At 33.3% G+C, this 71,223-nt stretch overlaps 9 protein-coding genes and 1 long non-coding RNA gene across 12 annotated transcripts in view; 6 read left to right on the top strand and 4 right to left on the bottom strand.

Annotated features, from left to right (window-relative positions):
- Window positions 1–762, top strand: part of LOC110637927 (DNA-directed RNA polymerase V subunit 7) — a 2,917-nt gene extending 2,155 nt beyond the window's left edge. The window contains exon 2 of the mRNA XM_058151263.1: window positions 1–762. This exon is cut by the window's left edge and continues 157 nt beyond it. Within this exon, the coding sequence (XP_058007246.1) occupies window positions 1–379 (379 nt within the window). The 3' untranslated portion in view covers window positions 380–762.
- Window positions 763–1,050: 288 nt separating this feature from the next.
- On the bottom strand, window positions 1,051–3,602 carry LOC110637928 (2-oxoglutarate-dependent dioxygenase 19). 2 transcript variants are annotated; one of them, XM_058151262.1, is made up of 5 exons: window positions 2,958–3,589; window positions 2,632–2,867; window positions 2,103–2,232; window positions 1,905–2,003; window positions 1,051–1,816 (listed from the first exon to the last, which is right to left on the bottom strand). In XM_058151262.1, exons 1-5 carry the CDS (start codon window positions 3,234–3,236, stop codon window positions 1,571–1,573), a joined length of 990 nt encoding a protein of 329 aa, XP_058007245.1. In that variant the 5' UTR covers window positions 3,237–3,589; the 3' UTR covers window positions 1,051–1,570. The 2 variants fall into 2 exon arrangements, with proteins under 2 accessions (XP_058007245.1, XP_021644005.2); XM_021788313.2 differs by having other exon boundaries at window positions 1,905–2,232; window positions 2,958–3,602.
- Window positions 3,603–15,526: 11,924 nt separating this feature from the next.
- Window positions 15,527–17,465, top strand: LOC110637937 (protein NRT1/ PTR FAMILY 5.6-like). Its single transcript, XM_058151264.1, has 2 exons — window positions 15,527–16,136; window positions 16,215–17,465. The coding sequence occupies exons 1-2, from the start codon at window positions 15,619–15,621 to the stop codon at window positions 17,173–17,175; spliced, it is 1,479 nt and encodes a 492-aa protein (XP_058007247.1). The 5' UTR covers window positions 15,527–15,618; the 3' UTR covers window positions 17,176–17,465.
- Window positions 17,466–30,646: 13,181 nt separating this feature from the next.
- LOC110637933 (protein NRT1/ PTR FAMILY 5.6) lies at window positions 30,647–37,508 on the top strand. The gene is given in 5 exon segments (XM_021788318.2): window positions 30,647–30,855; window positions 30,939–31,159; window positions 35,942–36,062; window positions 36,065–36,413; window positions 36,498–37,508. Coding segments are annotated over 5 exon segments (1,782 nt in total). The 5' UTR covers window positions 30,647–30,731; the 3' UTR covers window positions 37,465–37,508.
- LOC131182280 (uncharacterized) lies at window positions 37,506–40,925 on the top strand. Its single transcript, XR_009150561.1, has 2 exons — window positions 37,506–37,567; window positions 40,758–40,925. It is a non-coding gene; the product is annotated as an uncharacterized LOC131182280 (long non-coding RNA).
- Window positions 40,926–41,138: 213 nt separating this feature from the next.
- On the bottom strand, window positions 41,139–42,746 carry LOC110637934 (RING-H2 finger protein ATL54). Its single transcript, XM_021788319.2, has 2 exons — window positions 41,405–42,746; window positions 41,139–41,371 (listed from the first exon to the last, which is right to left on the bottom strand). The coding sequence occupies exon 1, from the start codon at window positions 42,621–42,623 to the stop codon at window positions 41,496–41,498; it is 1,128 nt and encodes a 375-aa protein (XP_021644011.2). The 5' UTR covers window positions 42,624–42,746; the 3' UTR covers window positions 41,139–41,371; window positions 41,405–41,495.
- Window positions 42,747–43,680: 934 nt separating this feature from the next.
- LOC110637939 (uncharacterized) lies at window positions 43,681–45,655 on the top strand. 2 transcript variants are annotated; one of them, XM_021788330.2, is made up of 5 exons: window positions 43,681–44,272; window positions 44,396–44,470; window positions 44,679–44,773; window positions 45,015–45,217; window positions 45,388–45,655. In XM_021788330.2, the coding sequence occupies exons 1-5, from the start codon at window positions 44,055–44,057 to the stop codon at window positions 45,478–45,480; spliced, it is 684 nt and encodes a 227-aa protein (XP_021644022.2). In that variant the 5' UTR covers window positions 43,681–44,054; the 3' UTR covers window positions 45,481–45,655. The 2 variants fall into 2 exon arrangements, with proteins under 2 accessions (XP_021644022.2, XP_058007243.1); XM_058151260.1 differs by having other exon boundaries at window positions 43,735–44,272; window positions 44,691–44,773.
- Window positions 45,656–45,809: 154 nt separating this feature from the next.
- Window positions 45,810–54,298, bottom strand: LOC110637938 (ATP-dependent RNA helicase DEAH11, chloroplastic). Its single transcript, XM_021788328.2, has 3 exons — window positions 53,324–54,298; window positions 49,525–52,669; window positions 45,810–47,256 (listed from the first exon to the last, which is right to left on the bottom strand). The coding sequence occupies exons 1-3, from the start codon at window positions 54,107–54,109 to the stop codon at window positions 46,034–46,036; spliced, it is 5,154 nt and encodes a 1,717-aa protein (XP_021644020.2). The 5' UTR covers window positions 54,110–54,298; the 3' UTR covers window positions 45,810–46,033.
- Window positions 54,299–60,644: 6,346 nt separating this feature from the next.
- Window positions 60,645–60,971, top strand: LOC131182024 (classical arabinogalactan protein 1-like). Its single transcript, XM_058150647.1, has one exon. It carries the CDS (start codon window positions 60,645–60,647, stop codon window positions 60,969–60,971), a length of 327 nt encoding a protein of 108 aa, XP_058006630.1.
- Window positions 60,972–63,175: 2,204 nt separating this feature from the next.
- LOC110649461 (classical arabinogalactan protein 1-like) lies at window positions 63,176–63,448 on the bottom strand. Its single transcript, XM_021804040.2, has one exon. The coding sequence runs from the start codon at window positions 63,446–63,448 to the stop codon at window positions 63,176–63,178; it is 273 nt and encodes a 90-aa protein (XP_021659732.2).
- Window positions 63,449–71,223: the final 7,775 nt, after the last annotated feature.

Below are 71,223 nucleotides of genomic sequence, written 5' to 3'. Positions count from 1 at the left end.
TGTCACCACTTTGGAGAACATAGGGGAGGGAAAAGTGAGGCAGCACACTGGGGATGTGCTATTTCCAGTTGTATTCAGTGGCATCACTTTCAAGATTTTCAGGGGTGAGATTCTGGAAGGGGTTGTTCACAAAGTGCTCAAGCATGGTGTTTTCATGAGATGTGGGCCAATTGAGCATATATATCTCTCTTATATGAAAATGCCAGATTACCGTTATGTGCCTGGAGAGAATCCAGTCTTTCTGAACGACAAGATGTCAAAGATTGAAAAGGATGCAGTGGTGAGATTCATCGTTATTGGAACAAAGTGGCTAGAGGCGGAAAGGGAGTTTCAGGCATTGGTCAGCTTGGAGGGTGATTATCTTGGACCAGTGTCCTAGATGCCTGCCTTCTATTTTGCTGGATATGCATGTAAATCTTTTTAATATGTTGGATTAAACTTAGCCTACCGGAAGCATGATAGTTTCTTTTGGAGCAATAGCTACTCTTGGAGGCCTTAGCTCCTAGTCATTGCATCTCTCGCTATCTTGAGTTATTGCAACTGTAGTGATCTAAGTTTGGCTAATGCTGGTGGGTGCTAGTGTCATGATAGCTATATTATGTCAACTGTATTAGTTGATTAAAATGTGTAACATGCTAATTCCAGCATAAAGGGTGACCCAGTGCATGAAATATCCCATAATTGTGGGCTTTGTGAAGGGTTGACTTGTACAGCCTTATCCCTATTTTGCAAAGAAACTGTTTTCATGTGTTAGTTCTCAAAGGATTCTTTCATGACTACGCTTGATGCAAACTTGAAAAATACTAGAACTACTTTTTTGATTCAAATGAACTATTTTTTGGGAACTCTACTTGAAAGTAAGTTGCTTAACTTAAAGGTAAATAGCCTTTCACTTCCCAGAAAATGGATACTCAGGCCTTAATTGAAGAGTATCTTAAAATCCAACAAAACAAAGGCCTTAATTGAAGAGTATCCTAAAATCCAATGCCAAATTATCAAGGATCTGTGCCAAGAAAATAAAAGCAATATTTGGCATAAACCAAATAGCAATACTGTAAAGAAGCAACTCTCATTGCATAGTCATTTTTTCTTGTAGTCTGAAACTTCAGTTGAGCTAGCGGGACATTTAAATCGGGCATTGGCATTGTCTCTCAATCTAGCACTTTGCAACAAATCCATAGTCACTTGTTACATATATTCAACACATGATTAAAGCACATTTAATTTTGAAGCCTGATTCTAATTTTCTAGATTTGCCGGAGCTCACCAGAGAAGTAGGAAATGACGCCCCCGAGAGACAAAACAAGAGAAATCCCCTTCTCAACTGCGAATTTTTTTGTGGTAGAACAACAAAGATAAAAGTCTCTGCCACCGGCAGCAGAGTAACAATTATAATACCAGAGAGCAATGCCAATGAGGAACGACAGACTTCTTTGTACGAATGTATGGATTTCTCTTGGCGAAATATAAAGTTCAGGTCACAAAGAAACACCATAGTTTAAGATACAAGTAACAATTATTTTGGAAAACTCCCAACACCATCAGGCTTCAATACTTTGGCAGCTAGACCTCAAATTCGTACTTGATCCAAGCAGGATTTCCCATCCAGCTTGCTGCTTTGCTGAAGCTCCAAGTATTCCCCATACTTCATTTCAATATACGCTGGTGCATTCCCTTCTCGGTCTAGCAACTCTGGTGCAGGAGTAACGACTGAATCTAGTGAAGGTCCATGTGCCATGACTAAGGATATTCTTGCAGCTTTCTTGTTCACAACCGCTCGATGTTCAACGCTCTTGTACTTTCCATTACTCAAAATCTATAGCAAAGAAAATGATGTTTCAACAGAGGCAATGAGCATAATATTTTTCAAGTTCTAAAATAAGCAAGGCAGGAAATGCTTGCACCTCAAGATGATCTCCTGTGTTAACCAGAAAGGAATTGGGGTAGCCATTCATATTGACCCACTTCCCTTTGTGTTGCACTTGAAGGCCACTAACTCCATTCTGTATTAGAATGGTCAAGAGGCCATGATCCGAGTGAGAGGCCAGGCCCATTGCAAGTTCTGGTTGTGTGCAAGGTGGGTAGTAGTTTGCTATACTGACCTGCAGGCCTTGCTCCAAATTCATTGCTTTGTCTATGTAATTTGTTCCCAATCCCAAGCTCTCTGATATCCCTTTTAGTAATTCTCTTGCTACTTCTCTTACTCTTTTGGAGTATTCTAACAGATTCTCACTACATCAATAAAGTTGATTCAAAAATTAGAGCATTAGCCTTCTACATTCCACGAATTTTAGCCGTTGCAACTTGCTAGAGTTCATGAATTGTCATTTTATGTTTAACCCCCTTATCATATACCAAGTGGATATTGATCATTAATCAGAAAAAGTCAAACATTCCAGCAAAAAAAGACAAGAATGAAAGGGGCTATCACAATCATGTCCAGTGCATGATATCCAACAAGAAGATGGAAGTTTTATGGATTGGATTCACCCACAGTTCCACATGATGTCAGTCATGACAACCAGTGATGAATCAACTACAGCTCATAAATTGTCAGAATTTTTTTTATTTTTGTTTATAATTTCATTTCTCCTGTTTGCTAAGGTTATTAAGAAAGGTAGCAATATTTACCTGAACCCAGCAGGTTTGCTGGGTGAGTGAAACACGGGATGTACAAAGAGCTTGAGAAAATCCCTCCAACAAAAGACCTTCTCCACTGAAGTATTAAAGCTGGTGCCACACCGTATTGGGTCTAATACATGCTTACCTTCATACTCCTGCTTCTCCTCCTCCGGCAGATCAAAAAATTCTCTACATGCATCAATCATTGATCTCATTAGTCTCTCTGGTACTCCATGATTGATCACCTGGAATCAATAAAACTTTTAAACACTTGAGGCAAAAGGGTGAAAAAATAAACTAAAGAAAAACAGTTGTAAAAAAAAAAAAAGTTATACCATGAAGAAGCCCCAATCCTGACATGCTTTGCGAAGGTCATGAATGATTTTGGACCGTTGATCAGGACTACTTGAAATAAGAAGAGAGTAGTCTATGACAGGAACAGGCTCTTCTGTGTCTGAAACTACTTGGTCATGGGAATTGAGGGTGAAAGTGTGAGTGGATGGGATGTTGGTGAGACCAGGTGACTCAACTAGTAGTTTGATGATGCTAGTTATTCTCTTGGATGGTGTTGTAGGAGATGCTTGGGTGGCAACCAGTGGAGCTGTTTCAGCCATGGGGGCAGAGAGAGAAAGAGAGAGACACACACACAAGGCTGATTGCCGAGTGAATTAGATTCTGGTGAAACAGTGATCAATTATATGCAAGAAGTATTGGGATACAATTGCATAACAATAAAGAAAGCTAAGAAGTGAACTCAGTAATGTAATCCGTCAATTGTTGAAAATAATGAAAGATGTTGGAAATCTGTGGGGAAAAGACAAATTATATATGTGATGGCTGCCTGATTTTTAGAAACTGAGATTTTTGGCATCAAAGTTATTCCATAAAAGAAGAAAGTGAGAGAGCATCTTGGATAAAATTTGGATAAAAGAACACCACAGGTACTCACCAGTTGCCATCGTTAGCTGCCTACCTACCAAGCCTTGTTGATAGCATTTTTATATGGGCTGAAGTATAGATTTAATAAATATTTTTTCTATAATTCTTTTGTCAAGAAATTTTTCACCAAGCAGTCTAATTTTGTTGGCTATGAACACGAGCTTAGTGCAATAATCTTTAACATTTTCAGACTCTTTCATTTTTTTAATCTCAAATTCTATTTTGAAATTTAAAATTTACATGAACCTTGTTTGATCATTGTCTTCATACTTCTCCTGAGCAAATCCCAAGCCTTTTTTGCATTGTCACAAGCTATAATCTTTATGAAAATGTTTTCATAAACCGAAGATTCTATATAAATTTTTGCATTGTATTTCTTAGCTCTCTCCTCATTGTGAATTTTTATTTGAGCAAGAGTTAGATTTTCTATTAGTGGAGTAAGATCTGTATTATTTTCTATTAAATCCCATAAATCAAAAGCTTGTAAATAGGACTTCATTTTGATAGCCCATATTTGATAATTTTCTCCTGGAATTGGTTGAGAACATTGGTGAATCAGAACTTAAAGGTTTGCCCATGGAATAATTGTGGCTCTGATACTACTGTTGGATCAAAAATTAATTAGAAAGAATAAAAAACATTTTTATTAATTGATTTGTTATTTATATAGCACTTAAAGGTTTGCCCATAAAATAATTGAGGCTCTGATACTATTGTTGGATTAAAAATTAATTAAGAAGAATAAAAAATATTTTTATTAATTGATGTGTTATTTATTTATCACTTAAATCTAATAAAATAAAATAAAAATCTCATCTAAATTTTAATCATTACTTAAGATTTGATTACTACTTAAAATTTGAAATGTAATAATTTTAAAAATAAAAATTAAATCAAATATATTTGAATTAGATTCTAACACTTCTAGCATTAAAGCCTGAAGTTTTACAATTTATTCCATGAAATTTATAAAAAGCTACAAAATTGATTTCTCTTATCTCTCTACTTTCTTTCCCAAAAAACCACAACAATGAGAATATAAAATTTAATGGAAAATTATAATAAGAAATAGAATCAATTCATTTTTGTCTCTTTTAACCTCACCTTAAAATTAAAAATTAAACTCAACAAATCTAATAAATATTCAACAATTCTATCAATAATTTTAAAAATATTCTGTTTGCAAAAATATGTTTTTTAACAAAAATTCTTGAAAAGAAAGATTACAAATTTTCTTTGGCCTCGCATACGCTGGCGAAGCCACGTTGAACTAAAGAGGCTAGTTACCCCCTTACTTTTTCTTCAAAAAAATGTTTAAACATATTAAAATTACGAAATTTTTCCTTAAATTTTAATATTTACCCTCTTGCCTTCTTTAAATTGTGACAAAAATAAAATAATAAAAAATATTTTAATTTTGGTCCTCTTTCTATCTTAAAAACACTTAAAATTTGTTTTTTTATTTATCTTTTTAAATAATAACTCAAAAAAAAAGATAAATAAAGGAACAAACAAAGTTAAAAAAAAATGTAAAGGATAAAAAAATAAAATTCAATTGTTAGATTTAGGAACCAGAATAATAAATTTGTATTTATATTTAGTTTTTTCATTTTCTTGTAATTTTATTTCTTGACTTTCTTTTTTTTTTTTTAAAAGAACTTATTATAGTTGTATATATTTTTATAAAATACTCAAATCTATTTTATAAATTTATTTTCTCTAATCTCAATTTTAATATTTCTTATAAATGTAATAAAACATAAAAATTTTTAATAATTTATGTCAAAATTGTAAAGTTTTATTAATTCTAATAATTATCATCAATCCATGGAATTGTTAAATGCCATATTATTATAATAAAGTTATTGTGATTTTTATATATGGGTATTTCTTGAATTTTATTTTTATTGGAATTGTATCTAGATAAATAATTATTGTTATATTTGGTTTGAATTATTAAAATTATAGGTTTTTTTTTAATTTGATTTTTTCTTATTGTGCTAACAAGAAATACTGTTTATAATTTCATCATATTCTTTTAATGATTTTTAATTTTAAAGTGGATAAAACTTGTCACGACCCAACCCATGGGCCGGACCGGCACTAGGACCTGGGCCAGCCTAAAGCCCCCGAGGCCCGTAGTAAGCCTTAACTATTCATTTACCCAACTCTAATGCCCATTTGGGCCCAATTTCAAGAAACCAACCGGACAGAGTCCGGCCATAAAATGGACCTACCAACCGGGAGTTTTTGACTCACCCGACCTGTAAACACAATAAACAATCCATTGGGGAGCTCAGCTCACCCTCCACATACTCATATCATCATAATGATAAATGGGAGCTCAACTCCCTCATCCAGTCCATCAAACATGCATATAATAATTTTACAGGTCCACAATAATAATTTAGTTTACAGACCCAAATCAAATAAACATTTCTAACACATGCGGAAATTCTATGAGTAAATAAAATTACACAAATATTGATAAACAACCTGCGAGGAAAGGAAGCAGGTTAACCTCAAAAATATCCTCCTGTGGCCTGGAAAAATATTGAATAGGAGTGAGCGTTCGACTCAAAGAGTAAAATATCAATTTTAACCATAATCTCTATATCTATCTAAAACTAATGCACCCTGTAGAGTGAAATGCAACATCAACAACATTTTCACATCATAACATCAAAAAGGTAAATTTGGAGCACTCACGCACCCTGTAACATCAATCATAATATATGGGAGCTGATCCCCTATACAGCTCTCTTAAATCTAACCTGGTGCCATCGAAGAACTCAGCTCGGACTTCCACTTAATAACCAAATCGGGGTCCCAGCGAAGAACTCAAGCCGTGTCTACCCCGAAGGACCGGGTCCCAGCGAAGATCTCAAGCCGTGTCTACCCGTCCTATCCATAGTCCACACCACATCACACGCACGCCAACGCACGCACACTGCTCCAAATTACCACAACAACATCCATGGCACGCTAACAGTTATGAATGCAACATAAATAGTGCCTAGAGTTTAACTACATAAATATATACATATAAGTGATGCATGGGCATGCTTGAACATATAATAATATCGAAATTACAATTAAAATTAATATTTTACTCACAGACTTGACGATGGTCACTGAGGCGGCTGGGCGGAGAAAGAAGGCTGTCCCGACTCACCTGACAATTTTATTACAATCATTTAATAAATTTGACTCAATACAAACAAAGAAAAAGACCAATACGTCCTAAGTCGTGCCGAAAATCCGGCAGAGTCTCCCCTATACCTAGGACCTACCCAACCTGCAAAAGGGCTCAAAACACACTTCTATATTCACAATCCATATGTCCACAACTCAATCCCATCACACAGCCCCTCCTGGGCCCATCAAATCAATCATCCATCACAATATGTAAAATTTCAATTTAGTCCTTATAATTGACTATTTTTGCAAAAACTGCCCAAATCAGCTCTAAAAATTCTAAAACTTTGCCCCGCGGTCCTTAGCAATATTACTAAGCGATTGCAAAAAGAATCATAATTTTCTAAGCTACCACGAATATTTTATGGATTTTTAATTCTATTTAAGCACTAGAAAATTACGTAAAAACAAGGTTCGGGTTTACCTTTGCCGATTCCGACTTCGGGGAGCCGCTCGGGTCATCTGACAATGGGGGGGGTGGCCAAAACCTCGGTGCAATTCGGAGACTTTTCCGGTAACGGGTCTGTCTGGCTGGAATTTCGCAGACCCGGTCAACTGTCGAATTTCCGCGAATCGAAAATACCTACACGAAGCCCATAACACGGGGGTTAGTACATAAATTTTTCAGAATTTTCTAAGCTCATTAAATGCTCGGAAAAACACTGCGAAGTTCCGTGGGACCCACTGAAAAACGGTGACGGAAAAATTTGAAATTTATGTCGCCGCGAAGCTCTCGACGAGTGGAGCGTGCTGGTACCCTCAGTTTTCTCGTGGGATTCACGGTTTTCTCGTGGGATTCACGGTTTTCGAGAAATCTAGCCCAAAAGTCGAAATGGGCTAAAAATTTCCCGAGCAAAAATCGGACAAACCGCTTGATGGATTTCGGTGTTCTTGGTGTCTATGGAAAGCTCTCGTCGAGTAGATGATTTTAGACACAAGACCCGGTCCAATTGGTAGCCGGATCGGCCAGATTTTGGCCGGGGAAGCCGAAACGCCGCGCGCGCGAGGGAGGGAATTCGCGCTCGGTTTCCGGCCGTTTGGGGCGGCGGGCGGCTGGCTGGGGAGGCTGGGTGGCGGCGCCTGTCGACTGGGGTGGCAGGGGGAGGTGGCTGGCCGGCGGCAGGGGCAAGAGAAGAGAGAAAAGAGAGAGAGAGAAGGGAAGGAGGTCGACGCGCGCGGGGAAGGAAAGAAGAAGAAGGAAAAGGCCGGTCCGATTCGACCGGTCCGATCCGGTCTGGTTCGATTCGGCCGGTCCGATTCAAGATAAAAAATTTTGAATTTTTACTCTGCCTCGGGACCGAAAACGAGGTCCAAAAATTTCGAAAAAATTTCAGAAAACTCAGAAAAATACGTAGACTCCAAATATATTTTTAGTTTTGCCACGTGGTCTTTAAATTAATTTTTAAAAATCATCAAAGTTTATATTTTCGGAAAATCGAACCCGATTTTTAAAATCCGAAAAATCTCAAAAAAATTCCTAAAATTTAAATAAAATTAAAATACCAAAAATGCTCATAAAATTTAAAATTTTGGGGTGTTACAAAACTAATTTTTAATTTGATAACTAAATAATTTAACAAATATATTATTGTCTCATGTTTTTTTTTTTTATAGTCGGACAATTTAACCAAAAAAAATTGTTCTTTACCATTTAAGGTATTTTAAAAAGCAAAGGTAAATGAATTTTAATAATTAAGAAATTATAATAAACATGAGTTATATGAAATTCAATTGAATTTCATATTTTAATATTGATTTCAATTACAGTATTTCTATTACAGTAACATCTCAAAGGGAATTAAATATTGACTTCTTATTGAATTAAATTACAAAAAAATATTTATTTTAATTGTGATTCTGAAATTTAAATCGAATTTTGATTCCTAAATTTTACATTGCTTTTAATCTCAAATTATGACTGCGTCACTACTTGGATAATTGAATTTCATATTTTAATATTGGTTTCAATTATAGTATTTCTATTACAGTAACATTTCAAAGGGAATTAAATCTCGACTTTTTATTAAATTAAATTACGAAAAATATTTACGAAAAATATTTATTCTAATTGTGATTCTAAAATTTAAATCAAATTTTAATTTCTAAATTTTACATTGTCTTTAATCTCAAATTATGACTACACCACTACTCGAATACCATGTTAAATTAAAAAAAAAAAAAAAAAAAGCTGAGCACATTACCCTTTAATCTATTTTTAAATTAATTTGATTTATTTTCTTCTTTTTAAAATTAATTTGACTTAATTTCCTCTTATTATATATTGTCTTGCTCTTTTTTATTTATTTCTGATGTAGGACATCCAACATTCCCAACAGTGGTCATCCTCCACGAAGAGTGAAGAGTGTACTTGGAGGCTGGTGCTTTAATTCTATTTTGTTATAGCTAGAGTAGCCCTTAATATATGCTTCATATATAGATGTTTGAGGAAGAAATATATATCTGATTTCTTTCATCCTAGCTAGCTAGATTAATCAATAGACATCATCAATCTCCCATTTCCTATTCTACGTCATTTTTACTAATGAAATTATTGGCTAGGTGACATTTGATCCATGATCGAGTGTCTATCTCGTAAATATTGTGTCTTGTTATTATTTTGTAGGATTAAAGAAATGTTTTCAGAGGAATAGTTGTGATGTGAGAAGATCAAAAAGAGAGACACCGCCTGCTCAGTGTACACTGAATATTGAATTGTTCTCCAAATTGTCTGAAATTCTCAGAAAGACTATAACTGAGAATTATGAATATGGTGTTTTTGAATCTGATGATTACAAATAAAAATGTATATATACTTGTTAAATCCATTCATTTTCTTCCCTTTTATCTTAGGGTAAGACTATTATAATCACTATTGGTATATCATTTAATTGAATGGAAATATGATCATTAATATAATAATTATGATTAATTTAAAGTTTATATTTACATTTACGATTTAGAGATCTCTTGGTGTGATTTTGTTAATTCGTAGTCCATTACTTCTCGAAAATTCTAGCAATTGAAATAGCCTTATGAGCTGTTGTTTGTGCGGTATGAATATTTATTAATTAGAGCTGAATAAAGAAGAGGTGAACATGAGAAATCCATAAATTTTTCCTCCACTGGATGATTCTATTTGGAGATCTAGAGCCTTGAATTCACCTCTAGCACAGGTTCCAGCCAGTGCCCCACTACTAACACCTATCCATTTTCTGTGAAATAGTTTCTTTGGCTATTTATGAAGTTGGTACAAGTCAAAACTAGAAAGCCACTTGATCACCATTGGTCATGAAAATGACTAATAAGCACTCTAATCAAGGAGCATACCGTTATATACAAATTAGAAAATGACAAAAGATTCAGTCATGATTCATAGTGGCTGTTTCTCATCCCTACATAAGTAGGTTTTAAAGGATTATCCAAGTATGTCTTTACGTTAAGTGAAAAGTTATTATTTCATTTTCATCATAAGAACTCAATTATTGATTTGAGTGCCGGAGTAACTATCAGATAGTCACCAGGCCTCACTTTATTCTTCAGTTTCAGTTAATAAAGAACCTGACATCCATCTTTCCAAGATCCAAGGAACCACACCTACGTCACACACACACTCAGCAACCAAATAATAATTTTTCTTTATAAATAACAAATCGGATAAGGCAGGAGGTATAACAATTCTCATGTATCAACGGTAATGAGGATATATTATACTAGGAAAAGGCTGGAGTAGGACATTTATTTTTAAGGATAGGAAATTGATTTTGGTCCTGCGTGACTTGGGTCTTCATTTTCGTGTTGCACTTGTGGGAAAAAAATACAGTATATGAGTGAGAAATTATTTGGTAGGCAAAAAGACTCAATTACTTTTAGAGTAAAACAAATCCTTATTGATCCGTTTAAGCCCCTAATAATTATTATTATAATCAAATAAACCCTTATCAATTTAGTTGATCCATTAAAGCCATTGACAATTACTCTTGAGTCAAAACGTTGAAAATTTCGATCAAAGAGGTCTAATCTTAATCACTGACTTACATGTAATGGACGCACGTTTAGTTGACATCCATTTTTGTTACATAACTTAAGAGCTAAACTCTCTACTGCTCTCTCTCTCTCTCTAACTTAATTCTATTAATAGAAGACAAATAATTGAAAATTGTACACTATTATTGCCATTCAGCATGCCTAGTGTAACGGCCCTCTTGAAACTGGATAGTATTATCCACTTTGACCCAATAGACCTCATGGTTTTATCCTTTGGACCCTTCCTTTGAGGACCAAAAGTGTACTATCCAGGTTAGAGGTTCACCTTATAAGGCCCTTCACTTTCCCCTCCCTTTTTGATATGGGACTCGGTTCATTCTTGCCCCCAATTGGACAAGATCACTAGCGAGCCTTATCCCTCCCAGAGGACCGCTCCAACCGAGATCTTACTTTTTGCATGGGATGTCACAGGCCTACCAGCTTATACTGAGGGAGGGCAGCTCTGATACCATATTGTAACGCCCCTCTTGGAACTAGATAGTATTATCCGCTCTGGCCTAATGGACCTCACGGCTTTATCCTTTGGACCCTTTCTTTGAGGCTTAAAAGCGCGCTATCCAGGTTAGAGGTTTACCACTTTATAAGGCCCTTCACTTTTTCCTCCTTTTCCGATGTGGGACTCGATTCATTGCTAGCCCCCATTTGGACAAGGTCACCAGTGAGCCTTATCCCTCCCAGAGGATTGCTCCAGCCAAGATCTTCCTTCCGCACGGGATGTTACACCTAGTACTGAATTCAGTGCTTTTCTGCATGTCCCTTGCTGGATGTAGAAGAGCAGCTTTATGCACTATATGACCCAATGGCACTACGCACACTAGACTCACGTTCAACAGAGAACACACAGCATCGAGTATGGGCTTGTAAAAGTGAATTTTAAATTCATAAGAGTTTAAATGGATCAATTAAATTAACAATAACTTATTTTATTGTAAAAGTAATTGTCAGGGGTTTAAAAGGATAAACTAAATTGATAAGAGTTTATTTGATTCTAAGAGTAATCGTCAGGGACTTAAAACAATCATCTAAATTGATAAAAAATTATTTAATTTTAAAAGTAATTGTCAAGGGTTTAAAAAGGTTTTTTACCTATTTTTTATATGATTAAAGATATTCCTAATCTTTTTTTAAAAAATAAAGAAAAAATAAAAAATTCTTAAAAAAAAATAATACTGAACAAAGAGAGCATTTCTCCTTGCTTTATCTTTATATATTTTTTGATATTACTTTTTATTAAAAGAAAAAAAAAATCATATTCGTAAATAACATTTTTACATGATAATTTTATTACCGTCTGTCCATGTATAAATGTGCTGTGTAAATGATAATTTATGAATCAATGACATTTTTAAAAGAGTGAGTGGATTTAGGAGTGAGCATTCAGTTCAAACCGAACCGAACCGAATCGAATTAAATTATAAAAATCGAATTACATATTTTAGAGATCGAATCGAATCGAAATGGATAAAAAATCGAATTGAATCAAACCGCTCAGTTCAAACAGATCGGTTTTTATTTTTGATTAATTTTTAAATTTAGACTTAATTTTTAAGTTATTTGATCTAATTTTGACTTTAGTTTGAACCTAATAAACATTAATCAATGAAATTAAATAATTTATATATATATAAATATAATTCATAAATTCCCCATAAAAATAAACTAATTCAAAAATCGATTCGGTTCGATTTGAATATATAAAATTACTATTCGGTTCTGTTCGGTTTAACCGATTTTTTTCTCTTTAAAACTGAACCAAACCGAAATAACTGAAATTTTTATAATATAAAACCGAACCGAACCGATTAAATTTTAAAACTAAACCGATTGAACCGAATTGACTCTGTTCAGTTTGGTTTTTCAGTTCAAACCGAAATCTACTCACCCCTAAGTGGATTCACACATTGGAGACACTTGGACCATTCAACTATATATTTCAGGTGGATTCACAATTGGTGATGCTTGGACCATTCAACTTGCCTCTTTCAAAGGAAACTACTTGGAAGCGTTGAGCCTGGCTTTTTTTTTTTGCCTTTCTCATCAGTCAATGCAAGCAAGAAAGATGGGCTCAAACTTGAACGTGCTGGTGACCTTGCAAGAAACCGCCGTGCCTGTTTCAAGAAAGAGATGGAGAAATTTGGCAACCATTCAAATATTTTCAAGGCAATAATTTATCACCCATTAAGCGATAATACCAATAAAAATATTTAAGGTAAGTTAATCATGAGCGACAACTACAATGTGCTTTTCTCTTTTCGCTTCAGTCATCTGAAAATGATCTTTGGCATTAGAAGATATTCGCTTTCGAGTCTCAAGGGCCGAGCGACGGAGTGGGCTAAGATCTACAAGCCAGTCTTCTTCATCACACGTATTTAATTATATTATAATACGCTGTGGATTTTCTTTCGAGAAACAGCTTACTTAATCTTGGGTTGGGTGAATTCTAGGTTTGATTGTGAGTCATGGCTTTGCGCAAATTGCTGTGATGTCGACGTTTGTCTCTTATATCGTTGATGAGTGGCATCGATCTCTTCCTGCAGCTGCAGCAATTGTGAATGCACAAGAAAGCCTATCAACCAGTTTTAGACTTATCGTAGTTCACATAACAGAGGCCTGCGTAGGTCGCTTCAAAATGGTGGCATGCACCACCGCATGCCACAGGCTTGTAAGTTCATCTCTGTTAATTCTATAGTGCCTTTTTTTAATTATTTTAAATGATCTATAGTGCTTGTTTAGATAAATGGAGTTGATATATTTTTTCTTCTGATTCGTTCGTGCGTGCGTGGGTGTGCAATATTGCTTTTTAATGATTTATATTATTTATTAAAATACCAATAATATATTCATAGCAATAGAGGTATGTACTTGTTGCTAATAATAGAGATTAGCGATGAATTTTTAAGCAAATCAATTTGCCGCTAATTTATATTAATTAGTTGTTAAATACTTTTAGCAACATTTTTATTTGTCGCTAATATTTGTTGCAATGCGAAAATTATCTGTACAAATTGGTCGCTAATAATGTTAGCAACGACTTCTCAATCACTAAATCCATAAATAATTTCAATTTATAGTAATTCTGCTCATGCGAAGTGTCTAATTATAATTTTATATTTTTAATTCGATAAATATTATTAATTCATTAAAAATTATTAGTTTTTTTATAATAAAATTAATTAAAAACCTTAAACACTGAATTTTATTTTCACTAATTTATTTTTTAATTGTTCTAAATATTTATAAATTTATAATATTAAATTATAAAATTATTATTAAAAAATTAATTATTTAATTAATATAATTATAAAATTAATATTAAAAATTAACTATTTAATTAAATAAAAAATTTGTATTTATATATGTACAGATAGGGGTGAGCATTCGGTTCAAACCCAACTGAACTGAACCGAACTGAATTAAATTATGAAAATCGAATTATATATTTTAGAAATCGCACCGAATCGAAATGGATGAAAAATCGAATCGAACCAAATCGCTATATTCTGTTCAATTCGGTTCAAACCAATCGGTTTTGATTTTTGATTATTTTTAATTTATACTTGATTTTTAAGTTATTTAGTCTAATTTTGACTTTGGTTTGAACCTAATAACCATTAATCAATCAAATTAAACAATTTATATATATAATTAAATATAATTCATAAATTTTTCATAAAAATAAATCAATTTGGTTCGATTTGAATATATAAAATTACTATTCAGTTCGGTTTGATTTAATCGATTTTTTTCTTTTCAAAACATAATCGAACCGAAATAATAGAAATTTTTATAATATAAAACCGAACCAATTGAATTTTAAAATCTAACCGATTGAACCAATACCAATTGAACAAAATTGATTCGGTTCGGTTTGATTTTTTAGTTTGAACTGAAACAGATATGAAATTCTAATTCTATTCAATGAAAACTATTTTATTTATTATAAATTTATAATTTTTCCCAAAAAAAAGCTTTAGCTAAATATTAAAATTAAGAATTTGAATTTTTATTCTATTTCAAGCATAACAACCATTTTATTAGTTACAAATTCAAAGTTATTTTTCTAAAAAAGTTATTAATATTGATAAAATATACTTTTACCCAAATTTAAATTTTATTTTTATATATAAACATTTTTTTTCATTTATTTTATTTTCATTAAAAATAAAAATATAATTAAAAATTACTATTAGCAACTAATTTTATTATAAACATTAATAAATTTATTAGAATTTCATTTGAATTTTGATTAATTTAGATAAAAAGAATAAAACTAACAATAATGTTACAATCTTGACACAATTAACCAAATTAAAAATTTATATGTAATTGAAAAGTGTTTAGAGTTTTTTTTTTTAATTAAGTAGGCCTATTTTCAAAGAAATTTTAATTTTATTGCATCAAGAACATATTTTAGCTCTTAAACAAAAATTATTTAGACTTTATTTGGATTAGTGATCATTTAAAATAAAATAATTTTTTTTGGTATTAAAATATAATAACATATTATAATATTAAATTTAAATGCCTATTCATTTCAAAATTTTATCAATTTAAATAAATTTTATATTATTATCTAATTATTTAAATATATAAATATTTAAAATTATATTAAGTAATAAAATTAATATATAATATATAATTATAACCGCGAGATTCGGATCCCGTCGCAGCAAGCCTCATATTTCACTACTAGATTAAGACACCCCCTTTATCTTGTGAAAATCATTCGTACATCATGTATATTTTCTAGTAATTTATTACTTACACCAAGATGTATAAACACTCAATCATAGAAAATCATACATATGTGTTGTTATGTCTCCAATGATTTGGGGATTGGTGCTGTTGATTTTTGCTCCTCAGACTGGATTATTAGCGGTATTCCTAATAACAGTGGGCATAGCAGGTGCAGGCCGTACTCTAAAAGCATTTCTTGCTGATCACGTAATCGAGCCTACAGAAGAAAACACAAGCATTGTTGTTGATGATGGCCAAGTTACGGTCCACACAAATTCGTGGTGGGTTGTTGCTTTTTTTATGGGTGCCGCGATTTCTTTGACAAGTTCATCACTTTTCCATTACCAATATAAAACAGCTTTCATAGTTTCAGCAACATTGATGGGAGTTACTTCTGTATTGTTTTGGTCTGGCTTCTCCTTTTACCACCTCTGTACACCAACTGGGAGCCCTCTTTCCATTGTCTATAGAGTTGTTAAGGTGGCCATGTTGAATAGGCGTCGAGATTACCCTCCTAATGCCAGTGGCTACTTCAAGAAAGATAGCAATGAAGTACTTCTGTTGCCTCACAATCCAATCTTCAAGTCTTCAGGTATGTTGTTCTGTCTTCTGTACGTACGAGTCTCTCTTCCGCTCAATAGAAAATTAATTATTGATAAGTATTTTACTTGCAGGTGCTTAGACAAAGCTGCAATTCCTAAAACTTCCATTCCCGACCAAGAAGAGCAGCAAGGGATACTTTGCTCAGTAGAAGAAGTGAATCGAGTGAAGAGACTTTTAGCATTGCTACCCATGTGGACAACCTTACTTGTCTATGCTCTTGTAGAGGCAACAGGCTCCACTTTCTTTATTGAGCAAAGTGACAGCTTGGAGGCTATTAAATTCCTTGGCTTGACATTGTCCATAAATGCTTTCCCCGCATTTAAATCAGTGGTAAGTTCCCTAGTTTCATGCTTGTTCAGGGTCTCGATTCCCAAGAAGTGGAAGGAAAATAAAGAGAAGCATCAACTTGTTACTTTGTTGAGAATTGGTCTGGGGATGGTGTGTTCTATATTATGTTGTGTTACTGCTTCCAAGGTTGGGGTTCGCAGATTGAACTCTATTCATAATAGTAATTCAATGAGCATGTCATGGCTATTTCCACAGTTTACGTTGTTAGGAGTCATGGAAGGGACGGTTCATTCTGGGCTAGTTGAATTTTTTAATAGTCAAGTAGATGAATCTATGAAGCATTGTGAATCATCATTGAACGATTGTATTCTGGGTATTGGAAAGTTCTTGAGTGTGATATGTGCGTTTGCGTCCATAAGCTGGTTTGGTGATACTGTAAACGAAAGTCGCTTGGATAAATATTACCTTGTGCCAGTGGTGCTAAGCTGTGGTAACCTATACTTTTATGTGCTGGTTGGGTTAGCCTATGCAAGGAAAGAAGCCCCTCCGCAGGATGAGATGGATGAGGTGGATATTGAACTGGTTGGTGCAGAGTATGTGACTCGTTCCACCTCCACAAACCCTGCAATCACCAATATTATGATGGATGATAAGAATCTGCGATCGCGCTCCCTTGAAGTTGAAGGATATAGTAGTGATATCAACAACAAGAAACTTCTCTTACGCTCTCGCACATTTAAATGAGCAATGGTTAGGCATCATTTGATTCAGTTTGTGTCTTCAAATCAAAATAAATGTTCATAGATTTAGTTTCTACAGCTTACGTTGAATTTATTTAGCAGGCAATTTAATGTTGTAAGGTTTTATAATTTTATGCCTCATCTGGTTTTATCAAACATTTCTGGATATCCCTACCTTCCTCATCTGTCAAGATATGTTGCAGAAACCTTTTGTCAGGTGGTGGAAGACAATTTAGCTGCTTTGACACCCAATTTATTGTTGAAATACAAATATGCAAAGCCAACTCATCCAAAGAGCACAGATGGATATGAAAAGAAGCATTGCCTAAACTCATTCAATTAGTACAGCTGATAAAGACCTAAAATGAGAAATTATCCAACAAACCCAATGCAATGAAAATATTAAACGTTTTCCTTCACAGATATATATGGTTCACATTAATTTTCATGTATCTGACCCAAATGTTTGTGAGCAAAGTTGTATTGCACTGTAATAAGGGTTCGATCAAACTGAAACTTTAAAGCTTTTGTTTCAGGATCATGTTCAGCTCTAAAAATTGCATATTGTTCACTGAACTACAATTAAAGCAAATAAATTTCTGAAACTATGAATGTAGCAAAAAAGCATAATCACTTGCAATAACAAAAGTTTTTACTTACAATTACATGGTATTGTAATAAATACATCCTCATCCGCTTTCCGATCCATAGATCATAATTCTTATATCTTTATTAATACAGTATTTGGTGCGTATATGCAGTATATAAAACTCTCAGCTTATGCAGAAGTTTAAAAAGAACTCAATTTGCAGATTCCTTACCTCAAAAAAAGACACCAAAAAGGAAAATTTAAAGCATCACAGAGGAAGAACAGAGTTTCTGTTCCTGCTATACCTTGACAAGAACAATTTCCCCCCACAAGAAAGTGATCTTTTTAATGAACTTGGCCCAATTTGCAAAGACCTCCCAATAGAAGAACTAGCCATGAATTTTAGCAAGCTTTGATTGACACCAACTCTCTTAGGAACAATTCCCATATTGGATTCGTTCTCTTTTGCCAATTCTTAAAAAAAATAATACTGAACAAAGAGAGCATTTCTCAGCTTTAGCTTTATATATTTTTTTTAATATTACTTTTTATTAAAAAAAATCATATTCGTAAATGTTGACCCCACAAGCTCAAAGGAGCATAGATTTTGATGATACCAAAACTCAACTAGAATCAAACTAACATTGTTTTAAGTGTTGTGAAAAAGACTAAGGATTTCATGATGGATTCGTGCTCTTGAAGAAAGGATGACATTCTAAGGATAACACAGGATGAATCAAAGGAGATAAAAGAAGAAAAGGTTACCTTCCAAGGTTACATTGAAAATCAGATTTGAAGGTACATCTAGTATAGAAGTTAGTTTTAATTTCTAGAATTGCTTGTGAAAAGAATTGAGGAGTAAAAGTCAATGATGCTTATTTTTAATCCCTCAAAAGATTTTCTTTTAAATATCATTACTGGCCTAAAAAGTGTTTGACTATGATTTGGTGTAAAGTTTTATAGTTTTGAAAGTTATGCAGAAAAGTTTTCATGGTATGCTAACTGGTTTGCTACTTATATTAGTATGCTAACTGGTTCGCTATTTTCTCAAGTATGCTAACTGTTTCAACTCTGCACAACATCGCAGAAAACGACAAAATAACGGCTATTTTCTTGAAATTGATTCAGAACGTTCAAATGAGTTCTGCAACGGTAAAAAACGTTCCAAAGCTATAAATACACCTTCCTTTGGCCATTTTGCACTTAATGAAAGTCCCTCTACTGTTCAAAATCTTTAAAGCTTTCATTCAAAGTGCTCAAAGTGATTTATTGCTCATCATTGGCTTATTTACTCAACTCTTCTTTATAGATTCTGTTGTATTGAGTGAGAGTGAGTTTTAAACACATTATTATCATTTGTGAAAGGTCATTCAAGCACCTATTGAAGCTTGGTTGTGAAAAGTGTTTGGGATAACACTTGGTAGAAGTGTGAAGCTACTTGTAAAAGCTTTGTTGAGAAGATTTGTAAAGGGCTTTGTCTCTTGCCTTGAAAAGAGAAGAATAGTGGAGTGAAGACTCAAAGTGGGATCTTTGAGAGAGTGGATGTAGGCTAGTTAAAGCCGAACCACTATAAAAATTTCAGTGTTCATTTTCTCAACCCTTGCTCTTTACATTTATGCAATTTAGCTTTATGATTGATTTGCTTTTGCTGATATGAAAATTGATATCATATGCTGTTGATCTTGCTGCTATCTGAGAAAAACAGTTTACTGCTAAATCTGCTGATATCTGATATAATCTGCTTGTTGTTTAATCTGCATCGGTTAGTGTATCCGTATTCTCGCTCGTTCTTTGTGTTAAAAATCTATTCAGATTACTGATATATTTATTGAATGCTAATATAGTCTGTTATATCAGTATACTGATTGCATATAGCTTAACTTTGAATCAACTTGTCAAAAGAGTTATTTTGTTCATATTTCACATTAGTCAATTTAGTTGAACCTAGCTGCAGTTTTCAAAGGTTTTGAGCAAGAACCGAAAATTGTTTTTAAGTCCAATTCACCCCCCTCTTGGACATATTTTGGGACATCAATTTGGTATCAGAGCTTGTCTCTCTTGCTTGAGGATTAAACCCCTTAGAGTGATCCACACACACATGGCTAGTTCATCTAGAAATTCTGCTGGTATACCTGCCCCCTTAGCTGAAGGTTATTCCATCACTAGACCACCACTTTTTAATGGCACAAATTACTCCTTTTGGAAAACTAGAATGAGAAACTTTATACAATCTGTTGACATTGATGCTTGGAGAATAGTTAAAGATGGTCCTTATATTCCTTATAAAACCAGTGAAGGAACTGTACAAATTCCTAAAGCTGAAGTTGAATTTGATGATAATGATTGGAAGAAAATTTCTACAAATGCCAAGGCTATTAATATTCTTCATTGTGCTATTGATATTAATGAGTATAATCGTGTTTTAGGATGTCAAACTGCAAAAGAGATATGGGACAAACTAGAAGTCACATATGAAGGAACTGATGTGGTGAAAGAGTCAAAGGCAAACCTCCTCATCCGTGATTATGAATTATTTGAGATGAAACCTGGTGAAACTATTGCTGAGATGAGTAACAGATTTACAGACCTTGTAAATCTACTTAAAGCTCTTGGAAAGAGATTTGAAGAACAAGAACTTGTAAAGAAAATTCTGAGGTCTCTTCCAAAGACGTGGGAAGCAAAGACTACTGTTATTCAAGACACCAAGGATTTCAGAAAATACACCTATGATGAGTTGATTGGTTCTCTTATTGCACACGAGATGATTTATAAGAAAGATGAGAATAAAGGTGATCAAAAGAAAAAGAAAGGCATAGCTTTCATATCCGAAAAAGTAGATGAGAAAAAGAAAAATGTTGCTCTTAAAGCTAGTTCAAGTGATGATTCAAGTGCTTCAAGTGATGATGATAAAGATATGGCTATGATAGTCAAAAGATTCAAAAGAGCATTTAGAAAAGGTGGAAGCAAATACAAGAAGTTCACAAAGAAATATGCTCCAAAGACTCCAAATCATTCAAGTGAAATAGTTTGTTATGAGTGTAACAAACCAGGCCACATTAAGCCAAAATGTCCTACTTTGAAGAAGAAAAATAAGTTTAGAAAGGACAAAAGCAAAAAGGCAATGGCGGCAACATGGAGTGATAGTGACTCTTCATCAAATGATGAAACAAGTGACAAAGAGGCTGCAAACACTTGTATGATGGCAATTGAAGAAAAAGGTGAAAACTCACACATCGAAGATAGTGAAAATGAGGTAAATCTTGAACTTTCTAATGTTGATGAATTAGAACTTGCATTTGTGAAGACATATGATAAATATAGAACTTTTAAAAAGAAATGCAAAATTTTAGTTCATGAAAATTGTGCTTTAAGATCTGAAAATATTTCATTGAGTATGGTTTCAAAGGAAAATGAATTTTACAAATCTCAAATGAAATTATTTAAGGAAGTTAATGATGAGCTTCAAAGATCAAAAGAAGTGTGTGAACAACTTCTTGAGAAAAACAGAATTCTTGAAGAAAAAGTTGAATCTTTGACAAAAGATTTATCTAAATTTACAAAAGGTAAAGAAACACTTGATATACTTCTTGGGAATCAAAGATCCACAAATGAAAAATCTGGAATTGGATATGATGGATTTATGAAGTATGAAAAATACAAACAATTTTTTGTTAAAGCTACATCCTTTTCTCAACCGAGTATTACATGCTTTTATTGTAATCATAGAGGTCATATGATTAATGCTTGTCCTATTAGGAAAGGAACCTTTAAGGCAAAGAAAGTATGGGTGCCTAAAGGAACCGTACCTAATGTTACTAACATTCAAGGACCCAAAGTTGCTTGGGTACCTAAGAACGATTAATCGATTTCGTGTCCGCCTAAGGAGTATCTTTGGAAATGAACATTGGTACATTGATAGTGGCTGCTCTAGGCACATGACAGGAAATAAAGGCAAGTTTTCCTCTCTTACTTTGAAAGAAGAAGGTTATGTGAAATTTGGTGATAAAAGCAAAGCTAAAATTGTTGGATGTGGAACTATTGGTAAAAATCCTTGCATTGAGAATGTTGCATTAGTTCAAGGATTAAAGTATAATCTTTTAAGTGTTAGTCAATTATGTGATAACAGTTTTAAAGTGATTTTTTCTTCTACACATTGTGAAATTCATGGAAATAATGTTATGTTTGCTGGTGCTAGAATAGATAATATTTACTTACTTGATTTAACAAGTCTTGAAGAAAATTGTGAAACATGTTTTATGACATCAGATGATAGTGCATGGTTATGGCATAGAAAATTAGGACATGCTAGCATGAGTACACTTGCTAAACTTTCTAGAAAGAACCTTGTTAGAGGACTTCCAAAGCTAAGATTTGAAAAAGAATTTCAATGCAAAGCTTGTGCACTTGGTAAGCATACAAAATCATCTTTTAAATCAAAAAATGTTGTAACTACGTCTAGACCATTGGAATTATTACATCTTGATCTTTTTGACCCAATTACACCTAGAAGTCTAGGAGGCAAGGCATATGCATTTGTAATTGTTGATGATTTTTCAAGATTCACATGGACTTTCTTTCTTGCTCATAAAGATGAAACCTTTGATATATTTGAAGCTTTTTGCAAAAGAACTCAAAATGAAAAAGGATATTGCATTACATCCTTGAGGAGTGATCATGGAAAAGAATTTGAGAATAATTTGTTTGAAAATTTCTGCTCTCAAAATGGTATTTATCATACATTCTCAGCTCCTAGAACTCCACAACAAAATGGAGTTGTTGAAAGGAAAAATAGATCTTTGCAAGAAATGGCAAGAACAATGCTGAATGAAAACAGTTTGCCAAAATATTTCAAGCGTAAGTCAGAATACAAAGATGCTACATTTTGAACAGAGTTTCCATTAGAGCTATTTTAAAGAAAACTCCTTATGAACTTTGGAAAGGAAGAAAACCCAATATTGCATATTTTCATGTCTTTGGTTGCAAATGTTACATTTTGAATAACAAAGACAGCAATCTCAAGAAATTTGATGCTAAATCTTGTGAAGGAATATTTCTAGGTTATTCAACAAATAGCAAAGCATATAGGATTTTCAATAGAAAAACATTGACCATGGAAGAATCAATGCATATACTTTTTGATGATGCTAACACTTCCTTGCAAAGGAAAGATTCTTGTGATGATGAAATTGAGCAGATTCTAAATTCAAAGAATTCAAATAATGATGAGCTTGAATCAAAAGAACAAGTGGAGGATGATCAAAATGACAAAGAAGAAGAACTCCCTTGCTCCACAAATGTTGAAATTCAAGAAGACTCCCAACCAAATGTGGAAGAATTACAAATTGAGGAACCTCAACATCAAGATATCCCACAAGAATGGAGGTACCATAGAAATCATTCCAAAGATGACATTCTTGATAGTCCATCACAAAGAATGATGACAAGAGCTCAACTTAGAAGATATTTTGGTAATGTTGCTTTTGTTTCTCAATTTGAACCCAAAACATATGATGATGCTCAAAATGATGAAAATTGGCTTTTTGCTATGCAAGAGGAATTAAATCAATTTGAAAGAAACAAAGTTTGGACACTTGTTCCTAAACCTAAAAAGCACTCTGTTATTGGAACTAAATGGGTATTTAGGAATAAGATGGATGAAAAAGGACATTTAGTTAGAAATAAAGCTGGACTAGTAGCTCAAGAATACAACCAAGAGGAAGGTATTGATTTTGATGAAACCTTTGCCCCGGTTGCTAGAATTGAAGCTATTAGAATGTTATGTGCATTTGCATGTTTTAAGAATTTCATGCTTTATCAAATGGATGTTAAAAGTGCATTTTTAAATGGATATATTGATGAAGAAGTTTATGTAGCTCAACCTCCTGGTTTTGAAGACCCTCACTTTCCAAATCATGTTTACAAGCTTACTAAAGCTCTCTATGGTTTAAAGCAAGCTCCTAGAGCATGGTATGAGAGACTTAGTAAATTCTTGCTTCAAAATGATTTTAAAAGAGGAAAAGTGGAAACTACTCTTTTCATTAAGAAAATGGGAAAAGACATGCTTATTGTGCAAATTTATGTAGATGATATTATTTTTGGTGCTACTAACCATTCTCTTTGTAAGAAATTTTCCAACATGATGAAAAGTGAATTTGAAATGAGTATGATGGGTGAACTTACCTTCTTTCTTGGATTGCAAATTAAGCAAATGAAAGATGGAATTTTTATAAATCAGTCCAAGTACATAAAGGATATGCTAAAGAAGTTCAAAATGGAGGACATGAAAAGTGTTGGAACTCCCATGAGCTCAACAATTAAATTGGAGAAAGATGAAAAAGGTAAAGAGGTAGATAACAAATTTTATAGAGGTATGATTGGTTCTTTACTCTACTTGACAGCATCTAGACCAGATATTCATTTTAGTGTATGTTTATGTGCAAGATTTCAATCATGTCCAAAAGAATCTCATCTTGTAGCAGTTAAGAGAATTTTTAAGTACCTCATTGGCACTCACAACATTGGTTTATAGTATCCAAAATGTGAATCATTTGATCTTATTGGTTATAGTGATTCAGATTTTGTTGGTAGTAGATTGGACAGAAAAAGCACTTCTGGAACTTGTCAATTTCTAGGTCATGCATTAGTTTCATGGCACAGTAAAAAGCAAACTTCATTGCACTTTCTCTCAGGTTTTGAATATATTGCAGCTGGAAGTTGTGTTGCACAGATTTTGTGGATGAAACAACAGCTTGAAGACTTTGAAATTAAATTTGATCACATTCCCATAAGATGTGACAATACTAGTGCTATAAACCTATCAAAAAATCCTATTCAACACTCTAGAAGCAAGCATATTGAAATTAGACATCATTTTATTAGGGATCATGTTCAAAATGGTGATATTTAAATTGAATTTGTCCCTTCTGAAAAACAGCTTGCTGACATTTTTACAAAGCCACTTAATGAGGAAATTTTCTGCAAAATAAGAAGAGAGCTTGGTATGATTGATGCTTTTGATTAAGTTTTGATGCATTCTCATGTTTCTATATGAAAATGAAGTGATATATGTTGGTCTGCAGTGTTAAAGATGCATTCTGATATTTTTGGTGCAATTTGAAAAATTCTGGATCTTATCAGATATGAACAGTGTTCTGCAGAATTTGATCACAGTGGCATACTAATCCGTTTGCTAATTTTCTTGTTTGCTAAATGCTTTACCACTGCTCCTACTTTTTCGTTGGCAAACTCGAAGTCAGGTCTGATTGCTCTAAAACTTTAAAATTATTTTTTTCTCTCGAGCGCCTATTCTGCATGTTTAAAGCCCATATTACTTAAATACCCCTCTACTTAAAGTATTGCATCTTTATGTATTTAAGGGCAAAATGGACGTTTAACACATTAATTTGCGCGGGATTCAATTTTTTTCGAACCATCGCCTTCTCGTCTCTCCTCTGCTACACGCTACCTATTCCCTACAAAAACCTATAGTTGTGTCTTTTCAAGTTTTAAAATTCAAAACTTCATTTCCTTCCGTCGCTCCGTCTCCCAGAACCCGAACGGCTGCGTTTTTTCCTTTTCATCTGCAAACCCATTTCGGTCGCACCCTTCCAAGCCATCGTCTCTCTTCATCATTTTTAAATATTTCTGAAATCTGTTGATAGTGAATCGACTAAATCGATTGTTTGCAGAAAGAAAATCCCCAAAATTTTTCGTTTCCTTTATCTGCCGAAAGAAATCATTTGCTGTTGGATATTTTTCTTTTGCCTAAGTCGATTCGCACTCTCTGTTTCAGTATATTTCAGGTATAAAATCTAAACCTTTAATGGAATCGTGTTTTACATTTTATCTATGCCTATTTTATTTGCTTTCGCAATGTGCTGATATTTTTTTTTTTTTTTTATTTGCTCTCGCTTGTTTGTTCTGTTTTAAGCGCTCAGTTGTTAATTTTTTTTTTGGGCATTAACATTTCGTGAAATGTGGTATATAATAATAAATCGACTGCCATGGATTCGTAAGAACCCGAATATTTTTTTTTGCTTGATGTCTGTTCTATTTTTATGCCATTGCGCTCTGTTGTGATAAATGAATGTTGATATGCTTCGATTGATTATATATATAAATATATATTGGCTGCTCACATTGCTAAATTTATAATCTCAGTCCTCACTGTCCTTACGGCCTAATTTGCTTCTGAGATTGGTTATGGCGCGGGACAAAGGAAAAGGGAAAGCCAAAATCCCCACATATTCATCATCGGACTCCACTGACGCAAGTGTTCCTGCGTCTCCTCCTCCACAAAAAGATGCTCCTCTGGTAATTGGTAAATCAAAAGAAACACCCAAGAAAAGAACCAGTGAGCCAGTTCAAGAAAAGGGAACCAAAAAGAAAAAGACTTCAAAAGCTCCAGTTGTGCATATGGAGAGGGCTATTCATGAGCCAAGGTATATTCACTGGCCTGCTTTTATTGAAGTTTCTGTTCCTTTGCAATCCTTGTTCGAGTATCAAAAATGGGATAAACTGTGTTTTGACACTGAAGGAGTGTATGTGGATTTAGTTCAAGAATTTTATAAGAATTTGAGGGTTGATGATTCTGACAAAGATGAGTCTTTTAAGGTGAAAATGAAAGGGAAAATCTATGAAGTGACAGTTGCTAGATTAGCTAAAGCCCTAGGAATTCCAAACAGTGGGAATAAAATCTGCTCCCACAAAGATGTTTTTGCTGTTGGTGGATTTAACAAAAGGGATTTTGAGGGTGAAGTGTTTAAAGGGGAAGTGAAGGATAAAACTAGCATTACCCATGCTCATCAACACATCAAAATTCTTCATAGTTTTATCATTTATGTGTTGAATCCTAGAACTGGCAGTCCCAACTATTTGAGTACCCTTGATCTCTGCATAATTTGGCATATAGTGAACCAAATTGAATTTAATCTTGCCTATTTTATGCTGAAGCAAATCATGAAGTGGAAACCACCTTACAAGCTACCCTATGCCCATCTTCTAAATGGTCTGTTTAGAGACTTTGGGATACCTTTGGAAACCGAGAAACTTAGGACCAATATGATCCTAATTACTAGTTTACAAAAAGATGATGATGGTAGAAAGCTTAGATTTGAGCAAGGTGCTAGTTCCAAAGATAGTGCAAGTGGCACTATTAATGTTGAAGGTATTTTGGAGGAAGTAAACAATTTGAGAGAATTTGTTGAAATGGAACTTGGAGAGCTACAGAAATTTAGAGGCTTTCAAACTGTTCTTATGAATGCTCTTGATTCTAAAGTTGATGGGACTTTGATGTTAATGTACAAGATTGTGGAAGAATTGTTTAAAATCAAAGTTCATTTGGGTATTTCAACCACTGAGGCTGGAGAAACCAGTAAGGTTGCTACTGGTTCTGTTCCTATAGCAGAGAAACAAAAAGAAAAGGAGGAAGAGAAAGAAAAGGAGGAAGAAGAAGAAACAGAAGAGGAAAAAGAAGAAGAAACAGAAGAAGAGGAAGAGAAAGAAACAGAAGAAGAAGAAAAGGAAGAAGAGGAAGAAGAGGAAGAAGCTGAAGTAGAAAAAGATGACGATGATTCTGATGATAATGGTAATGGAGGCAGCAAAGAAGGTAGTGGGAAAGATATGAGTGACTCAGAGTCTGAGGCAGAACCAGAGACACCTGCTCCTGCTGCTCCTGCAAAAGGAAAGGGAAAAACAGCTCAACAGGAACAGAGAAGCAAACAGAAAGAGGAAACTGGTACACCCTCTAGCAAAAAGACTAAAACTGGCAAAAAGTCTGCAGCTGAGTCTGGTACTACTGTTGTCACTGAGTTAGCAGCTGGGCCTATTGTTCCTTTGACACCCAGAACTGAATTGGCTGCTGCAATTCTTCAAACTTTGAGTGACAAACCTGTCAAGCCCAAAAAGCTGAAAATGGCTGCTCCAAAACCAATCAGAAGAAGCTCTAGGCTGAAAGGATAAACTGAATTCTGATTAAATTTTGTCTAACAGTCTGTCTGTTAGTTTGCTACTTAGTCTGCTACTTTTGGTTTTTCTAAACTTTAAACTAATCTGCTATATCAGTTACTGTTTTAACTGTTTATTCACTGAATTTAAACTGAATCTTGATTTATTCACATGTGCATGCTTTCTCCCGTATTCTTTTGATGCTGACAAAAAGGGGGAGAAAAGTAATAAATGGTAATCTTGATATGTGACATAGGTTGTGATTACTTATGAATGATATAGTTGTGCATATTGTTGATATAACTTTATAGTGTGCATATTGTCGATATAACTTGTGAATGATATACAGTTTGTGATTAGTGTGTATATTGTGCATATTTAGTTAGTATCTTTAGTCACACTTGACTCCTTAAGAAAATGATTATGAATATTTCATTGAAATTATTAAGGGGGAGTTATTTGTGATTAATTGTTGATATAAGCACATACATAGGGGGAGTTATTCTCACATACACATTCATACACATACTCACACTTATTAACATTTACATGGTGATTCAATTGAGTTTTGTCATCATCAAAAAGGGGGAGATTGTTGACCCCACAAGCTCAAAGGAGCATAGATTTTGATGATACCAAAACTCAACTAGAATCAAACTAACATTGTTTTAAGTGTTGTGAAAAAGACTAAGGATTTCATGATGGATTCGTGCTCTTGAAGAAAGGATGACATTCTAAGGATAACACAGGACGAATCAAAGGAGATAAAAGAAGAAAAGGTTACCTTCCAAGGTTACATTGAAAATCAGATTTGAAGGTACATCTAGTATAGAAGTTAGTTTTAATTTCTAGAATTGCTTGTGAAAAGAATTGAGGAGTAAAAGTCAATGATGCTTATTTTTAATCCCTCAAAAGATTTTCTTTTAAATATCATTACTGGCCTAAAAAGTGTTTGACTATGATTTGGTGTAAAGTTTTATAGTTTTGAAAGTTATGCAGAAAAGTTTTCATGGTATGCTAACTGGTTTGCTACTTATATTAGTATGCTAACTGGTTCGTTATTTTCTCAAGTATGCTAACTGTTTCAACTCTGCACAACATCGCAGAAAACGACAAAATAACGGCTATTTTCTTGAAATTCGTATCTGTAACGTTCAAATGAGTTCTGCAACGGTAAAAAACGTTCCAAAGCTATAAATACACCTTCCTTTGGCCATTTTGCACTTAATGAAAGTCCCTCTACTGTTCAAAATCTTTAAAGCTTTCATTCAAAGTGCTCAAAGTGATTTATTGCTCATCATTGGCTTATTTACTCAACTCTTCTTTATAGATTCTGTTGTATTGAGTGAGAGTGAGTTTTAAACACATTATTATCATTTGTGAAAGGTCATTCAAGCACCTATTGAAGCTTGGTTGTGAAAAGTGTTTGGGATAACACTTGGTAGAAGTGTGAAGCTACTTGTAAAAGCTTTGTTGAGAAGATTTGTAAAGGGCTTTGTCTCTTGCCTTGAAAAGAGAAGAATAGTGGAGTGAAGACTCAAAGTGGGATCTTTGAGAGAGTGGATGTAGGCTAGTTAAAGCCGAACCACTATAAAAATTTCAGTGTTCATTTTCTCAACCCTTGCTCTTTACATTTATGCAATTTAGCTTTATGATTGATTTGCTTTTGCTGATATGAAAATTGATATCATATGCTGTTGATCTTGCTGCTATCTGAGAAAAACAGCCATCGCTAAATCTGCGATATCCGATATAACTGCTTGTTGTTTAATCTGCATCGGTTAGTATATCCGTATTCTCGCTCAGTTCTTTGTGTTAAAAATCTATCCAGATTACTGATATATTTACTGAATGCTAATATAGTCTGTTATATCAGTATACTGATTGCATATAGCTTAACTTTGAATCAACTTGTCAAAAGAGTTATTTTGTTCATATTTCACATTAGTCAATTTAGTTGAACCTAGCTGCAGTTTTCAAAGGTTTTGAGCAAGAACCGAAAATTGTTTTTAAGTCCAATTCACCCCCCTCTTGGACATATTTTGGGACATCAGTAAATAACATTTTTACATCATAATTTTATTACCTACCGTCTGTCCATGTATAAATGTGCTGTGTAAATGATAATTTATGAATCAATGATATTTTTCAAAGAGTGAGTGGATTCACAAATTGGGGACACTTGGACCATTCAACTATGTATGTCAGGTGAGAGATCCAATTATCATCTTGCCTCTTTCAAAGGAAACTACTTGGAAGCGTTAAGCCTAGCTTCTTTTGGCCTTGCTCATCAGTCAATGCAATCTGGAAAGATGGGCTCAAACTTGAAGGTGCTGGTGACCTTGAAAGAAACTGCCGGGCCTGTTTCGTGAAAGAGACGGAGAAATTTAGCAACCACCCTAAATTTTTCAAGGCAATAATTTACCACCTATTAAGTGATAATATGCTAATAAAAATATTTAATATAATAATTTGCTCAAAATTTTAAAGTAATGATTTCCATAAAAATCTCAATGTTATAGTTAGAGTTTTGTCATCTAACACATTTTTAAACAACGAACATTAACATTCCCGAAAGACTAATGGTATAGTATTAGTTAGAGTTTTGTCATCTAATTTTTGACAAAATCTTTTCATCACAAAAAATTCATCATAAAATTTTTAAAAATTTTTTTTTGCCTCTTATATTTATACCCTTAACTCACACTCTAGGGATAAAATATATAATTATCTCTTATATTTTAGATTTTTTTTTATTTTTAATTATGATAAAAAAATCGTCTCTAATTCTAAATAATAATTTAATCAGGAAAAAAAAAATATATTAGTCTCTTATAATATAAAATAATTATGATTTGAGGACCATAAAAAAAGTTGGTCCCCAATAATTGTCCTTATACTCACTTTACTCACTTTTTTTGCAGTGAAATAAGGACCAAAAAAATAAACTTGCTAAAGTACTGTTAAGTCGGCTGACCTTCAGTTTGTATAGAAGTCTTTTAGCTTTTCGCTTCAATCATCAGGTAATGAAGAGCTCCTTCAGCACATTTTGGTCTTCGATTCTCGACTTGCTCCACGCTTGCAAGCGTCGAGCAAAGGAGTGGGCTCAGTATAATATCTCTTTTTGCAAGCCTGTTTTCTTCATAGCAGGTACATACTTATTTTGCAATATGCTGTGGATTTTTCTTTGGAGAAAAAGATTAGTTAATGTTGGGTTGCGCGAATTGGTCTAGGTTTGATTGTGAGCCATGCCTTTGTGGACACTGCCGTGATATCAATTTTTATCTCATATATCATCGATGAGTGGAAGCATAAATCTCTTCCTGTAGCTGCAGCAATTGTGAACGTACAAGAAGGCATTTCTACCATTTTCAGACTTATCGTAGTTCACATAGCAGATGCCTACGTAGGTCGCTTCAAAATCGTGGCATGCACCACTTCTTTATACATACTTGTAAGTTCTCCAATATCTCTGTTAATTCTAGTGTTTGTTTAGATAAATTTATTGTTAAATTGAGACATTATTAATTAATAAAGCCCTTTAAAAATTATTATAATGTACCCTGTTTTGGAGAGGTAAGAAAGAGAAGAAATAGGTTGGAGAGGGACAGAGAGGTGTGCTTGGGGAGGGAGTAAAACAATTGAAAAAACAAAAGGAAAGCTTCCAGCTTTATTTGTTTTTTTTTTTTTTTTTTTGAAAATTGCCAAAAAAACGAAAATCTTTGATAATTTTTATAATTCTACCTTATCCTTTTTTTTAATAATTCACCCTAACTTTTGGCACCGAATTAATTCTATCCTACTATCAAAATCACGTGTTAAACTTAACAGTAACACTACGGTATTATGTCTAATAAGCATTATAATATCTAATTAATCACTAATCATATCCCTAAGTTACCCTAATATCCCTAAATTAAAAAAAAAAAACTCAGAATCTCTAATTCAAAATCGATTCTGCTCCTTTGACTCATTCTTCTTTTGCTTGTTTTTGCTCGCGGAAGAATGAGACAAAAGAGCATAATCGATTTTGGGTTAAGAGATCCTAACTTTTCTTTTCAATTTATGAATTATTAGGGTAACTTAGGGATAGGGTTAGCAATTAATTAAAAATCATAATATTTATTAGACATGATGATGTAGTGTTAGTATTAAGTTTAACAGTTGACTTTGATGATAGAGTAGAATTAAATAGAAAGCCAAAGGTTGGAGTGAAATTGTTAAAAAAAAGGATGAGTAGAATTGTAAAAATGACTAAAGATTGGGGTTTTTTTTTGGTGATTTGCCTTTTTATTAATTGTTTTATTTTTAATTTTTATATAAAAAGTAAATATTATTTTAATAAATACTGTTATAATAATTAATATTTTAGACCATAATATTTTTATTATAAAAATTCATATTTAATTTAAAATGAAATTAAATTTTAAATTAAATAAAAATTACAATAAATTAAATAAAAAAGTTACAATATAAAATGCAGTTAATTTTATTTTAATAATTATTTGGAAAAAAATAAATTATTAAATGTAAATGTCATAAATTTTTTTTAATAATTATTTAAAAAAATAATAAATTGCTAATTGTAACTAAGCATTATTATTAATTTTTCCTCAATTGTTAATATTATAAAGTAATTAATATTTATTTGATAATATACTGGTTAAATCAATATTGAACTCCAGTTGAATATTAACTCTTAAATCCTTTACCTTCACTGGTTCAATGATCGAATTGAGTTTAAAAATCTTGTTTACCTCAATTAATGTGTGCATTTGGTCGATATTAATTTTATTCATTATATGTCTAATTAATTTTAGGCTAAATGACAAAAAAAAAAAATTCAAATCTTTATATCAATTATCAATTTTAACTAGGGATGGCAACATGTTGAATATTTGCGGATATTTGATTTGACTAATCCTAATGGGACAAGTTTGGAAAGTAAATAATCAGGTTTGGGACATGTTTGGATTTTAGTGATAATACTCATGGAAAGCTTGGGTTTGGATAAAGCGATTTCGCGGATACCTTACCCATTGTATCCCTAATTTTAATCAAACCTTTTAATTTTATCAATTTAATCATAAAATTTTTATATTGTTTTCAATTTTAACAATTATATTTAATTAAAAATAATTAAACTCATTAATTTACAAATTATTCAAATATTTTTATTTATATATTGTTAATTTTAGCTCATCTATTTAATTTTATTAATTTGTTCAATAATTTTAACAACTCAACTCAACTCAACTAAGTTTTTATCCCAAAAATTTGGGGTCGGCTATATGGATTCTCTTTCTCCACTCTAAATGATTTTAGGTTAACTCCTCGGAAATGTGTAATGCTTCTAAGTCATGTTGTATTACTCTCCTCCAAATCAGTTTAGGTCTACCCCTTCTTTTTTTTCTATCCTCTACCCTAATGTGCTCTACTTGTCTAACTGAAGCCTCCGTATGCTTACACTTCACATGACCAAACCACCTGAATCTCCCTTTTCTCAACTTATCCTCAATTGGTACCACTCCTACCTTTTCTCTAATACTCTCATTATGGACTTTATCTAGTCTAGTATGGCCACTCATCCATCTTAATATTCTCATCTCCGCAACTCTTATCTTAGACACATACGACTCTTTCAGTGCCCAACACTCACTACCATATAACATGGCTGGTTATATAGCTGTACGGTAAAATTTTCCTTTCAAATTATTGGGAATCTTGCGATCACATAAAACTTTCGTGGCACGTCTCCACTTCAACCATTCGGCTTTAATCCTATGACTAACATCCTCCTCACATTCTCCATCTACTTAAAGGATTAAGCCGAGATATTTAAAGTCATTACTTTGGGACAGTATCACTCCATCCAAACTAACTCCTTTCCTATCACCAGTTTGGCCTTCACTGAACTTGCAATACATGTATTCTATCTTCGTTCTACTTAACTTAAAGCCCTTTGACTCTAGAGTACTTCTCCAAAGCTTTAGCTTTCTATTAACTCCTTGCGTCTCATCTATCAGAACTATATCATCCACAAGCATCATGCACCAAGGGATACTCTCTTGTATGTGTTTCGTTAATTCATCTAAAACTAATGTAAAAAGGTAAAGGCTTACAGCTGAATCTTGGTGTAATCCAACTAAGATAGGAAAATCTTTTGTGTCCCCTCCCACTGTGCGCACAATAGTAGTTGCTCATTCATACATGTCTTTCAACACTTGTTTGTACCTAATAGATACCCCATTTTGTTCTAACACTCTCCATAAGACATCTCTTGGAACACTATCATAAGCCTTCTCCAAATCGATAAAAACTATGTGTAAATCTTTCCTAGCATCTTATATTTCTCCATCAAGCTTCTAATGAGAAAGATCACTCCATAGTTGAACGACCAGGCATGAAGCCAAATTGATTGGGGGAGATAGAAGTATCATGACGTAATCAATGTTCCACAACTCTCTCCCACAACTTCATAGTATGGCTCATGAGTTTAATTCCCCTATAATTTGAGCAACTCTGTATGTCTCCCTTATTTTTAAAAATAGGTACTAAAATACTCCTCCTCCATTCATCAGGCATTTTCTTTGAATTTAGAATCTTATTAAACAATTTAGTTAACCATGCCACTCTCATATCTCCCAAACACTTTCACACTTCAATTGGTATTCCATCGGGTTCACAGGCTTTACTCACTTTCATTTTTTTAAGTGCTTCCTTTACTTCTAAAGATCTAATCCTTCTAGTATAATTCACATTCTTTTCTATTGCTCTATAGTCTATATTCACGCTATTACCATTTTGACTATTATTAAAGAGATCATCAAAATAATTTCTCCATCTTTCTTTAATGTCATCATCTTTCACCAACATTTTTCCCTCTTTATCCTTAATGCACCTAACTTGATTGAGATTTTGACATTTCTTTTCTCTCATCTTTGCTAATCTATAAACATCTTTCTCCCCTTCTTTAGTTTCAAGTTTATCATATAACTTTTCAAAGGTCTGCGCTCTTGCTTGACTAATTGCCTTTTTTGCTTCTTTTTTCGCTATCTTGTACTGCTCATATGCCTCATTATTATCATACTTAGGTAATTTCTTATACCATTCTCTTTTTCTCTTCACTGCCTTTTGTACTTCCTCATTCCACCACTATCTCTCTTTTGAGAGTGATCCATATCCTTTAGACTCTCCAAGTACTTTTCTAGCTACTTCTTTAATCTTCGATGTCATCTGTATCCACATATCATTGGCTTCCATATCTAGCTTCCATGCTTTAAACTCAAGAAGCTCATTTTTGAACTGCAATTGTTTTACTCCTTTGAACTCTCACCACTTTGTTCGAGCTACACTATTTCTTCTAACCTTACTTGAATTGTTCCTAAATTTAACATCCAAGACCACTAACCGATGTTGACTTGTTAAAGACTTTCTCGGAGTGACCTTACAATCCTTACATAGAGCTCTATTTGTCTTCCTGGTTAAGAGGAAGTCAATTTGATTTTTATGTTGCCCACTTTTGAAAGTCACTAAATGTGACTCTCTTTTTATAAAGTAGGTATTTGCTAGTGTTAGGTCGTATGTCATAGCAAAATCCAGAATGTTTTTTCCCTCCTCATTTTGGTTGCCAAATGTAAAACCTCCATGAACATTCTCATAGCCTTACCTATCACTTCCTACATGTTCAATAATATTAACATGTTTATTAATTTTACCAATCTTTCTATTCATAAAAAATTAATAATTGAATAAAAAATTTAATATTGTAATCTTAATTTTAATTTTTCTTTCTCTTTTTCTATTATACTTTTAATTCATATCTTTCTCATCATTTTATCTCAAATTTAAGGCCAAACAAATGAAAAAAAAATTCAAATGTTTAAGCATGAAATATTAATAAATAATACAACAAAAATAAATCTAATTATAACTTTCAAACAATAATTATTTGATTCAATGAAATATTATTTTTATTTAATTTATTTAAGAATAATAATAATGGTTAATTATAATTGCCAATTTATTTTTTTTTCAAATAATTAAAACAAAATTAATAACATTTTATATTGTGATTTTTTATGTATTTAAAATTTAATTTAATTTTAAATTCAAAATAAATTTTTAAATTTCTTACTTCTCTGTAGCTTTTTTTTTTTAGCAGATACTTCTATAGATACGGTTTATTATAGTATTTTTACTTAATCTCGTTTACGTTATGTCTCCAATGATTTAGGGATTGGTGCTGTTGATTTTTGTTCATCAGTCTGGATCATTTGGATTATTTGCCTCATTGCTAATAAAAGTGGGCATAGCAGGTCGAGGCCCTACTCTCAAAGCATTTCTTTCTGATCACGTAATCAAACCTACAGAAGCAACATAAACAATGTTGTTAACGAGGAGAAAGTTGAGGACTGCACAAATTTGTGGTGGCGTGTTGCTTGGTCTCTGGGTGCTGCGATAAGCGTGATCATTTTATCACTTTACAATCTTAACTATAAAATAGTTTTCATAGTTTCAGCAGGAGTGATGGGAGTTGCTTATGTATTGTTTTGGTCTGGCATCTTCTTTTACCACCCCTGTAGACCAACTGGGAGCCCTCTTTCCATTGTCTATAGAGTTGTTACAGTGGCTGTGTTGAAAAGACATCTAAGTTACCCTACTGATAGCAATGAAGTCCTTCTGTTCCCTCACAATCCACTCTTCAGGTTCTTCAGATATGTTGGTCTGTGTATGCGAGTCTCTCTTCCGCTCAATGGAAAACTAATTATTGATAAGTAATTTACTTTCAGGTTCTTAGACAAAGCTGCAATTCCTGAAACTTCCAATCCCGACAAAGAAAGGCAGCAAGGGAGACTTTGCACAAAAGAAGAAGTGAATCGAGTGAAGAAACTTCTAGCATTGCTACCCATGTGGACAAGCTTACTTGTCTATGCCCTTGCAAAGGCAACAGGCTCCACTTTCTTTATTGAGCAAAGTGACGGCTTCGACCCTATTGAATTCTTTGGCTTGACGTTGCCCATAAATGCTTTCTCAACACTTGCATCACTGGTAAGTTTCATAGTTTCATACTTGTTCAGTGCCTTGATTCCCAAGCGGTGGAAGGAAAATAAAGAAAAGCATGAACTTGTTACTCTCTGGAGAATTGGTCTGGGGATGGTGTGTTCTATATTATGTTGTGTTACCGCTTCCAAGGTTGACGAGGTTCGCAGATGGAACTATATTCATAAGAAGATTAAAATGAGCATGTTATGACTATTTCCACAGTTTACTTCGTTAGGAGTCATGGAAGGGCTGGCTCGTGATGGGCTAACTGAATTTTTTTACAGTCAAGTAGATGAATCTATGAAGCATTATGAATCATCATTGAACGATTGTATGCTGGGTATTGGAAATTTCTTGAGTGTCATGTGCGTGTTTGCGTCCAAAAACTGGTTTGGTGATGCTGTAAACGAAAGTCGCTTGGATAAATATTACCTTATGCTAGTGGCGCTAAGCTGGGGTAACCTATGCTTTTATGTGCTGGTTGGGTTAGCATATGCAAGGAAAGAAGCCCCTCCGCAGGATGAGGAGATGGATGAGGTGGATATTGAACTGGGTGGTGCAGAGTATGTGACCCGTTCCACCTCCACAACCCCTACAACCACCAATATTATGATGGATAATAAGAATCTGCGATCGCGCTCCCTTGAAGTTAAAGGATATAGTGGTGATGTCAACAACAAGAAGCTTCTCTTACGCTTTCGCACATTTAAATGAGTAATGGTTAGGAATCATTTGATTCAGTTTGTGTCTTCAAATCATAGATTTAGTTTCTACAGCTTATGTTGAATTTATTTAGTAGGCAATTTAATGTTGTAAAGTTTTATACTTGTATTTCAAATGATATAAACATTGGGGCGTCCTCTACTAACGACGCGCTACATCGGAGCCCGGGTGTAGTGAGAAATATGCAAGGGTGTAGGGCGTTCACCAAAAGCGACGCCCCATGCCGGCGCCCGTGTGTGGTGTTAAGTGAGCAAGGGTTCCCACATCATGGACGGGTGTGGGTAAAGAAGTTAGTCCATAGGACAGATGGTAGAACAGATAGTGGAACAGAACACAAGATAGACATAGAAAACAATAGAAGATATCATAGAAAGAGACCAATTAGGAAGGAGCAGGTTATGAGGAGGATCAGAGTTGGTACTTGGAATGTTGGATCACTTACAGGAAAATTAATGGAGCTTGTGGATACCTTGGAAAGGAGAATGGTGAATATTGCTTGCATTCAAGAGACTAAATGGGTAGGAGAGAAAAGTAAGGAAGTGGGTAATTCAGGGTACAAACTGTAGTTTACCGGAAATGAGAGAAATAAGAACGGAGTGGGCATAATCATAGACAAGACATTGAAAGATGCAGTAATAGCTGTGAAAAGAGTAGGAGATAGAATTATACTAGTAAAGCTAGTACTAGAAGGAGAAACAATAAATACAGTTAGTGCTTATGCCCCATAAATAGAACTAGACAGTGAGAGTAAACAAAGGTTTTGGGAAGATATGGATGATTTAATCCAAAGCATACCGAATGAAGAGAATGTTTTCATTGGTAGAGATTTGAATGGACATGTAGGAAGTGATAGACAAGGTTATAAGAATGTTCATGGAGGTTTTGGTTTTGAAAGTCGAAATGAGGAGGGAAAAAGCATCCTGAATTTTGCTATGGCATACGACCTAATGCTAGCAAATACTTACTTTATAAAAAGAGAGTCACATTTAGTGACTTTTAAAAGTGAGCAACATAAAAGCCAAATCGACTTCCTCTTAACCAGGAAGACAAATAGAGCTTTGTGCAATGATTGCAAGGTCATTCCAGGAGAGGCTTTAACAAGTCAACATCGGTTGGTGGTCTTGAATGTCAAGTTTAGGAACAATTCAAGTAAGGTTAGAAGAAATAGTGTAGCTCGAACAAAGTGGTGGGAGTTCAAAGGAGTAAAGCAAATAAAGTTCAAAAATGAGCTTCTCGAGTCTGAAGTATGAAAGCTGGATATGGAGGCCAATGATATGTGGATACAGATAGCATCAAAGATTAGAGAAGTAGCTAGAAAAGTACTTGGAGAGTCTAAAGGACATGGACCACCCTCAAAAGAGAGATGGTGGTGGAATGAGGAAGTACAAAAGGCAATGAAAAGAAAAAGGGAATGGTATAAGAAATTACCTAAATGTGATAATAATGAGGCATATGAACAGTACAAGATAGCAAAGAAAGAGGCAAAAAAGGCAGTTAGTCAATCAAGAGCACATGCATTTGAAAAGTTATATGAGAAACTTGGAACTAAAGAATGAGAGAAAGATATTTATAGATTAGCAAGGAGGAGAGAAAGGAAATGTCAAGATCTCAATCAAGTTAGATGCATTAAGGATAAAGAAGGAAAAGTGTTGGTAAAAGATGAGGACATTAAAGAAAGATGGAGAAATTATTTTAATGATCTCTTTTAATAATAGTCAAAATGGTAATAGCGTGAATATAGATTATAGAACAATAGAAAAGAATGTGAATTATACTAGAAGGATTAGATCTTTAGAAGTAAAGGAAGCACTTAAGAGAATGAAAGTGGGTAAAGCCTGTGGACCCGATGAAATACCAATTGAAGTGTAGAAGTGTTTGGGAGATATGGGAATAGCATGATTAACTAAATTATTTAATAAAATTCTAAACTCAAAGAAAATGCCTGATGAATGGAGGAGGAGTATCTTAGTACCTATTTTTAAAAATAAGGGAGACATACAGAGTTGCTCAAACTATAGGGGAATTAAACTCATGAGCCATACTATGAAGTTGTGGAAGAGAGTTGTGGAGCATCGACTACGTCATGATACTTCTATCTCTCTCAATCAATTTGGTTTCATGCCCGGTCGTTCAACTATGGAAGCGATTTTTCTCATTAGAAGCTTGATGGAGAAATATATAAATGTAAAGAAATATCTGCACATGGTTTTTATTGATTTGGAGAAGGCTTATAATAGTATTCCAAGAGATGTCTTATGGAATGTGTTAGAACAAAAGAGGATATCTATTAGGTACATACAAGTGTTGAAAGATATGTATGAAGGAGCAACTACTATTGTGCGCACGGTGGGAGGGGACACAAGAGATTTTCCGATCTCAATTGGATTACACCAAGGATCAGCCATAAGCCCTTACCTTTTTACATTAGTTTTAGATGAATTGACGAAACATATACAAGAGAGTATTCTTTAGTGCATGATGTTTGCGGATGATATTGTTCTGATAGATGAGACACGAGAAGGAGTCAATAGAAAGCTAGAGCTTTGGAGAAGTGCTCTAGAGTCAAAGGGTTTTAAGTTAAGTAGAACGAAGACAGAATACATGCATTGCAAGTTTAGTGAAGGCCAAACTGGTGATAGGGAAGGAGTTAGTTTGAATGGAGTGATACTGTCCCAAAGTAATCACTTTAAATATCTAGGCTCAGTCCTTCAAGTAGATGGGGGATGTGAGGAAGATGTTAGTCATAGGATTAAAGCCGGATGGTTGAAGTGAAGACGTGCCACGGGAGTTTTATGTGATCGTAAGATTCCCAATAAGTTGAAAGGAAAATTTTACGTCATGACCATACGGCTATGTTATATGGTAGTGAGTGTTGGGCACTGAAAGAGTCGTATCCGTCTAAAATAAGAGTTGCAGAGATGAGAATGTTAAGGTGGATGAATGGCCATATTAGACTAGATAAAGTCCGTAACGAGAGTATTAGAGAAAAGGTAGGAGTGGTGCCAATTGAAGATAAGTTGAGAGAAGGGAGATTGAGGTGGTTTGGTCATGTGAAGCGTAGAAATACAGAGGCTCCAGTTAGACAAGTAGAGCACATTAGGTTAGAGGATAGAAAGAAAAAAAAAGGGGTAGACCTAAATTGACTTGGAGGAGAGTAGTACAACATAACCTAGAAGCATTACACATTTCTGAGGACTTAACCCAAAGTCGTTTAGAGTGGAGAAAGCGAATCCATATAGCCGACTCCAAATTTTTGGAATAAAGGCTTAGTTGAGTTGAGTAAGGTTTTATACTTGTATACCTCATCTGGTTTTATCAAACATTTCTGGATATCCCTACCTTCCTCATCTGTCAAGATATGTTGCAGAAACCTTTTGTCAGGTGGTGGAAGACAATTTAGCTGCTTTGACACCCAATTTATTGTTGAAATACAAATATGCAAAGCCAACTCATCCCAAGAGCACAGATGGATATGAAAAGAAGCATTGCCTAAACTCATTCAACTAGTACAGCTTATAAAGACCTAAAATGATAAATTATCCAACAAACCCAATGCAAATGAAAATATTAAACGTTTTCCTTCACAGATATATATGGTTCACATTAATTTTCATGAATCTAACCCACATGTTTGTGAGCAACGTTGTATTGCACTATAATAAGGGTTTGATCACACTGAAATTTTAAAGCTTTTGTTTCAGGATCATGTTCAGCTCTAAAAATTGCATATTGTTCACTGAACTACAATTAAAGCAAATAAATTTCTGAAACTATGAATGTAGCATAAAAGAATAATCACTTGCAATAACAAAAGTTTTTACTTACAATTACATGGTATTGTAATAAATACATCGTCATCCGCTTTCCGATCCATAGATCATAATTCTTATATCTTTATTAATACAGTATTTGATGGGCATATGCAGTATATAAAACTCTCAGCTTATGCAGAAGTTTGAAAAGAACTCAATTTGCAGATTCCTTCCCTCGAAAAAAGACACCAAAAAGGAAAATTTAAAGCATCACAGAGGAAGAACAGAGTTTCTGTTCCTGCTATACCTTGTCAAGAACAATTTCCCCCCACAAGAAAGTGATCTTTTTAATGAACTTGGCCCAATTTGCAAAGACCTCCCAATAGAAGAACTAGCCATGAATTTTAGCAAGCTTTGATTGATACCAACTCTCTTAGGAAAAATTCCCATATTGGATTCAGTCTCTTTTACCAATTCTCTATCTGAAATTCGATCAGAATCTATTGCAGGAGCATTAACAAGAGCCTGACTGATCTTGAAAGCTGATAAAGAATCTAAAGAAACAGATCTTCTCATTGGCTGTATTATCCCTTCCTCCTCACCATTCAAGTCCTCAACTCTCTTTCTTCTATTCTCATCGTGGAATTCCTCTTCATCCGCTGTTCCAATACTCAATTCACCATCTCCACTTTCAATTTCTCTCTCAGATCCTCCATCATTCTCCGGAACTGCAATCCGAATTTCTTCTCCAGTACTTGTAACTTCACCAATACCCTCCGATAATGTTGCTCTAGGAGGAGTTGCAATGATAGGGGCACGACACATAGGGCAATTAGTATGCGATCTAAGCCATGTATCAATACAAGGGATATGAAAAGCATGGCTACACTTGGGTAAAAGCCTAAGAGTCTCATCTTCTTCAAACTCATTTAAGCAAACAGAGCAATCAGTTCCTTCAACAAGCCCATCACCTCTCTTATACTTACAAACTGTAATAGAATTAATCACCGATGGCTGCAACCCAACAGTGTTTATATACCAGATAGGATGGTCAACCACAGGACCATGATCCTCAACAAGAAACTCGTCATGGGTTTCATTTATTTGTTCTTCTGATCCTCTCCTTCTTGACCCAGAATAGAATTTGAAAAACATAGCATAGCAGAAAACAAGAAAAAAAGCTGAGGCTAGTACAAGACCTGTAATCAATAACTTGGTGGACCTTGTATGGTGAATTGAAGGAGTGAGAACGAGTTCACATGTGCAATTGGACTTGCAATACTCCAAATATGCGGTTGGGCAATAATATTCTGCATCCTCTGATAAATCACAAAATTTAGAACAGAATAAAGTTTGATTGTAAGAATAAAGAAACAGCTTTCTGAATTGCAAAGCCATCACAGAGGAATAGGAAGGATTGCAATCTTGGATGTGAAAAATAAGAAAAGTATTAGGGGTAAAAAGAGAGGAAAGCTTGGTCAGGCTCTGGTAGGCAGGTAAAGAGAAAGAGAGAGAGAGAGAGAGAGATGGCAAGTTGGCTTCATTATGTTTGTTTGACTTTCTTGTTTGTTTTTGGATCCATGGGCCAAGGCAATTTATTAATGGGCCTGCACCCAATTACAATTCTCAAGTCCATCTAGTACAATTTTGGGCTAAGTCCATAAATCAAAATATTTTTAACAATTTTTTTTAACTACATTTAATTTGCGATGAGGCTTTAGAAATTTATTGGGTTTGTATTTATTTGTTTATATTAGTTAATTCTGATATGATACAATTATCTTCTTTAAAATAATATAATTTCTACCAATATGATAAATAAAAAAAAATTAATTATCCAATTTGGATAACACATTAAGTTTGAATCAAATTTAAGATTAAATGACAATTATGAATGAGAATAGATACAAATGCATTATTAAGGAAGAAGGTGGTTGTCCAATTTCATATGTGGATGAGCATATGAAAATGGGATTGGCCCTGTTATCAGAAACTCAAAAGAAACATGCTTCAATTCCAACAGATCAGGATATTATAGCTTCGAATAAATTTTTGCTTAAATTTAATTATTATTGATTCAAGACAATTATGAAACTAATATATAAAATAGATGATATTCACGTATATTTATATTATAGATTCACAAAGTTTAAGTAAATTTTTTACGTAGAGCCTTGAATTCCATGCATGGTAAGCAGCATCACTAGGCTAATCTATGTTTAAAAGTAAAGAATTATTTGGAAAAAAAAAAAAAAAAACAATGGGTTAATTAGATTAATAATCATGTTAATTTAGTGACTAAAATCATAACACTCACTTGGTAGGTATCAGATTTGAATCTTTACTTCTCTGCTTCATTTTAAAAAAAAAAAAAAAAAAAAAGCTAATAATGTTCGTTAAAATTGCAAAGAAGATATCCCAATAGTAATACCTCCTGTTCATTGGCTGGATCAAATTAAGAAAAGGCCGAGAAAGAAATCGAGGGTTTGTCTCATAATGCAAGAAAGTTACAAGAAGAAGCTAGAAATTCAATTTATACTAGGAAAAATAAAATAAAAGCTTTAGGAATTGGATTTCTTTGAGAAGCCATGAAAGAGCAAGAAGTTAAAGCTTGCAAGGAACAGAAGACATGCTTAGCTTAATAATTTTCTTTTCTTGTATTAATTTTATTTTTCTTTTGAGATATAACTGAAAACCATAGCGTCAAGTAACCAAATAAGCGAAACCCTACCTTAGCGTGACGGTGTTCTTCTTCCCCATTTTCTCACTTTTAGCCTTTTTATTTGACCTGCAAATGCAATTAGCCTATCTCACACAGCCATTTTCACCATGCTTGCTAAAGGAAGTTCTTGGAGAAGTTTTCTTCAACTATTCTATTATAGATACAGAATTTGTTGCTCTAGCAATGTTGCTCTTGGATACGGTTCTGCAGGTGCTATTGTAGCAGATAAGAAGATTGGTTTACATGGGTATTCAATGGATCAAAGAGGATTGAAGATGATGATGATCACTACCAATGGTGCAACAAGAAATCTTGATACCAACATGTAATCTTACATAAATATATCTTGATTTTTCATATTTTTTTTTTAATTATTGTTCACTTCATTTCTTTGATATATAGTTTCAAAGAAAATTTCTTATATTTGACTGTTTAATTATGAAACTAGGGTGAAGGTAAAGGATGATATGGGCAAAGCACCAGTACCACCAGTGGATCCTCCAAGGGCTAACTATGCTTCTTGGTATATCATATCATACTACATTTAAGAGATGTTACTATAATATTGTGTCTAAAAATAAAAATAATTACAATTTAAATACTAACTAATAAAAATGATTATATTAAAATAACTTAATTTTATCAATTCGGTTTGGATTTTCAATTATGATGGAAAATATATATATATATATATATATATATATATATATATACATGTTAAGAATGAACAGTATGGCTTGCAGGGCAAAATGGATGTTGGGCTCTATGTTATCTCTCATTCTACCATTCTGGAAGGAAAAATGGGAGAAACTGAAGATGATAGAAGGTACATATATCATGCATATATGAAAACAAACACTTACATATATAAACATCATTCTATCTAATTTAGTTGCACTTTTCTAAATTTTATTTTCTTTATATAATTAGAGAAAATTACCATTAGTAAAACTTTAATACCCACTCTGAAATGAAACATCAAAATTTCAAGTATTTATTATTAAATTAAAGTTGGAAAATATTATGTTTCCAAATTTCATTCACTTTTGAAACCTGGGTAAGTGTAGGTGAGGCAGAAATTGTTGGGGAAGAGGTTGAAAGTGTAGCAGCTGTAGTACAAAAGGCTGCAACAATGGCAGAAAACATATCAGCAGAGGTGGCAGAAAAACTTCCCGAAAATGGAAAACTAAAAGAAACTGCTGTGTTAATAGAGAGGGTTTCAAAAGCAACAGCTCATGATGCTCAGCTAACCAGAGATTTCATTCACAAGGTAACTTGCAAATTCTATCCCTTCTTTAACCTTACCATGCTCATACACAAAACTCATCAAAGCAAAAAATTCAACAAAAAAAAATTTCGATCTCCCACATTGATGCAATTTTACCAATTCAATCCTTTTGGACAATTTTGTTGACGGATTTTGTTTTTGATGGAACGTAGGTCGACAAGTTAAAGCACGACTTTGAAGACTTGGAAACAATGGTTGAACCTGTAATTGAAAAGCTTCTGCAACAAAAATCAGAAGGGAAGTAAAATTGAGAAAATTTACTTTTCAATGCACATGCAGATGCAATAGCAAATTACTCTCTTAACAAGCAGAACAAGGCTTTCCATTTGTTTTCCTCTGCAAAACACACTAATATGAATCTTTATCATTTGTATGTGTATTAAATAATTTGAAAAACTTACCTGATTTTTGTTTTGACAACCAGAGTTAGCAGATGAACTCTAATTCTAACTTCTTCCATTTAAACTCAGAAGCTAAGAAAGAAAGAAGACCTTTATACCAGCCAGAAAATTCAAGCTAATAATTATGGTCAGTTATATCGATCAAGAATGGAGATGATAACAAATCCTGTGCATTTGATTCTAAAATAATAAAAATGAAGAACTCTTAACTGGAGCAAACAACCGTCTGTTGAACTCAAGTGGTCATTGTTGACCAAGACGGCAGCTTGAGCCGAATAACAGTACAGAGTGAAAACCAATATACAGATGCTCCTAGATCACATACGCTAAGAATAGGTAGCTATATACATAAATATGTACAAGCAGGCAGGTTACCATTGTATAGTTGGCTTGGTCTTCATATGATAGTGAGATGTATAAGCCTCAAGTGCCCATAGCACTCATCACTGCTGCTAAAGGATTCTGAGCAGACCCAGCAGATATGCTTGCCACATCTGCACTCAATGTGGTTGCACCCGTCCACCTTCTCAATTATGTACCCGCATGCTGGACAGCTCTTAACATGCTCTTTTCCCTTGCACCAGTCCTTCAAGGACAAATCAGGATCCTCCTTGAACTCTTTGTATCTTTCACACGACACATATGGGTGATACTCTAAGTGACACCTAGTACATGTCTCTGCATAGCATGCTCCACATACAAATAGACCGCCAACCATCCCCGTGTCCGATACACGGTAAACAGAAGGACAGTCAGGTGAGGGGCAAAACCTGTAAAGGCCACCACTAGATGCAACAAATGCCCCCAAAGAGGCCCTGAAAAGGTCCTCTAACATTTCACATGGCAGAAGAGACTTCAAATCAATGAGCCAAATGTGCATCCCACAACCTTCACGGGCACAGCGTACAGGGAAACCATCATGTCTTCTCATTGCTGACTCCAACTGCTCAACCAAGCAAGACCTGCAGAACTTGTGTCCGCATGCTTCAAGCTGGTAACAGTCCTCAACTTCACACAAGCAAATAGGACAGGTAGTAGCTTCAAATTCAGGTTGGTCAGCAGCTCCACTGACACAAAGGGATCGTGCAAAATCATGAATTATATCCTCCACCCTTGGCCTGAGATCCCTCTTACCACTAAAAGAAATGACATGACGCCTTGTGTTAAGCATAAATGTAGCCTCAGGGAACTTCTCTTTTAGCCCATGCAAGTCAGGTCCAAATTTCTCAACTACTTTTTTCATAAGATCGTGAGGCATAAACCCACCTTGAAGAGGGATATTTATTTGCTTGTTATCGTGGAGAGCTAAAAGGGATTTTATGAGCTTGTGTTCAGCAAGAGCAATTTTGTTCTCTGGACCAAAGATCCTAACATTGAGGTTCTGCCTATCGAAGAGAATGTAAGTTCCAGTTTCCTTTTGCAGTGAATTCATAAGTAATCTGCCATCACTGGAGAAAAGATGCTGCAGAACTGCTTGGGTGAGGCTGCCATGATTTACCATCTTTCCATTCATTAGCTGCTCCAGTGGCCTCCTCAACTCTGCCACTATCTTTGTTGCATTAGCAGATATCTTCACTCTATAGGAGCCATTTTCATTCCTTTCTAAACGGCAATGCACACCTATAAAATCAAGATTATCAGTGCTAAATCATTTTAGTGGTAATCATGGTTCTATATTAAATAACAAAATTAAATTAAATTAACATTGCAAAAATGCCATTTCCAACTCAAATATATATTGTCCTAAAATCTAAGATCAGGTACAAGCCACATTGTTCCACTCCACAATTTTTTGCTTCAAATTACCCACACTAGCCAGCGAAAGTTGCTAGAGAGACCTAGAGAGAATCACCTCCTATAGAATGGGTGTATACAAAAAGAGATGAGAAACAAAAATAAAAGATTACACACATGACAAAACACACATCATCTACCAACTTAACAAAAAGACAATGTTGTAGGACCAATTTGCCAAACCCAAAACCATTAACATTCTGCTCCAGTTTATAATACACTAGTCTAATTTGCCCAACCCAAAAACATTAACACACTTGTCCTAAGCCTAAATCCCAGAGCACCAACAAACACAATGCATTCACCATTTCTGGATCTTAGGCCTTCAAACAACACAGACTGAACTCCCAAACATATCTACTTCTATAACAGCCTCTCTAAAATGAATCTGATTCAAACAGCCTCCTTGGGAATTCTTAGCCAAACTGAGCAATAAGTAACAGCACAAGTTTTCTTATTCATGATAACTGATCTTAGCCGTGAATTAAAACCTTACTACCAACTCAAAAGGATTCTATGGCTAAAGTATACACAGTTTATGGATGTAAAGAACACATCACAATTAAAGATATGTAGAAGATCAATTTTTTAGACCCTAAAAACTGAACAAGAAAAAAATTGAGCAGAAAAATTACAATGAATTTCAGAGATTGGAAACATACAAAAGAAAGAGATGTGTCAAACAAGCATTGGATAACAACATGAACATTCTTAAAAGCATATCAGTTTCGAATTTAATTCATCCCAACAAGGTACCTAAATATACAGTTAGTCATGATGTCCAAGATTTCTGCTTTTTCCATTTTCCTTTCTATAAGTTTGTGAGCAACTTATAGAGGGCTCCTCCAAAGTTTTTCCCTGTTTCTACCTTTGTTCCTCTTTTGATCTTTAATTTGGGCCACCCTGAATATCAAACTTGTATCAATAGTTATATTTCCTTAAAAATACGGTAGTCCAACAACATCAGAGCCCTTTTTAAGAGCAATCCCAACTAAAGGGGAACTAACCTAAAGATCATAATTAGTCTAGAAGCACACAGAGTTGTTGAACATGAAAGCTATAATTAGTCAATGTGAGAGTTGATGTTTAAACTTTTTATTGCTCTGCAAGACTTTGGTCTTCCAAAGCATCTATGGCAGTAAGGCCAAATTATAGCTTCCACAGTATGCTTTTTTAATTCTGTGCCCAAGAGTTCCAAGACCTTAGAAATTGGGCTTCTTTGTATGCATTTGAAGCAAGGATGAATCAAGTGGTTTCTCCTTTTATGTCAATAGACAGATTGACAGTGAAACCGACTCAACAAGTAGGGCCAGGGACCTGTGTCAGTCAGTTGACTCTTCCAACACCTCCCAAGCCTCAAACTCAGGACCAATCTTTCTAAAGCATGCTTTCCCTAATCAAATCCAATTATTAACTGATTCAGGCTGCAGCAGAAGTTCTATTAATACTTCCAATATTGACGGAAACTTGAGGTCCACCAACGAAGATTCTCAAACCTACACAAAGCTAAGAACAAAAGGAGAATGTTAACTATCCTAAATCGTCCTCAAGGCATAGACAGGCATCTATAAAATTTTCCTTCACAATATGAGGCACATGGTGCCTAAAAACCCCCTGGTGCCACTAATTTCAGCATAGACCAAGAATGGCACCGCTTGCCTCAACAGGCGAATAAAAAAATTATCCTGAAAACAAAAGTCACCAAATGTAGAATGACCCAGCTTAGCAGAAGTAGGCATAGAGCCAAGGTGTGTGTCTGTCATCATCCAAAGGACAGTCAGACAGTTGCCCATATTGCCCTGAAATTCAGGCCTTGTTCGATTATGCTTTCAACATCCCTGCCAGCACTTATATGAACCAGTCAAATAATTTCCTGGCAGATAGTCAAGAAAACTTGAAAAACTTTTTTTCCCAAAAAAAAAAAAAAGGAAGAAGGGGGGGCGGGTCGATAGGTTTCATCATATAGCATGCAACTTAAATGAAAAGAATATACATAACTTGCCATTTTGGAACAAAGGTAATTTGCATACTAGGTGGAAGCAGAACATCAAAAACATATACACAGAAGGAAATGCTAATTGAGAAAGGAATTACCAGGTCGATGCATAAACCCTTTGAGTATAGAGTTTAGCTGCCTCTCAATGAATGGAAAAACAGGAGCAGGGCATGATACAGAACTGTGGAAAACCTGCTGGCACTGCATTTTCTGCCATAAAAAACAACCAGCAAGTACCTTCCCTTGGATATGTTGCAGAGCTTTTGCAGCCTCCAGGTGTAGACTTCCATCAAAGGTGATCCAAGCCTTCATGAAAGTATCCTTTGGCTCAGGGGAAAAGACCTGAACATGACAGTAATTGCTCAAGGGACCCTGGTTAGGCATGAATGGAGCAATTTCCTTGAGAATTGCTTCCTCACAAGCACCAAGAGGAGGATTATTTACAGCATCTCCTCGTATCAGAAATACATCCAAAATTCTCCTACTTGTGGCAATTTGCAGAATTTCAAGAATTTCTAATTCAGTAGTATCTCTATCCAGTCCTCTGATAATAACACAGTTTATGTCCTTTGTGCTAGGCTCGCAATGAACTAGCCTGCCCCCAATCAGCAGATTAAAGCAATCTTCAACAACAAACATAGCATCATTCCTTTCACATCTGACAACCGCATACCCTTTGCTGTACCTTCGCGGCCAAGTGACTTTAGCTTTTAAAGCAGCAAATGATGATAATTTATTACTACCTCCAACAGATGATCTAGCAGGGGACAACTTAAGTGAAGAACCAGATAAATCAAACCCATTGAACTCTAGTGCTTTCATAGCGGCTTCAGGAGCAAGAAATGTCACACTGCCCCACTTCTCCATATGGTCACCATTCTGTCCACTTCCTGCAAATCTGTGAAAACTGCACACCCCAGACACTGATTTTTCAAAGAATGCCAAGACCTCCTTATCATCTGCACGATTTGCATTTGAGAGGAATACATCCACACTCAAATTTCTATTTTCCAATTCCATATGCTTAATTTCCGCACCAGCTCCAAAAAGTGCTACTGGGGGAGAAGCACCAGCCCGTCCCCTATGATACAAGCACTTCTCCAGGCATTCATTACTTAACAATTTTACTTCATATTCTAATGCATCAATAACAAGGCCATACACCTTTTGTATGTCTTGTATAGAGGCATATAATAGAATCTCATTATTATCCACATTGACTTCAATACCTATCCGCTCATCCATGCAATTTTTCTGTACATGAGACACAAGAGAAAGCAAGCTAGTATTTGACTTTCCACAGAACCTTCTTAAAACAGTACTGCCAAATCCGCTGATCACCCTCAAATGCAATTTTTTACTCTGCATCTTTGAGAGGTCAAATAAAGGAGGACTAAAGGCAGACAAACAATCAAAGTCAACAGCAGTAACACAGACCAGATATTGACTTGATATAGATAAGAGTTCACCAAAGACAACCCAGTTCGGCTTTTGACCATAAACTTGCAGTGAACATGAAGGATGCAGTTGAATGTATTCCCCACTAGAAACAACCTCATAACCAAGACGATCATATCCAGAGTACATGGCGACATTATCTGCTAGTGAAGAAAGTAAAATCTTCTTCATACTTTTATCATGGGCTGTAACAACATAAGGACTCCAACGCCAGTAAGTTGGGATAATGATGCTAAGTTCATGCTTTAAACAGTTCTCCAACTCCAGCACTGTGTCTTTGCATCTTCTCATAGTTTTGGCATTGATACTATTGTTCCAACACCACTTATTTCTATTATCTGGAGATACACTTTCCCACTCCCTGTACACAGTAAGCAATGTGAAGAGATCTCCATCACGATGGCAGAATTGTACCTTAAGGCAATCTGATTTTTGTTTGTCATCACTGGTACCAACTCTGCAAAATATGCTACTTGCATTTGCCATAACAGCGGCAAGAGCAACTCCTTCCATACGCAAACCATAACGGCAGCTTTCAAGAATAATCTTCCCAAGTCGGGGCTCCATACCCAACTTAACCAAGTAATGCCCGTCCAAAGTTAATTCAAAAGTATCATCTCTGTGGACAACAGCGCCTAACTGCACAAGGTTCCTGATGGCCATGTTAACTGCCTTTCCACTAGGAGCATCAATAAAATCAAATTCCAACACATTCTTAATGCCCAATGCAAGGATCCTCAAAACTGCAATACCAAGGTGAACTTTATGAATTTCAGGTTCTTGATGCAAATCCATCAACTGGTAATCAAGTTCTGAGTAAAGCCGGTAACATTTGCCAGGTCCTGTTCGACCAGCACGACCAGTTCGTTGTTTAGCAGAACTCTGGCTAATCTTGGAAACTCTGAGGACATTCATGCCAGAGGTAGGTTCAAATTTGCTTTCCTTAACCATTCCAGAATCAACAACATACCTGACCCCAGGAATAGTCAAGGATGTTTCTGCCAAATTGGTAGCAAAAATAACTTTTCTCTTCCCTGGATAATTCTGGAAAACGTGACTTTGCTCTTCATGGGAAAGCTTTCCATGTAATGCCAATGAGATTGCAGAGGGAGACTGAAACTTTTCACAGGCCCATTCTACCTCCAGCTGAGAAGTCAAAAACGCAAGAATCGCCCCCTCTTTCTCTTCTTGATGGATCTCCATTGCCATCTTAACAACATCAGAAACATATGGAGCAATAGAAATGGGTAACGGACCAGAAGAACCTATGGAGGGACCAGGAACATAATTGATTTGAACAGGAAAGCTTCTCCCAAACACATGAAAGGTTCCACAGCCAAAGAAGTATTCTGACAATTTGCTGGCATCAACTGTTGCAGACATTATAATAAGCCTTAGGTCATGCCTCTCAATAAGCAATTCTTTAATCAAGGCCAAAAGAAGATCAGTATTCAAGCTTCTTTCATGGGCCTCATCTACGATAATGCATGAAACTCCAGACAAAGTCTTATCTTTCATAAGGTGCTGCATTAGACAGTGATCAGTCATATATATTACCTTTGAATTAAGAAACTGTGCAGATGAATATGTTGGATAGCAGACAATTGAATTATCCTCATAACATCCAATGCTTTCTTCACCAACCCTTTTTGCCAGGTAAATTGCAGCAATTTTGCGGGGCTGAGTACACAAAATTGAACCACTGGAAGCAACACCAGAATCAGCAAGAAACTGTACCAACTGCGTACTCTTTCCTGAACCTGTCTCTCCAATCAAGACTATCACCTGTAAGAAATGATAAAAATGACCAAAATTCTATTGACACTTAAAAGAACTTTTAAAAGTTTCCTCAGGAATGTAACATTATAACTAGAATTTGTTCAAAGTAGACAAATAGACATTTGTCAAACAGTATAAAGGTAGATCGATAAACACCATTATCAAAGTAAGTTTAAATATATATATAAACTGGCCCTCTACCAAAAATTATAGACCAATAAATTTAAATGTATTCGAACAAAAAGAAATAGAGAAAGGCCAAAAAAATACAGTAAGAAAGACAGCTCTATATCCCTATATAGAAAAGGCCTAAAAAATACAGTAAGAAAGACAGCTCTATATCCCTTCTTAAGTTTCAATTACAATAGCCAGTTAATACATTCCTTTCCTAGAGCTATAAAAGCCAAAGGCCTATAACAAAGTTCCCGTAAACAAAAGAAACTGTCCTAATTATCATCATCAAGTTGCCAATTACAGAATAAGCTTGATAGGGATGGTAGAAACTACAGCACCACCATAATCATACACAAACAGTCAATAGACATACAAAAACACATCAAAAACTAACTAAATTTAAAATCCAATATCAAACCAGAACGTGCAATGAATTAGGAACTGAAAATTCTTCAAAGCAAACATTTCAATTAAGACCAAAAATACCTGCTGCAATTTTATTTGCTGCAAAATCCCACTCCTATTACCATATATGGGCAACCCATCTTCAAGACGCCTAGACTCTCTCAATAGCAAACTATGTATTTTACTCCAATTAAAACTATTCCCTTCTTTAAACCCCAAAACTGCCAACTCCTCAACCTCCTTCCCGTCCAGATAATCCGTTACACACCTGACTGCACACTTAAACTCCTCAATCCTAATCATAATTCGATTCATCTCCTCCACCAACTGCTTATTCCTTGCCTCAGCCTCACTAAAAGCTTGAAGACCCCTAGCCTTCCTAAGAAAGCTCGCAACTTTCTCATTCTCAACAGACAAATCATTTACCTTCCTCTCCAATTTCTCGACAGACTCCCCTTGCAGAAGCTTCTCTACATACAATTGGAACAAACTTCTCACTCTCTCATTAAAATCATCGTCGAAACTAAAATCAACCACCGGAGTAAACAAATGGTCCCCTGCAAGCCGGCGCTCCCAAAGGGAAACGACGGCGTCGAGAGCGTCAACCTGCTGCTCAAAAAGGAGGCTGGCGGCGAGTGTTCCAGAGGTTCTGATGTAAAATCTGCAAGGCATGGGGTAGCATTCTGAAATAATAGAGTCAATTGAAGGAGTACAGTCACCACGGTGGTGGTTGGAAAGGAGTTTGACAACAAATAAACGTTTTTGGGATGGGCGTTGGTTGTCATAGTAAGGACGGTGGTTGGAAAGCGGAGGAGGGCGGAATTGGCGGTGGCGGGACCGCTGGTAGCTGTTGGAGAAGGGAGTCATGGTGTGGAGTGAAGTGAAGAAGAAGAAGAAGAAGAAGAAGAGTAGAAATTTGGAACCCTAGAAGAAGAAAAAACCATAGTCGGATTGAATTGCTAAGGAGACTGATCGTAATCTAGATCATCGCAGCGGTTCTCTCTCTCTCTTTTAGATTTTCATGCAATGCAGCAATTGGCTGCTCAGCTTCCTACAGGGGCAGAATAAATTGACTCATTAGTCATTACAGACTGACCCCCACTACCCAAACAGTTGGGAATATTTATAAGCTACGCTCATGTATAGCTGCATCTTGCACCTTTGCAACTCTTTTTTTTTTTTAACCGTAAATATATTAGAGAAATTATACAGTACCACCGTTGCTCCAAATCAGCATTTAATATTAAATAATAAATAAGTGATAACTAAATACATAATTTATTTTTTTTTAAAGAATTATAAAAAATTATAAATTTTTGAAATTTATTTATATAAATACATCCAGAAATTTATATATGTTTACATTTTCACTCTGAGTTAAATTATTATACAATATAATATAATTTATATAAATTAAGTCTTTAAATTTTCACATCAATAATAAATGTGCGTGTATATACGTAATTTATATATATGAATTAATATATCTTTTAATTTTACTAAAAAAATATATTCTGTTCTTAAATATATAAATTGCTGTCAACACCTAACCCATGTGAGAGAGCTACCCCAAACTAAGCAGAAGATTACAAAAGCATGTCTTCTCCTACCTTAAGGCAGGGGAAGCAAATAGTACCCTGCCCTTCTGGGCTAGAGAGGCAACACAGAAGGGGAATCTCGACAAATTCAAGAGAAAGAAAAACAGGGAAAACTACAATATTTGAGAGAAAATTCTCTCTAAAATAAGAGAGAGAAAAATCTTATTTTTTCTACCTGCTCATGACTAATTTTAAGGTTGAAGAAAAAAATATAATTTAAAAAATATGGTATTGAAAATATTATTAAAAATTTGTTTAAAATTATTTAATTGTTAAAATTTTTATAATTAAAATATATCAATTTTAGTTTTAAATTAACTTTTTAATTAATATATTTTAAAAAAAATTTCAACAACAACTCTAATAATAATATTAAACAAATTTCAAGTAATTAATAGTAAATTTTAGAAAATAAAATTGACATATTTTGTAATATTAACTTTAATTTTATTTTATTAATCTAGGTCATTAATTATTAATTTTATTATTAATATATTCAATAAATTTGAAATATATATAGTTGATAAAGTGGTATTGAGTTGTATTTGACCATAAAAATTATTGAATTGAACAATGCAAACATGCATTTAATTAAAAAAAAACTTGTAAATTAGTTATTAATAACTGAAATAATAATTTAATATTAATAATAAATTTGTTTTAATGAAATTTTAGAATCCCAACTTATAGTGAATTAAATTCAAACTCTTACCATTGTTCTCTTATCATATGAGAATTTATACTTCTAAATCTAATTTGTAAAATAAAATAAAAAAAAATTGTGCAGTGTTGCTCTTTCTTAATTATATGTCTTTATAAGGACAAAAATTAATTAATTTATGAAAATTAATACGTGTAATTATATTGTTAATCTATCTATGTATTTATCTATTATTATAATTATTATTATTATTATTTAAAGTTGGTAGATTTTTTTTAATATTATCAGGTGGTACTTACTATATATAGATTGTTATAATTTATAATTATCATAATTATTATATTTTATATTAAATATATAATAGTTATTATCTTTTATATTAAGTATTTATTTTTTTAATTTAATTTTTTTATTTTCTTTTTAAAAATCTCTATCATTGCCATTATTGCTTCAATTTTAATTACTAAATGATTATCTTTTTTAATATTTGATTGTCAAATCTCAAAGTCTCATAATTAAATATATTATTTAAAAATATATTATATGTTTAATTTATAAAAAATAATAATATTATTATTTTTCTTTAATATATACAAAATAAACAGTTTCTTTTTGTAACACCATAAATTTTAAATGTATTGTTTTGTGAGTAATATTAATATTTTTATTTTATTTAAATTTTAGGAAATTATTTGAAATTTTTCAAATTTTAGAAATCGGGTTCGATTTTCTAAAAATATAAACTTTGATGATTTTTAAAAATTAATTTAAAAACCACGTGGCAAAACTAAAAATATATTTCGAGTCTACGAATTTTTCTGAGTTTTCTAGAATTTTTTCAGAATTTTTGGGCCTCGTTTTCGGTCTCAAGGCAGAGTAAAAAATTCAAAATTTTATATCCTGAATCGAACTGGCCGAATCGAACCGGACCGGATCAGACCGGTCGAATTGGACTGGCCCTTTTTTTTCGTCCTTGTTCTCCCTCGCGCGCCCGACCTCTCCTCCTTCCCTTCCCGTTTTCTCTCTCCTCCCTCACCCCCAGGCCGCATCGTCGCCTCCCCAGCCACCTCACCTCGACGGGGCGCCGCTCCACCACCTCCCCACAGCCTTCCGACACTCCAAGCGGCCGGAAAACGGGCGCGAAGACCACCCGACGCGCGCACGCCGTTTCGTCTTTCCGGTCGAAATCCGGCGGATCCGGCCACCGATTGGGCCGGGTCTTGTGTCAAACACCATCTACACCTCGAGAGCTTTCTATAGACACAAAGAACACCAAAATCCATTAAGCGGTTTGTCCAATTTTTGTCCGGAAAGTTTTAGCCCATTTTGACTTTTGGGCTAGATTTCTCGCAAACCGTCTACCCCACAAGAAAACCAAGAGTACCAGAGCGCTCCACTCGTCGAGAGCTTTGTGGCAATATAAATTTCAAAATTTTGCGACACCGTTTTTTCAGTGGGTCCCACGAAATTTCGTAGTATTTTTTCCGAGTATTAAATGAGCGTAGAAAATTTCGTAAAATTTATGTACTAACTCCCGTATTGTGGGCTTCGTGTAGGTATCTTCAATTCGCAGAAATTCGACAGTTGTCCGGGTCTGTGAATTTCTGGCCAGACAGACCGGCTACCAAAAAAGTCTTAGAATTAGATCGAGATTTTAGTTGCCCCACCGTTGTCAGACGTCCCGAGCGCGTTCCCTATATCGGAATCGGCATAGGTAAACCTGAACCTTACTTTTTCGTAATTTTCTAGTGCTTAAATGGGATTAAAAATCCATAAAATATTCGTGGTAGCTCAGAAAATTATGATTCTTTTTGCATTAGCCTAGTAATATTACTAAGAACCGCAGGGCAAAGTTTTAGAATTTTTAGAGTTTATTTGGGTAGTTTTTGCAAAAGGATCAATTATAAGGACTAAACTGTAATTTTACATATTTGACTATTTGGATGGGCCCAGGAGAGGCTGTGTGATATGATTGAGTTGTGGGTGTATAGTTGGTGGATATAGAAGTGTGTTTTAAACCCATTTGCAGGTTAGGTAAGTCCTAGGTATAGGGGAAACTTTGCTGGATTTTCGGCACGACTTAGGACGTATTTGGTCTTTTCTTGGTTTGTATTGAGTCAATCGTATTAAATAATTGTAATAAAATTGTCAGGTGAGCCGGGACAGCCTTCTTCCTCCGCCAAGTCACCACAGTGACTGCTGTCAAGTCTGTGAGTAAAATATTAATTTTAATTGTAATTTCGATATTATTATATGTTCAAGCATGCCCATGCATCACTTATATGTATATATCTATGTAGTTAAACTCTAGGAACGTTTTATGTTGCATTCACAACTGTTAAAGTGCCATGGATGTTATTGTGGTAATTTGGAGCAGTGTGCGTGCGTTGGCGTGCGTGTGATGTGGTGTTGGCTATGAATAAGATGGGTAGACACGGCCTGAGATCTTCGCTGGGACCCGGTCCTTCGGGGTAGACACGGCTTGAGTTCTTCACTGGGACCCCGATTTGGTTTATTAAGCGAAAGTCCGGCTTGAGTTCTTCGCTGGCACAGGTTGGATTAAAGAGAGCTGTATAGGGGATCAACTCCCATATATTTATGATTTGACATTACTGGGGTGTGTGAGTACTCCAAATTACCTTTTTACTATTATGATGTGAAAATATTGCTGATGTTGCATTTCACTCTACAGGGTGCATTAGCTTTAGATAGTTATAGAGATTATGGTTAAAATTGATATTTTACTCTCTGAGTCGAACGCTCACTCCTGTTCTTTATTTTTCAGGCTACAGGAGGATTTTTATTGTGGTTAACATGTTTTTCTCCTTCGCAAATTATTTATTAATGTTTGTGTAATTCTATCAACTCCTATAATTTTCGCATGTGTTATAAATATTTATTTGATTTGAGTCTGTAATATAATTATCATGTTGGACCTGTAAATTTATTATTATATGCATGTTTGATAAACTGGATGAGGGAGCTGAGCTCCCATTTATTTTTATGACATTTGAGCATGTGGAGGGTGAGCTGAGCTCCCCAGTTGATTATATATTGTGTTTATAGGTCGGGTGAGTCAAAAACTCCCCGTTGAAAGATCCACTTTATAGCCGGACTCTGTCCGATTGAATTCTTGAAATTGGGCCCAAATGGGCCTTAGAGTTGGGTTAAGGAATAGTTAGGCTTACTACAGATCTCAGAGGCTTTAGGGTGGCCCAGGTCCTAGTGCCGGTCCGGCCCATAGGTTGGGTCGTGACACTTTTGTATTGTCATGTGCTCATATTTTCTCTCAGTATTGACACATGGCACTTATCATATAAAAATTATTATACTTTATAATTATAATCATTATTGTCTTTTATGTTAAGTATTTAATTTTCTTTTTTTTTTAATTTAATTCTCTTTAAGTATATTTATTATTGCTATAATTGACTCAATTTTAATGATTAAATGATTATTTTCTTTAACAATTGATTGTCAAATCTCAAAGTCTCATAATTAATTTATTATTTAAAAATGTATTATTATTTTTTAAATTTATAAAAAATGGTATAATATTATTTTTCTTTAATATTCATACATCTCATAATATGCATATTTTTATCATGGATCATTTCTTTTTCAACTCTTAATATATTTATCGAATATAATTAATCTTATAATATTCATGAATAGATTTTTACTAATGTTGGTTGAATTAATTTTGGCGCATTGATAATTTAATTTAAAATTAGATAATTCAATAAAAATTAAATTTAAATTTTTATATTTATTAATTATTATATTTGGTAAAAATATTTAATTTCAAAATTATATATATATATATATATATATATATATATATATATATATATATATATATATATATATATATATATATATATATATATGAAAAAATTAGATATATTGTTTCTTAAATTTTTTTAATATTTCATTTTATTATAAAAATTTAATATCTTAAACTTAATAAAAATAATTTCAAATTGTGTTATAAAATATAAAATTTTAAATATATTATACATAGCACACAAGCATTCAACTCGTTGATAAACACTGGAGTGGTTGACATGAAAATATATTAAATATATATAAACATTGATTTTCCTTCCTTTTAATTACATATTCAAAATAATCAAATGTGTCATTTAATGTGTTAAAATTATCAAGAAAATTTCCATTTATTGTTACAGATTTTTGCCTTAATTATTTTGTTATGCAATTTGGATTTTTCTTTTTCTTTTTTCCATTTTTATGTTTTAGCCAATTTAGGTAGAACATCCAGGAAATTATATATATACCTGTAATTTCTATGTTTTCCAAAACAAGCTCAAATCCCTAATAGCTAATTAATCCCTAATACCTGTAATTTCCTCTCAAAAATTAATTATAAATAATATTTCACATAATGAAATTTGACTTGGCCTCCATCATAATATTAATTATTTTACTGGCTATTAATTATTTTAATAATTATTAATTATTAATTATTAATAATTAATAGACAATAATTAATTATTTATATAATAATTAAAAATAAAAATATTTAATAAAAATAATTATACCATTTTATTGATTTAATTGAAATATTCTTTTAATTTTTAAAAATTATTAAAAATAATTTTTTGACTCAATATATTATATATTATTTAATAAATTAAATGATATAAATTCCAACTCGACCCAAAACGGCTCGTTTTAATTTGTTCATACCCTTACTATAATTATCATCATTCAAGAAATTAAATTAATTAAAACAATGTGTGGTCCTGTCAATTGAACCCAACCCAATCTCAATCCCCAATTTCCATTTTCGACCGTTACAAAACAAGTAATAAAGAAGGAAAACGAACAAATTTCAACGGTTATGATTAGTTGTATATTCAGAACGACACCCCACGTGTACGTTCATGATTAACTTACAACTGTACTTTGCTGTTCATTTCATCCATCAACCCTATCTATAGAGAAATTTCTATGCATGAGTTGTGCACATTCATCTCCCTAATAATAATCATACTCACCATCAACCTTAATGCAAGTCACCGTCTCACTGCTATAAATACTCACTCTGCTCCCTGTTTCTTTTCAGGCTCACACTTGGCAATCTCTTCTCCTCGATTTCGTTTGTAGAATGGCATACGCAATGATTATTTTGCTTGCACTGCTGGTGGGATTCGCCATGGGACAATCTCCGGCACCGTCGCCCAGCCAATCTCCGGCGACTCCACCACCAGCTGCCTCTCCTACTCCTGTTCCTCCTGTTGAACCACCTGCAGCTGCACCTTCTTCTCCTCCTAATCCTTCTTCTCCTCCTCCATCGTCATCTTCCCCAGCTCCGTCTGGCCCTCCTTCAGCGCCCAGTCCACCAGCTGAAGTTCCTGGTCCGGCAGCGACAGGCGCCGTTTCTAGCAGATTATCGATGGTTGGATTGATAAGCGTTGGGTTATTGGGTGCCGCTTTTGTTATTTAGAATGCTGCAGGGTAATTGATGATGGGGTAGCTTCAAAACCCCAACCTCCTTTTTTCTGATTATACTTTTCTTGTATGGAGGGATTATTTCTATTTGTTTATTGGATATTTAATTTTAAAGCCATATATATTTTATTTTAATTAATTAATTTTTTTATTTTGACAAAAAAATAATAAATTATAATATTTTTTTAATTTTTAATCAAACAAAAAGAACAGTGGCAGGGATTGTCCACAAAATTTGGGATGCCAAACTTAAATTTATATTTAAAATTTTCTTATATTATATAAATTATAAATGTGATAATTTATAAATTCACAAGTAATAATAAAATTAAAAAAAGCAAACAGAGTAATTATAAATAAATAAAATTTTAAAAATCAACTATAATTTAATAAATATTCGAATGTGAATAAATTTCGTTGTTGTAATTGTAAAAGTAATTATCTAAGTAAATTTTATTCCTGCATCAATTTATTTATTTATTTAAATAAATAAATATAATATAAAAAATTATAAACAAAAATAAAAAAAAATGAATTTTAATTACCAGATTTTTTCCGTTCTACAAATTTCTTCCAAAATTTTCAACCTTTTCTTTTAATTTCACACTTTTTTCCTCTGTTTTTACTATTTATAAGCTCTATTCTATCTAGAATTCAATTTCCAAGCAGAGTCTATTATAAAAATATTTTATTCTAAATAAAGTCCAAAATCCTCTTCTTTGACAGTATAACTCGGTATTTTGTATATCATATTAATTATAGATTGTATGCATGTGTGGTTTTTATAAAAATGAAGACCTTAATAAAATTATCATGAAAAAATAAGCATTTATTCTCGTCATTGAATTGTGTGTATGTGTCTATCTTTGACAAAAAAAAAAAAAATAATGCCCTCGAGTGAAAACAAAATGTGAGACTTAGTGCCTGGTGTGGTCCTGATTAAGGTCCGCGAGTGTGGACGTACCTAAGACTGATCTTTCGAGATCCCATATTAGTGGTAGACAGTATGCGTGTATGATTTATATAGAAATAAGAATCTCATTATTTTAATAAGCGTCTATTTTCGTCACTGAATCATGTGTGTCTATCTTTAGAAAAAAATATATATATATATAACTTTTTGATACTATTCTATTTAAGGTTAAAGTAAGAGAATGACAAAATGTTGAATTTAATTTTTATATGTATTTGTAGTTAATTTTTAATTTTTTTTATCTAAATTAGTTTAGAAATTTTAATTTAATTTAACTTAATAATTAAAATTTATAAGTAAAAAAATAAAAAGTTTAATTTCTTTATGTTCTTTTTTTTTTTGCATTAAATTGAGTTTAAATTGAAATTTTTAAGTTAAATTTGACAAAAAATAAAAAATGAGTTAAATTAAAATTTTCAACAAATATAAGAGTGTAATTTAATTTTAAACCGTAAAAGAATATTTGGTAAAAAAAGGTGTGAGATTATTAATATAATATAAAATTTAATTGGTCACAGTAGAGTAGAATAGATATAGCAATGAATAGGGTATTCACGAAAATTATTCTATCCGAATTCGAATCTGAATCCGATTAATATTATCGAAATTCGAACTCATTTCAAACCCACTTAAAATTTATTCTCAACTACCCGAACTCGTCCAAAACTCAATTATTATTATCGAAAAAAAAAACTTGAACCTATTTAATTTTATATATTTTAATTGATATTTTATATAAAAAATTATTTTAATTAATAATTTATATTTTAAAATTTTAATTATTTCATAAAATATTTAAAATTCATTTCATATAAAATAAAATATATAAAAATTTATAAATATTATTGTAAATATATATATATTATTTAATTAATCATTTATATAAACAATTTTTAGTAACGGATAATTAATATATAAAATTTAAATATGATCCGAACTCATTACAAATATTATTTTTTAAACTTAAATCTATTTTAAAATCAATTATATAATTTATAAACTAGTTCTATAAAAATTCAATTGAATTGAATTCGGATAAAAATTTTGATCCGTTGCTATCTATAGAGTAGAAGTCTAAAGATTGGTCATGAAGCGTTTATTGACACTGTTTAACAACAAAAAAGACTAAGAAGTTGAAGAAATTATTAAAAAAAAAAAAAAAAAACCTTCGTCATGCTATAAATAACAGTAAGTCATTACCCAATAGTCGTGTGCATCGACTAACTCTACATCACCAAAACGGCAGCGAAGAAGCCAGCAGGCACGTTTCCAGAAATAGCAAATCTGTTCGAAACGGCGCTGTTTTTAGCTGGTGAAGGAGCTTGAGATGGCGGGGCCGTGATTGCTGATGGAGGAGGAGAAGAAGGAGAAGAATTTGGAGAAGCAGAAGATTCTGGAGTACAAGGAGGAGGAGGAGGAGGAGGAGGAGGAGATTGAGCTAATGCGGAGGTCAAGAACATTGCCATTATCATCAAAACGACAGCCCTCGAGCAAGCCATTCTGACGGAGGTGAAGACGCAAAAGTTGCAGAGACTAAAACTTGATCGCTAAAACAGAGTCAGCTTGACCATGGAAGGGAGGGGGGAAACGGGTATTTATAGAGCGTGTCCCCTTAAAGATTTCGTAGTTAATAAGTTAATTTTACACCGTTGGATTAGCTAGAACTTGTTTAACACGACTGTCATCAAACGATGAGTGGTGTTTTATTTTTTCTTAATTTTTTTCAATTGGTATAATAATTATTTATTGCACATTATGTAGTGTGCAGTAAATTACACTCTTACAAAATTAAAATTAAAAGTTTTTTTTTTCTAAATAACTAAAACACTATTTATATAATTTAAATATCAAAAAATTCTATAAATAAAATGGTGGTAAATTCTTTTACATGGAATTGGGTTAAATAGAGAACGTCAATCAAAAACCTCGAGCCTTGAATCTGAAATAGAGATGGCAACGGATAGGATACCCGTGAAAATCACCTTCCCTGATTACGACCTAATTAATTTTCTAAAATTTGAACTCGTCTCAAACTAGATTAAAATCTATCCTTAATTATTCGAACTCGTTCTAAACTCAATTATTATTATTCGGAAAAAACTTAACTCATTTAATTTTATGTATTGTAATTAATAATTTACATTTATAAATCTTATTATAAAAAATATATATTTTATAATTAATTAAATATTTATATAAATAAATTTACATAAAAGATATTCAATTTGGACAATACTTGTCCAAATTTAATCTAAATTCATTATGAATATTATTTTTAAACTCAAATCCATCTTAAATCCAATTACATACGATCAAAACTCATCTTATTAGGATTTAGTTAAATCAAATACCCGTAAAAATTTAATTTATTACTATCTCTAATATAAGAGCTATGACAATTATACATAGAGAGGCTTATTTTAAAAAAAAAAAAATTTTAATATTATTTTATATTAATTTTATATGAGAATGTGTTTAATAATAATTATTAAATTAAATATATTTATTTAAATTTATATATTTATTATATTTAATTTAATTTAATTTAATTTAATAATTAAAAAATTCACATTCACAAACGTCAAGTTATATTAGTAAGCCCTTTAATACATGGAGGGCCCCAGTCCGTGTTTGGGGTGGCTTAGGACTTTGTACGTGGTTATGTGGGTGGCCACAAAGAAAGAGTTGTGCATGGGCCACAGCCTTGCGTGTGGAATTGATATTGTAGTCACAAGGGGTCGACAAATAAAAATTTTCGAGTAAATTTTAGGATATGTTTGATTTAACTGTTTAACATTTAATAATTATTAATTTATAATAATTATTATTATTTATTAATAATTAATAGTTGATAATAATTTATTTATGTTAAGTATTTAATAAAATTATATTTAATGATTACTGTTGATATATAAAATTACTAAATTTTTTCAAAAAATAATTAAATAACTTTAAAAATATAGATAAATTAATAAAGTAATTATTATTATTGATAAAGAAAAAACTTATAATTAATTTTAAGTTTTTAGATATAAATAAATATTTTTTATTTTATGTTATTAATAAAAAATATTTTAACAAAGTTAAAATGAGTTAATTAAAATATTAAAATTATAAATGAAAATATAAAAGTATTAATAATATTAATTTTTTAGTTACATAAAAAATGATAATATGGTTAAAATAAAAAATCAAATCAAATCAGATCAGCCGTTGAAAAACAGCTCTAAAAATAGAGCTGATACAAACTGCAATTGATGGGTATCATATCAGCTATCTATCAGCTGTCAGCTTCAATTTTTTTAAATTTACGAAAAACTCTAATTCACCTGTTTTGATATCTATCAGCTATCAACTGCATCCAACAAGTAAACCAAACACTCCTTGAAATGTGTATAAACACCTGAATAATAAAAATTTAAGTGATTAAAAAAATAAATAAAAAAAATACAGAAACTAACTCATATTTTGTAAAATAGGATAATAAGATAGAAATATTAAATAACAATTTTCTTATATTATGTTATGATCAAATAATACCCTTGGATTTTTTTTAGGCAAAAGGTTTATTTAGACTCTTAAAATTTTGATCAATAGTTATATAAATTAAAGTGTTTCGAGGTCTAATTAAGCCCCTCAACTATTTAAAACAATATTTTTAAATCTAAAATTAAGAGAGGCAAACAGCGTGTAACTAGAACTTGAAACATGTACACAACTAAAATTCCCATATTTTTACAGAAAAGCATGGAGCATTTCTTTATATTTTCTATTCCATTTTCACACTTCCAATCACCAAAAATTTTCACAAAATTGAATTTTAAAAACCATATGACTTATGAAGTAGTGCAACATACGAGAAGGCACTTGAGTTCCTCTCAATTTTTGCATTCAATATCAAGTTTCATTTAACTCATTAAAAATTTAAGTAATTAACAAAAGCAAATCAAGATCAAATATAATCTTTAAACCTTTCAACAGCCAAACAACTATGATGTAATACAATTATGAAAATGGTTAAGGAATAAGCTAAAGTTCAACAAATTAGCAAATGAATTTCTCAAATGACACAAAATAAGCAAACAAAGATGAAAAAGAAATCTAAATCATCCCACATCAAGCACGACAACAATGTCAAGATTCACAACACAAATTGATACATTGGACAAAGAAATCGAAACAAGTGAGAAACCATACCATGAAAAAGAGAAAACCCACATTGCTAAGTGAGATTAAATAGAGTTTGAGCGCTGAGTGAAGTATGGAATTACAAATCCTTCTGAGGAACTAAAACAAGTTTGTCATCAAATTTCTAATAGGGGCGTGCTGCATGAGCATCAAAACTTAATGCTTTTTTTCATGTTTTTATTCCATTGCAAAGTATTTGTAAGGAAAGAGAGAAGGATTCCTTTATGTTTTTCTCAGGACCCAAATTATTTATCCAAATGCAGAGGCAGAAATGAGATGCTTTGGAGCAAGATGGGCAAATGGGTTGCTTGGAGCCATTGCTAAGGTTTTAGAGGATCCACTTTCATTCTATAACTAATGGGTTTTGATGTTGTTCATGTAATGTTGCTCGTTAGAAAAGAAAAAGAAAGAGAAAGGGAAATGAAGAAGAAATTAGAGTTGAATTCTTCTGTAACTAATAGGTTTTGATGCCCATGTAATTATAGGGCAAGAGTCAAGTTGATTAGATGAAACAGATTGACGGAAAGATGTGAAAAGAAAACAGAATCCGTGAGTCACATGAGCCTTGGGTTTAATCTAGACTAATTTAAAATAAGTTAGAGATATGTGGTTATTTTAAAAAGTTGAAGGGTTTAATTAGACTAGAGGTGAGCATTCGGTTCAAACCGAATCGAACCGAACCGAATCGAATTAAATTATAAAAATCGAATCGTAAATTGTAGAAACCGAATCGAATCGAAATGGGTGAAAATCGAATCGAACTGAACCGCTCTATTTCGGTTCGATTCTGTTTAAAACGATTGGTTTGATTTTTTATTGATTTTTTAATTTAGACTTGATTTTTAAGTTATTTGGTCTAATTTTAACTTTGGTTTGAACCTAATAACCATTAATCAATGAAATTAAACAATTAATATATATAAAATTAAATATAATTCATAAATTTTCTATAAAAATAAATCAATTCAAAAATCGATTTGGTTCGATTTAGTTTGATTTGACTATATAAATTACTATTCAGTTCGGTTCGGTTTAACTAATTTTTTTTCTCTTCAAAACCGAACCGAACCGAAATAACTGAAATTTTTATAATGTAAAACCGAACCGAACTGATTAAATTTTAAAATCGAACCGATTGAACCGAATTGACTCTGTTCGGTTCAATTTTTCAGTTTGAATCGAATTCTGGTCAGCCCTAAATTAGACTATGAAATACTTTAAAAATTTATATAGTTATTGAGTTAAATTTTAAGAGTCTAAATAGGTCTTTTGCTTTTTTTTTTTTTTAATGGTGGATAATCTTGAAGTTATATAGGTTGATAGAGCGATTTGATTAAATGTGGAAATTTAATGAAAATAAAAATTAGTGGATGTAAAGTACTTTACTTTATGTTTGAATATAAAGAAATAAATATTTGAATTTAATTTTAGAGTAAATTATATGAATGGAAGTTGATTTATTATTTATTTCATTTGATTTATAAAATATGGTTGAGAATTCATTTAAAATGGATTTCTAATGATAACTTTTCTTAAAACATTTCATTTTTTTTTATAATCAATTAAAAAAACGAATATCATTTTCATCTAAAATTATATTATTTAGATATGAAAATAATGTAAAAAAAAAAAAATTAGATTCCTTATCATATATATATATATATATATATCAAAGAAGAAAGTAATTAAGACTTTATTTTATTTTTACAGTAAATCAAAAGTTAGCAAAAAAGTGTGGAATGTGTCCCCAGCAGATTATTTTTTTTATTGTAATAATTAAACTTCTAAATATATATTTGTTAGAGTTCCGAGTTCAATTAAAATTAATAAATTAGATAAAAATAGAAAGTTTAATAGAATTTAAATTATGAAATTTAATAATTAGAGTCCTAAAAGGACTAATTTTTAATGACTTATATATATATAGTTAGTTGGTCATTGTATTATATTGTGTTGTATAGAGCTCACGTAGTAGAGAGGTGTATTGAATTTCGCAAGTTTTATTTCAGTAATTTATAAGAGTGAGAAAAATAATTAGTAGTTTTAATTGTTTTCCCTTAATAGTGAATTTGTTGATAGAGTAGGCTTTATATCGAACCACGTAAAATTTTGTACTTTTTATTTTTGTGTGAGCGTGATTTTCATAATAAATGGTATGAAAGTTGGATTCGAGATATCAAAGATAGTGAATACAAAATTTGAGGTGGAGTCTTTTGATGGAAAAAATAATTTTAATATGTGGCAAAGCACAATCAAAGATGTCCTTGTATAACAAAGATTAATTGAAGTGTTGAATGAGAAGCAACCGATTACCATAAAAGATGATGATTGGGAGGAGTTTCAACAAAGGGTGGTTAGTACGATTAGATTAACGTTAGCCCCTAATGTAAAGTATAATGTTTAAAAGGAGACGCTAGTTGTTTTGTGAAAAAAAAAATTTAAAGAGTTTGTACATGTCAAAGTCACTCATAAATCATTTGTACAGAGATCACCTTAATGTTTTTAATAAATTAGTCACTCAATTGACTAGTGTTGGTGTGAAGGTATATCATGAAGATAAAGCCTTATTGCTTCTAACCTTTCTCTTATAATTTTATAAAAGTTTGGTGACAGCCTTAACAGTTAGGAATGAGACTTTAAAAGCGTAGAAAGTTACTGCAGTTATCTAGGATGATTAGAAGTTTAAGAAGACATGTAAAAGCTATGAAGGTGGAGGTTTTGTTGCTGGTTTTAATCGTGATAGAAGCAATTGGAAATAATTGGAGAAGAAATAATAGATCGAGTTCGAGACTAGGGTAGACCTTGAAAATAGATAATACTACTACTGTTATGAGGAGGGCCACGTTCAATACCATTGTATAAAGATGAAGGAAGATTTTGTAAAGTTTAAACAATTCAAGAAGATTCACGAAAAAGAAAAAGAAAGAATTGCTACAATTGCAATGGATGATGTTGTTGATGGTAAATGTTTTAATGTGGATGATGATAAGTAAAAGGCAAAAGATCCATTACAAGATGAGTAGTTAATGGATTCTGTTTGTCCATTCCATATTTGCTCAAAGAACGAGTGATTTGATGTGATTGAAGAAAAGAAAAGAAGAAGTGAAGCTAGCCAATGGGAACAAGATAAAGGTTGAAGTTGTTGGAAAAGTGCAGATTAAGCTACATGGTGATCGAGTAAAAGTGTTCGATAAAGTGAAATATGTTCCTAAATTCAAAATGAACTTAATTTCCTTAGGTAAATTAGATTTTTTGTGTTATGGATATTCAATTCATGGTAAAGTCATGAGAGTTAGCCGATGTGCTCTTGTGATAATGAAGAGTAAGAAGATTGATGCAATATACACAAATTGGAAGAATGCAAATTGAGGCAAGAAGCAATATTAATAATCAAGAATGCAAGAAAGTACCCAAGAGAAAATTGACTTTTGTAGAAGTTGTCACGACCCAACCTATGGGCCGAACCGGCACTAGGACCTGGGCCAGCCTAAAGCCCCCGAGGCCCGTAGTAAGCCTAACTATTCCTTAACCCAACTCTGAGGCCCATTTGGGCCCAATTTCAAGAATTCAACCGGACAGAGTCCGGCCATAAAGTGGACCTTTCAACGGGGAGTTTTTGACTCACCCGACCTGTAAACACAATATATAATCAATTGGGGAGCTCAGCTCACCCTCCACATACTCAATGTCATAAAAATAAATGGGAGCTCAGCTCCCTCATCCAGTCCATCAAACATGCATATAATAATACGTTTACAGGTCCAACATGATAATTATATTACAGACCCAAATCAAATAAATACTTCTAACACATGTGGAAATTCTAGGAGTTAATAAAATTACACAAACATTAATAAACAACCTGCGAAGGAGAAAAGCAGGTTAACTACAACAAAATATTCCTGTAGCCTAAAAAATAATGAACAGGAGTGAGCGTTCGACTCAGAGAGTAAAATATCAATTTTAACCATAATCTCTATAACTATCTAAAGCTAATGCACCCTGTAGAGTGAAATGCAACATCAACAATATTTTCACATTATAACAGCAAAAAGGTAATTTGGAGCACTCACACACCCGATAATGTCAAACAATACATATATGGGAGCTGATCCCCTATACAGCTCTCTTAATCCAACCTGTGCCAGCGAAGAACTCAGCTCGGACTTCCACTTAAATAACCAAATCGGGGTCCCAGCGAAGAACTCAAGCCGTGTCTACCCCGAAGGACCGGGTCCCAGCAAAGATCTCAAGCCGTGTCTACCCGTCCTATCCATAGTCAACACCACATCACACGCACGCCAACGCACACACACTGCTCCAAATTATCACAACAACATCCATGGCACTTTAACAGTTATAAATGCAACATAAAACGTGCCTAGAGTTTAAGTACATAGATACATACATATAAGTGATGCATGGGCATGCTTAAACATATAATAATATCGAAATTATAATTAAAATTAATATTTTACTCACAGACTTGACAGCAGTCACTGTGGCTGCTGGGCGGAGGAAGAAGGCTGTCCCGGCTCACCTGACAATTTTATTACAATTTTTTAATACAATTGACTCAATACAAATCAAGAAAAGACCAAATACGTCTTAAGTCGTGCCGAAAATCCGGCAGAGTCTCCCCTATACCTAGGACTTACCCAACCTGCAAATAGGTTTAAAACACACTTCTATATCCACCAACCATACACTCACAACTCAATCACACCACACAGCCCCTCCTGGGCCCATCCAAACAGTCATCAATCACAATATATAAAATTATAGTTTAGTCCTTATAATTGACCCTTTTTGCAAAAACCACCCAAATAAACTCTAAAAATTCTAAAACTTTGTCCCGCAGGCCTTAGCAATATTACTAGGCTAATGCAAAAAGAATCATAATTTTCTGAGCTACCACGAATATTTTATGGATTTTTAATCCCATTTAAGTACTAGAAAATTATGAAAAAGCAAGGTTCAGGTTTACCTATGTCGATTCCGACTCCGGGGACGCGCTCGGGACGTCTGACAATGGTGGGATAGCCAAAATCTCGATCTAATTCAAAAAAATTTTCGGTAGTCGGTC

Source organism: Hevea brasiliensis, chromosome 8, assembly GCF_030052815.1.
Source record: "Hevea brasiliensis isolate MT/VB/25A 57/8 chromosome 8, ASM3005281v1, whole genome shotgun sequence".
Classification (NCBI taxonomy): Eukaryota; Viridiplantae; Streptophyta; class Magnoliopsida; order Malpighiales; family Euphorbiaceae; genus Hevea; species Hevea brasiliensis.
Note: the sequence above shows the minus strand (reverse complement) of the source record. Positions and strands in the feature narration are given on the sequence as shown.

Coding starts and splice junctions, on each gene's coding strand:
- LOC110637938 (XM_021788328.2), bottom strand. CDS start 54,109: ATGACTCCCTTCTCCAACAGCTACCAGCGGTCCCGCCACCGCCAATTC. Junction 52,670..53,323: donor AGCAAATAAAATTGCAGCAG/GTATTTTTGGTC, acceptor CATTTCTTACAG/GTGATAGTCTTGATTGGAGA. Junction 47,257..49,524: donor AGGGTTTATGCATCGACCTG/GTAATTCCTTTC, acceptor TTGATTTTATAG/GTGTGCATTGCCGTTTAGAA.
- LOC131182024 (XM_058150647.1), top strand. CDS start 60,645: ATGATTATTTTGCTTGCACTGCTGGTGGGATTCGCCATGGGACAATCT.
- LOC110637937 (XM_058151264.1), top strand. CDS start 15,619: ATGTCTCCAATGATTTGGGGATTGGTGCTGTTGATTTTTGCTCCTCAG. Junction 16,137..16,214: donor ATCTTCAAGTCTTCAGGTAT/GTTGTTCTGTCT, acceptor TTTTACTTGCAG/GTGCTTAGACAAAGCTGCAA.
- LOC110649461 (XM_021804040.2), bottom strand. CDS start 63,448: ATGGCTTGCTCGAGGGCTGTCGTTTTGATGATAATGGCAATGTTCTTG.
- LOC110637928 (XM_021788313.2), bottom strand. CDS start 3,236: ATGGCTGAAACAGCTCCACTGGTTGCCACCCAAGCATCTCCTACAACA. Junction 2,868..2,957: donor AGGATTGGGGCTTCTTCATG/GTATAACTTTTT, acceptor TATTGATTCCAG/GTGATCAATCATGGAGTACC. Junction 2,233..2,631: donor AGCAAACCTGCTGGGTTCAG/GTAAATATTGCT, acceptor TTATTGATGTAG/TGAGAATCTGTTAGAATACT.
- LOC110637939 (XM_021788330.2), top strand. CDS start 44,055: ATGCTTGCTAAAGGAAGTTCTTGGAGAAGTTTTCTTCAACTATTCTAT. Junction 44,273..44,395: donor AGAAATCTTGATACCAACAT/GTAATCTTACAT, acceptor TTATGAAACTAG/GGTGAAGGTAAAGGATGATA. Junction 45,218..45,387: donor CCAGAGATTTCATTCACAAG/GTAACTTGCAAA, acceptor GATGGAACGTAG/GTCGACAAGTTAAAGCACGA.
- LOC110637934 (XM_021788319.2), bottom strand. CDS start 42,623: ATGGCTTTGCAATTCAGAAAGCTGTTTCTTTATTCTTACAATCAAACT.